We start from the raw sequence: 72,089 nt of genomic DNA, 5'->3' as shown, positions 1-72,089 counted from the left end.
TTTTGAGTCTTACTCAAATTCACACCTTACAACGCAACCCAGAACTCCTTCTTTGTTGATCTATTTTGAACCCCTTCAAAAACTTGTCAAGGCATGCATCTTGTTGAAACTTCTATTAAGCGCTTTCGATCTATCTCCATAGATCTTTGATGCTCAACATTCAAGTAGCGCAATCCAGGTATTCCGTTGAAAAACTCCTTTCAAACAACCTTGTATGCTTTACAGAAATTCTACATTACTTCTGATCCACAATATGTCAACCGCATATACTTATCATAAATTTTATGGTACTCCCACTCACTTCTTTGGAAATACAAGTTTCTCATAAACCTTGTACAAACCCAAAATCTTTGATCATCTCATCAAAGTGTATATTCCAACTCTGAGATGCTTGCACCAGTCCATTGAAGGATTGCTGGAGCTTGCATACTTGCTAGTATCTTTAGGATCGACAAAACCTCCTGGTTGTATCACATACAATGTTTGCTCAAGGAAACCGTCGAGGAAACAATGTTTTGACATCCTATGTGCAATATTTCATAAATAATGCAGCAACTACTAACATAATTCTAACAGACTTTTAGCATCGCTACGAGTGAGAAAGTCTCATCATAGTCAACTGTTTGATCTTGTCGGAAACATCTTTGCGACAAGTCGAGCTTTTCTTAATAGTGACTTATCACCATCATCGTCTGTCTTCCTTTTAAAGATCCATCTTTACTCAATAGTCCTATGACCATCAAGTAGTTCTTCCAAAGTCTACACTTTGTTTTCATACATGGATCCTCTCTCGGATTTCATGGCCTCCAGCCATTTGTCGGAATCCGGGCCCACCATTGCTTTCTTCATAACTCGTAGGTTCACTGTTTCTCAACAACATGACCTCCAAGACCGGGTTACCGTACCACTCTGCAGTAGTACGCGACCTTGTCAACCTACGAGGTTTGTAGTAACTTGATCCGATGCTCGATGATCACCATCATCAGCTTTCACTTCAATTGGTGTAGGCGCCACAGGAACAACTTCCTGCGCCCTGCTACACACTGGTTGAAGTGATGGTTCAATAACCTCATCAAGTTCTACCACCCTCCCACTCAATTCTTTCGAGAGAAACCTTTCCTCAAGAAAGGATCCGTTTCTAGAAACAAACACTTTGCTTTCGGATCTGAGATAGGAGATGTACCCAACTGTTTTGGATATCCTATGAAGATGCATTTATCCGCTTTGGGTTCGAGCTTATCAGACTGAAACTTTTTCACATAAGTGTCGAAGCCCCAAACTTTCAAGAAACGATAGTTTAGATTTCTCTAAACCTCAGTCTATATTGTGTCATCTCAACGGAAACACGCGGTGCCCTATTTAAAGTGAATGCGGTTGTCTCTAATCCATAACCCATAAACGATAGTGGTAATTCGATAAGAGACATCATAGCATGCACCATACCAAATAGTGTGTGGATATGACGTTCACACACATCATCACACTATGATGTTCCAGGTGGCATGAACTGCGAAACAATGTCCACATTGTCTTAACTGTGTACCAAAACTCGTAACTCAGATATTCATTTCTATGATCATATCGTAGACAGTTTATCCTCTTGTTACGACGAACTTCACTCCGAAACAGAATTGAACTTTTCAATATTTCAGACTTGTGATTCATTAAGTAAATACTCTTGTATCTACTCAAATCTTCATTGAAGTAAGAACATAATGATATCCACTGCGTGCCTCAGCACCCATTGGACTGCATACATCAAAATGTATCACTTCCAACAAGTTACTATCTTGTTTCATCTCAATGAAAACAAGGCCTTGCTCATGTGGTATGATTTGCATGTCAGTAGTGATTCAAAATCAAGTGAGTATAAAGATCCATCAGCATGGAACCTCTTCATGCAATTTATACCAACATGACTCAAGCGGCAGTGCCACAAGTAAGTGGTACTATCATCATTACCTCGTATCTTTTGGCACCAATATCATGAACATGTGTAACACTACGATCGAGATTCAATAAACCATTGAAGGTGATTATTCAAGCAAATAGAATAACCATTATTCTCTTTAAATGAATAATCGTATTGCAATAAACACGATCCAATCATGTCCATGCTTAACGCAAGCACCAAATAACAATTATTTCGGTTTAACACCAATCCCGATGGTAGAGGGAGCGTGCGACGTTTGATCATATCAACCTTGGAAACACTTCCAACACGTATCGTCACCTCGCCTTTAGCTAGTCTCCGTTTATGCCGTAGCTTTCATTTCGTGTTACTAATCACTTAGCAACCGAACCGGTATCCAATACCCTCGTGCTACTAGGAGTACTAGTAAATTACACATCAACATCATGTATATCAAATATACTTCTTTCGACTTTTGCCAGCCTTCTTATCTACCAAGTATCTAGAGTTGCTCCGCCTCAGTGACCGTTCCCCTCATAACAGAAGCACTTAGTCCCGGGCTTGGGTTTAATCTGGGGTCTCTTCATTAGTGCAGCAACTGCTTTGCCGTTTCACGAAGTATCCCTTCTAGCCCTTGCCTTTCTCGAAACTTAGTGGTTTTACTAACCATCAACTATTGATGCTCCTTCTTGATTTCTACTTTCGCAGTGTCAAACATCGCGAATCACTCAAGGATCATTGTATCTATCCTTGATATGTTATAGTTCATCACAAAGCTCTCACAGCTTGGTGGCAGTGACTTTGGAGAACCATCACTATATTATCTGGAAGATCAACTCCCACTTGATTCAAGTGATTATCGTACTCAGATAATTTGAGCACACGCTCAACGATTGAGCTTTTCTCCTTTACTTCGTGGACAAAGAATCTTGTCAGAAGTCTCATACCTCTTAACAAGGGCACAAGCATGAAATTACAATTTCATCTCTTTAGAACATCTCTTATGTTCCGTGACGTTTCAAAACGTCTTCGGCGCCTTGCTTCTAAGCCATTAAGTATTTTGTACTGAACTATCGTGTAGTCATCAGAAACGTGTATGTCGGATGTTCACAACATCTACAAACAACGCTCGAGGTGTAGCACACCGAGTGGTGCATTAAGGACATAAGCCTTATGCGCAGCAACGAGGACAATCCTCGGTTTTACAGACTCAGTCTGCAAAGTTTGCTACTATCAACTTTCCACTAAATTTTCTCTAGGAACATATAAAAACACTAAAGCTATAGCGCAAGCTACATCGTAATTCGCAAAGACCATTAGACTATGTTCATGACAATTAGTTCAATTAATCATATTACTTAAGAACTCCCACTCAAAAAGTACATCTCTCTAGTCATTTGAGTGGTACATGATCCAAATCCACTATCTCAAGTCCGATCATCACGTGAGTCGAGAATAATTTCAGTGGTAAGCATCTCTATGCTAATCATATCAACTATACGATTCATGCTCGACCTTTCGGTCTCATGTGTTCCGAGGCCATGTCTGCACATGCTAGGCTCGTCAAGCTTAACCCGAGTGTTCCGCTTGTGCAACTGTTTTGCACCCGTTGTATGTGAACGTTGAGTCTATCACACCCGATCATCACGTGGTGTCTCGAAACGAAGAACTGTCGCAACGGTGCACAGTCGGGGAGAACACAATTTCGTCTTAAAATTTTAGTGAGAGATTACCTCATAATGCTACCGTCGTTCTAAGCAAGATAAGGTGCACAAAGGATTAACATCACATGCAATTCATAAGTGACATGATATGGCCATCATCATGTGTTTCTTGATCTCCATCACCAAAGCACCGGCACGATCTTCTTGTCACCGGCGTCACACCATGATCTCCATCATCATGATCTCCATCAACGTGTCTCCATCAGGGTTGTCGTGCTACTCATGCTATTACTACTAAAGCTACGTCCTAGCAATATAGTAAACGCATCTGCAAGCACAAACGTTAGTTTAAAGTCAACCCTATGGCTCCTGCCGGTTGCCGTACCATCGACGTGCAAGTCGATATTAACTATTACAACATGATCATCTCATACATCCAATATATCACATCACATCGTTGGCCATATCACATCACAAGCATACCCTGCAAAAACAAGTTAGACGTCCTCTAATTGTTGTTGCATGTTTTATGTGGTGACCATGGGTATCTAGTAGGATCGCATCTTACTTACGCAAACACCACAACGGAGATATATGAATTACTATTTAACCTAATCCAAGGACCTCCTCGGTCAAATCCAATTCAACTAAAGTTAGAGAAACCGACACTCGCCGGTCATCTTTGAGCAACGGAGTTACTCGTAGCGATGAAACCAGTCTCTCGTAAGCGTACGAGTAATGTCGGTCCGAGCCGCTTCGATCCAACAATACCGCGGAATCAAGAAAAGACTAAGGAGGGCAGCAAAACGCACATCACCGCCCACAAAAAACTTTTGTGTTCTACTCGAGAACACATATACGCATGAACCTAGCTCTGATACCACTGTTGGGGAACGTCGCATGGGAAACAAAAAATTTCCTACGCGCACGAATACCTATCATGGTGATGTCCATCTACGAGAAGGGACTTCTGATATACGTACCCTTGTAGATCGCACAGCAGAAGCGTTAAGAAACGCGGTTGATGTAGTGGAACGTCCTCACGTCCCTCGATCCACCCCGCGAACCATCCCACGAACCGTCCCGTGATCCGTCCCACGATCCGCTCCGATCTAGTGCCGAACGGACGGCACCTCCGCTTCAGCACACGTACAGCTCGACGATGATCTCGGCCTTCTTGATCCAGCAAGAGAGACGGAGAGGTAGATGAGTTCTCCGGCAGCGTGACGGTGCTCCGGAGGTTGGTGGTGATCTAATCTCAGCACGGCTCCGCCCGAGCTCCGCAGAAACGCGATCTAGAGGAAAAACCATGGAGGTATGTGGTCGGGCTGCCGTGGCAAAAGTTGTCTCAAATCAGCCCCAATACCTTAGTATATATAGGAGGGAGGGAGGGGAGGAGGCAGCCTCAAACCCTCAAGGTTTGGCCGAAATTTGAGGTGGAGGAGTCCTACTCCAATCCTACTTGGAGTAGGATTCCACCTTCCCACTTGGAAACTCTTTCCACCTTGTGTTTTTCCCTTCTCAAACCTTATGGGCCTTAGTGGGAACTCATTCCAGCCCACTAGGGGCTGGTTTATCTCTTACCATAGCCCATGAGACCCCTTGGGGCGTGACACCCCTCTCGATGGTCCCCGTCACCTCTCCCGGCACTCCCGGTACACTACCGATGAGCCCGAAACTCTTCCGGTAATGCCCGAAAACTTTCCGGTAACCAAATGAGGTCATCCTATATATCAATCTTCGTCTCCGGACCATTTCGGAAACCCTCGTGACGTCCGTGATCCCATCCGGGACTCCAAACAACATTCGGTAACCAACCATATAACTCAAATACGCATAAAACATCGTCGAACCTTAAGTGTGCAGACCCCGCGGGTTCGAGAACTATGTAGACATGACCCGAGGGACTCCTCGGTCAATATCCAATAGAGGGACCTGGATGCCCATATTGGATCCTACATATTCCGAAGATCTTTATCGGTTGAACCTTAGTGCCAAGGATTCATATAATCCCGTATGTCATTCCCTTTGTCCTTCGGTGTGTTACTTGCCCGAGATTCGATCGTCGGTATCCGCATACCTATTTCAATCTCGTTTATCGGCAAGTCTCTTTACTCGTTCCGTAATACAAGATCCCGTGACTTACACTAAGTCACATTGCTTGCAAGGCTTGTGTGTGATGTTGTATTACCGAGTGGGCCCCGAGATACCTCTCCGTCACACGGAGTGAGAAATCCCAGTCTCGATCCATACTAACTCAACGAACACCTTCGGAGATACCTATAGAGCATCTTTATAGTCACCCAGTTACATTGCGACGTTTGATACACACAAAGCATTCCTCCGGTGTCAGTGAGTTATATGATCTCATGGTCATAGGAACAAATACTTGACACACAGAAAACAGTAGCAACAAAATGACACAATCAACATGCTATGTCTATTAGTTTGGGTCTAGTCCATCACATGATTCTCCTAATGATGTGATCCCGTTATCAAGTGACAACACTTGCCTATGGTCAGGAAACCTTGACCATCTTTGATCAACGAGCTAGTCAACTAGAGGCTTACTAGGGACAGTGTTTTGTCTATGTATCCACACATGCACTGTGTTTCCAATCAATACAATTATAGCATGGATAATAAACGATTATCATGAACAAAGAAACATAATAATAACTAATTTATTATTGCCTCTAGGGCATATTTCCAACACTTGTGGGCACCCAGCTGGCCCTCTGGCCCCCCTCTTCTGCTATATGAAGGATTTCGTCCGGAAAAAAATCACGAGGAGGTTTTTTCGAGGATTCGCCGCCGCCACGAGGCGGAACTTGAGCAGAACCAATCTAGAGCTCCGGCAGGACGATCCTGCCGGGGAAACTTCCCTCCCGGAGGGGGAAATCGTCGCCATCGTCATCACCAACACTCCTCTCATCGGAGGGGACTCATCACCATCAACATCTTCATCAGCACCATCTCATCTCCAAACCCTAGTTCACCACTTGTAACCAATCTCCGTCTCGCGACTCCGATTGGTACTTGTAAGGTTGCTAGTAGTGTTAATTACTCTTTGTAGTTGATGCTAGTTGGATTACTTGGTGGAAGAGTTTATGTTCAGATCCTTGATGCTACTCATTACCTCTCTTGTCATGAATATAATTATGCTTTGTGAGTAGTTACTTTTGTTCCTGAGAACATGGGATAAGTCATGCTAATAATAGTCATGTGAATTTGGTATTCGTTCGATATTTTGATGTGTTGTATGTTGTTTTTCCTCTAGTGGTGTTATGTGAACGTTGACTACATAAAACTTCACCATTATTTGGTCCTAGAGGAAGGCATTGGGAAGTAGTAAGTAGATGATGGGTTGCTAGAGTGACAGAAGCTTAAACCCTAGTTTATGCGTTGCTTCGTAAGGGGCTGATTTGGATCCACTAGTTTAATGATATAGTTAGACTTTGTCTTAATTCTTCTTTCGTAGTTGCGGATGCTTACGAGAGGGGTTAATCATAAGTCGGATGCTTGTCTAAGTAAGGGCAGTACCCAAGCGACGGTCCACCCACATATCAAACTGTCAAAGTAACGAACGCGAATCATATGAACATGATGAAAACTAGCATGACAGAAATTCCCGTGTGTCCTCGGGAGCGTTTTTCCTCCTATAAGACTTTGTCCAGGCTTGTACCTTGCTACAAAAGGGATTGGGCCACTTTTTTGCACCGTTGCTACATTTGTTACTTGTTGCTTGCTACGAATCATCTCATCACACAATCACTTGTTACCGATAATTTCAGTGCTTGCACATATTTCCTTGCTCAAAACCACTTGTGAGATCCTTCTGCTCCTCGTTGGGTTTGACACTCTTACTTATCGAAAGGACTATGATTGATCCCCTATACTTGTGGGTCATCATGCCCTTAAGATCATCAAGAGTATATCCAATAGCAACACGGTGCTTCTTCATAGTTTTCAATAATTTCTTTTCTTCATGCTCTGAAAGGTTAGCACTAATAATAACAGGATATATCTCTTTTTCATCAAGATAAGCATACTTAAGAGTATCAGGTAATTGTTTAAGCTCGAACATAGGATCACCCTTTGGTGGAGGTGGATCTCCAAGTAATTCAACATGCAAATTATTCTTAAGGATAGGATGTTCTGCAAAGATAACTCTATCCATCTCATTCCTTTCATCCATATGCATATCATTTTCATGTTCAAGCAAGTATTTCTCTAAAGGATCAGTAGGAGGCACAGTAATAGAAGAAAGAGCAATAATTTCATCCTTACTAGACAATTCTTTTTCATGAGGTTGTCTACCAAACTTGGAAAAATTAAATTCATGTGACACACCTTTAAAGCCAACAGTAACAGTTTGTTTCTCACAATTAATCTGAGCATTAACAGTATTGAGAAAAGGTCTATCAAATATGATGGGACAAAAGCTATCTTGTGTGGTAGCAAGAACGAGAAAATCAGCAGGATACTTAGTTTTACCACAGAAGACTTCAACATCTCTAACAATTCCCACAGGGCAGATAATATCTCTATTAGCAAGTTGAATAGTAACATCAATAAATTCCATCTCACAGGTGCAATCTCATCTTTAATTTCATTATATAAAGATCGAGGTATTGCACTAATACTAGCACCCATGTCACATAAACCATGATAAAAATGATCTCCTATCTTAACAGAAACAACAGGCATGCCAACAACACGCTTATGTTTGTCTCTAGCATGAGGTTTAGCAATTCTAGCAGGATCTTCACAGAAGTGAATAACATGCCCATCAACATTCTCGGCCAAGAGATCTTTAATAATTGCAATGCTAGGTTCAACTTTAATTTTCTCAGGGGGTGTAGGTGTTCTAATGCAGCCCTTACATATCACAGTTTAAGCCTTAGCATGATCATTTATTCTAACAGGGAAAGGTGGTTTCTCAATGTAAGCACTAGGAACATTAGGATCATTATAAGCAATGACTTTCTCTTCAACTGGATTGGGTTTTACTACATTGACTTCTATGGGAGGATGATATTTAAACCACTTCTCCTTAGGGACATTAATATGAGCAGCAAATGATTCACATAATGAAGCTACTATCTCAGAGTCAAGTCCATGTTTAGCGGTGAAATCAAGAAAAGTATTTGTTTCAGCGAAGGATTTAACGCAATCGAACTTAAGATTTATACCTGACTCCTTACCTTCATCAAACTCCCAATCTTCAGAGTTGCGTTTAATTCTTTTCAATAAATCCCATTTGAAGTCAATGTCTCTCTTCATAAAAGAACCGGTACAAGAAGTGTCAAGCATGGTGCGATTATCATGAGAAAGCCGAGCATAGAAGTTCTGAATAATAATTTCTCTTGAGAGCTCATGGTTGGGGCATGAATATAACATTGACTTAAGCCTCCCCCAAGCTTGAGCGGTACTTTCTCTATCACGAGGCCAAAAATTATAGATATAATTCCGACCACGATGTACCAAATGCATAGGATAAAAGTTTTGATGAAATTCCAATTTCAATCGGTTGTAGTTCCATGATCCAGTATCATCACATGGCCTATGCCATGTCAATGCTTTATCCCTCAAAGATAAGGGAAAGACCTTCTTCTTGACCTCATCTTCGGGCAAACCTGCAAGCTTAAATAAACCACAAACTTCATCTACATAGATTGGATGCAAGTCGGGATGTGATGTTCCATCTCCTGTAAAAGTATTAGCCAGCAATTTCTCTAGCATATCCGAAGGAATTTCATAATAAATATTTTCAGTAGGTGCAATAGGTTGAGGAGCATCTCTTTGTTCTTCAGGTCGAGGTGAAGATACCCCGAACAAGCTCCTCAAAGGATTAGTTTCCATAGTGACAAGTGACAATAAATTCCAGCACACTATATAAATGTTTCCTTACCAAATTCCACTTACCAAAGGCGCTTCACTCCCCCGCAACGACGGCAGAAAAGAGTCTTGATGACCCACAAGTGTAGGGTATCTATCGTAGTCCTTTAGATAAGTAAGAGTGTCGAACCCAATGAGGAGCAGAAGGAAATGACAAGTGGTTTTCAGCAAGGTATTCTCTGCAAGCACTGAAATTATCGGTAACAGATAGTTGTGTGATAATATAATTCGTAACGGGTAACAAGTAACAATAGTAACAAAGGTGCAGCAAGATGGCACAATCCCTTTTGTAGCAAGGGACAAGCCTGGATGAACTCTTATATAAGGTAAAGCGCTCCCGAGGACACATGGGAATTCTGTCAAGCTAGTTTTCATCATGTTCATATGATTCGCGTTCGCTACTTTGATATTTTGATATGTGGGTAGACCGGTGCTTGGGTGTTGTCCTTACTTGGACAAACATCCCACTTATGATTAACCCCTCTCGCAAGCATCCGCAACTACGAAAGAAGAATTAAGACAAAGTCTGACCATAGCATTAAACTAGTGGATCCAAATCAGCCCCTTACGAAGCAACGCATAAACTAGGGTTTAAGATTTTGTCACTCTAGCAACCCATCATCTACTTATTACTTTCCAATGCCTTCCTCTAGGCCCAAATAATGGTGAAGTGTTATGTACTCGACGTTCACATAACACCCGACGTTCACATAACACCACTAGAGGAAAGACAATATACAACACATCAAAATATCGAACGAATACCAAATTCACATGACTACTTATAGCAAGACTTATCCCATGTCCTCGCGAACAAACGTAACTACTCACAAAGCATAATTATGTTCATGATCAGAGAGATATTGAATAGCATGAAGGATCTGAACATAAGATCTTCCACCGAGTAAACCAACTAGCATCAACTACAAGGAGTAATTAACACTACTAGCAACCTTACAAGTACCAATCGGAGTCGCGAGATGGAGATTGGTTACAAGAGATGAACTAGGGTTTGGGGATGAGATGGTGTTGATGAAGATGTTAATGGAGATGAGTCCCCTCCGATGATATGAGTGTTGGTGATGACGATGGCGACGATTTCCCCCTCCGGGAGGGAAGTTTCCCCGGCAGGACGGCCCTGCCGGAGCTCTAGATTGGTTCTGCTCAAGTTCCTCCTCGTGGCGGCGGCGTTTCTTCCCGAAAGCTCTCTCCTGGTTTTTTCTGGGACGAAAGAGACTATATAGAGTTGGAGTTGGAGGCTGCGGAGCCACGTGGGCTCCACGAGCCTGCCAGGCAAGCCCTAGGGGGGCGCCTCGTGGGCACGTGGGCCCCTGGCTCCGTGTCTTCGGGTAATTCTTGCGCCACTATTTTTTATATATTCCACAAAAAATCCTCGTAAGTTTCTAGGTCATTCTGAGAACTTTTATTTCTGCACAAAAACAGCACCATAGCAATTCTGCTAAAAACAGCGTTAGTCCGGGTTAGTCCCATTCAAATGATGCAAATTAGAGTCCAAAACAAGGGCAAAAGAGTTTGGAAAAGTAGATACGATGGAGACGTATCAGCTTTCGTGCGGCCGATTAGTGGTTAGTCGGTCACGTGGTAGTCGACGATTGGCTCGGCCACGTCGTGCCTAGCCACTCGGTCTGGAGGGGAGGCAATCGACTTTGGGCTTTGGCGGAGCCGACGGGAGATTGCTTGGCCTCAGCCAGCCCGCCCCCTTCTTCCTCCTCTTTATCTGCTTTCTTTCTCTCCTTCTCCTCTTTCCTTCTCTTCCCTCTCGAAAACTCTCTCATCTCTACACCAAATCCGAGCCGGCTTTTTTCTTATTTTCCATCGTAGTTGTACTATAGAGGATTAGGGCAGCCAAGGCATCCGTCGATCTCACGATGGGGTAGTTCGTGGTGGTGGTGTCGAATATTTTTGTGATGGTGGTGGTGGTGGTTGAGGTGGGGGTGGTGGTGGTTGTGGTGAAGGTGGAGGTGGTGTTGGTGATATTGTAGGTTGTTGCGTTCATTGTTTTTCTCGGCGTTCATCGTTCGTCGTTCGTCGTTTCTCCGCACGCTTTATGGGTAAAATTTAACATTCGGTCCTGTAGCGTTGTGTAATAAAATTAGGTATGTGAATTATTGTGTTTAATTATGTTTTGGTGCTTCTGTAGATATGTATATATTTAGGTCTGTGAATTAAGGTGCTTCTGTAGATATGTATATTTTTAGGTGCTCCAGTAGCCTTGGGAAATATATTTAGGTCTTCGAATCTTTAGTTGGTTCAGAAATAATTTAGGTTTGTCCTTCTTGTGAATTTTGTGCTTGTTGGATAATTTTTTTGGTCAGCAGAGACGTCTTATTTAGTGAAGTTAATTTTTCACTAATCCTGGTACTGTTCAAAAAAATGAGATGGGAGCTGATCTGAGTGAATTTCAGTACATTGAGGTGCGAGTGACTTCCCGTGAAACATGGTGTGTTAGTCAGTTGACAGAATGACTAGCCGGATGTTTAGGGTTTAATATTGAAACACACACCGGCGGTGTTCATGCATTATGGACCAGTCCAGTTCAAATATTTACTTTTATTTGAAGCATATATAATGGGACGACCAGTGGGTGCACTGGTTAAAAGCTTGCGATCATAGGGGTGTAATCATGTCGCCTTACTCATCCTCGTGCTGAAGCCGGATGTAATTACGATTATGGGCAGAGTAGTGAAGGGATGCATGATTCACATTCAAATTATGCGTCCCATGCTGGAGACGATGTTTACAAAGCAGGCCAGAGCATTCAGGCAGAAGGAGGAAATGCATATGATTATGTCATAGCCGAGGCAGACGCTCACGAGATAGACGGGCACATGCAAAACCAGCTGCATGAAGAAGATAGAGAAGGTGATATTGTCGATGATTCTGCCGAGTCAGACGAATAAGAGAACGCACATGAAGCACCTATTCATGCATCATGGAATCATGACTTCTCATCTGCAATGATCGTGAACGATGGTCATGATTCTGCATGGTGGTATCACCAGAACAACATTGCAACAGGTGCCCTGTAACAAAACAAACAAGCTCTGAAGGATGCAATCATTGATTCGGCAATGTCCACACAAACGGTTTTTGTAGCTGATGTTTCAAGATGGCCAAAATCAAGTCGTCCTACTTGCATTTGCTTTTGTGAAGAGTGAGAACATCGAGAGTTGGACATGGTTCTTCAGGCAGTTGAAAAAGTAGTGTGCATGACAAGCCGAATGTGTGCATCCTTCATGACAGGCATGCAGTTATACTCAGCACGGTCAAGACATTGTCAAACCCTGGTCCCGATGAACAAACTCCATGGCAGGACATGTAGAGCCATTGGGGGATGCGCCATCTTGGGGCAAAAATCTTCTCGCATTTTAGAAATAAGAACCTCATGAAACTATTCAAGAAACTCTGCAAACAGGACCAACAATGGAAGTACGAGTTGATAGGTAACAAACTTAATGTTTGCACACAGAGACATGTTAGGGACATGAGAGCTGCAAGAGATGCAATTGTGAGGGCACATGTTGAAGTAGTAGTTGCACAGCTAGCTTGTCAGGATTTGACCCTCCTGGTACAAGGAGAAGCTTGCGAGGATGATTAAACCCTTTTATTAGTGGATAGAGCATGAGCCTTTGGAGAGGTGGTCCCTATTGCATGGCACACATGGAGCAAAGAATGGTGTCATGACTACCAATCTTGCTGAAACGTATAACTTTGTCCTCAGAGGAAACAGAGCTTTGCCACTTACAGCAATCATGGAGGGTATTTTCTATGGCACAGTGAAGTATTCAGAGAAATACGTCAAAGCGCTGAGTTGCATATCACTAACAATCCGAAAACACGTTACTGTGAAAGGGTTATGAAGTACATGGATGAAAAGATGAAGAAATCCCGGTCACACAGTGTTGTCGCCATTGGAAATCTAGAGCGAAGGTTCGAGGTCCGCTAAGCTAAGAACAAATTCAGATGTGCAAATGAGGTGAGGACACATGAGGTGAAAATTGGAAATGAAGTGAGGCCAACGTGCGAGTGCACATGCAACAACCAGAAGTTGCTTCACCTACCTTGCTCGCATGTACTTGCTGCTTGTGGGCAGCTAGGCCTTGTCGCAATCTCATTCATGTCTCCGTACTTTTTTAAAGAGTACATTGTCAATACCTGGACAAGTGAGTTGATGGGTTTTTCGATAAATGGGTAACTTCAACACTATTGACCCTGCTGAAAGGCGATACATTCCACACCCTGAGAATATGTGTACAAGTAGAGGTAGACGACAGTGTCAGCGCATCCGGAATGACATGGATGAATCTAAAGCCGACGGGCGCACCATGCAATGCATTCTATTTAATGAATTTGGACATAGGGACATTGATTGTCCCACTTTCGTCACTGCAAGGGATACTAGGCGTGGACGAGGCAGCCGGGGAAGAAGAGGGGGAGGAAGATTTTAAGATTGTCTTTAATTATGTCACTGTCTTGTTATTTGTACTAAGTGAAGCACTATGTTTTAAGTTTGTATTAAGTATGACACTGTGTTGTTATTTGTACTAAGTGTGGCACTCTCTTTTAATTTGTACTAAGTGTGGCACTGTCTTGTCATTTGTATGGTATGTGGCACTATATTTCATTACTATAGCGATGGAGGGAATGTTTCTGCTTAAGTCGGATATTGATAGTAAGCATCGTGCTGCGCTATTAAGTGAGCAGAAGCAGGTGTGTTAAAGGGACACAGTAACAGAATTTTATGTTGGACTGCTAAGGTGGACTGGAGTACCACTTGTCACTCGCACTGCTAAGGTGGACTGAAGTATACATCCAGGTTGGGTTGGCACGTAAATGTTTTATTTGTATGGTAAACTTGAAGCAGGTGTGTTAAAGGGACACAGTAACAGAATTTTTATGTTGGTGGATATGCTTTGATCCGAGCAAGGCAAATTGATAATGACTAGAGCGTTTTTGTTTTCAAGTGTGGCTAGACGATGGAGGAAGACAGTCCAATGCCTCATTTTATAGACTCAGATGACAAGTGCAATGGTGGGAAAACGAGGCGGGAAAGAAATGGCGGGAAACGGGGCGGGAAAGAAATTGGCGGGAAAGAAATGGCACGAAAGCCAGGAGGGTAATGGAAGCGTGAAAAAATGGCGGGAAAATTATAGAGGAGCAATTTTGATATTGTGGACATAAAAAATTGTTCATTACGCGGGAAAAAATCATGTACTTATTGGCTTTGCCAACACCAATTAGTATTAATTGGTCATGAGTAGGTCAATTAATATTAATTGATCATAGCTAGGCCGATTAGTACTAATTGATCACGGTTAGACCTATTAGTCGGTCTAGCCAAGACCGATAAGTAGCTGAGTGAAAGGCTGATAGGCCTATCGGCCTAGCTGCATACCTGGACAAACGGACCGGCCCGGCACGGCACGACCCGACCATCTGTAATCGTGCGAGGCACGACACGGCCCGCCTGTGCCCGATTAATATACAGGTCGTGCCGTGCCGGCCCGCGTGCCGGCCCCCCAGGCCCAAGCACGACACGTGTTATATTCGGGCCGGCCCGCGGCACGGCGGCCCGCGACACGTTTGCTGTTTTTTTCCTCTAATCGAAAATCCCTCCTAATCCCGCGCCCTGGCCCGCTCCCCCGCGCCAACGACGGCTACTCCCGCGCAAACCTGGCCAAAACGGTGGCTACCCCCGCTCCCCCCAGCAAGTTGTCGCCCTGCCGCCCTGGCCCGCAGCGCCCGCTCCCCCGGTCCCCCCGCGCCAACGGTCGCGCCAAGGGTCGGCCACCCTCGCTCCCCCATTGCCCGATGCCCCGATGCTCTCGTGGGCTGGCCCACCCTAATCGTGTCGGGTCGTGCTGGCACGCGGGCTCGGGGTGGCAGCCCGGGCAAGGCCCACGCGCGTGCTCGTGCCTGGCCCGGGCACGATTAGGCCGTGTCAGGCCCGGCCCGTCTCGTTCCTGGCCTGAGGGCAGTCGGGCCGGCCCGTCACGCACGGCCCGCTTGGCCAGGTTTGACTAGTTGTAGCCGATAGGAACTAATTGGCCTTGGCTAGGCCGACATGGTCACATTTTTGATTTTTTTTATCCAACGTAATATTTTTAAATTAAATAAAAAAAGGAATATTAAAAAAATAACAAGATTGCCATACCTAAGATTACATAAGTTTGATTAATTTAGATGGATGTTTGATTCAAACCATACCTTAAACAAATCAGTTAAGATCTCACATTACATACACACATAAAAATGTGACAAGATTCTTTTACACTTGCCAAATTGTAACTTTCATTTTGAAAGACTAATCTTAAATAAATATGACAATATTATGTGATAAAGTATGACATTGTTAGGTGTAAACCTAAACAGCCCAATCCCTTTCTCTTTCGCTTCGCATGCCACGTGTGGAGTTTTTTTTTCTTAAATACTTAAAAGTGCAGCTGTACTTTTAAGCCCCTCGAGCGCATGCGTTTTACCCCATCCGATCGCGCAGACTCATCGACAATTCCACGTGCATGCATTTATTTGAGGCTTCAATTTTTTTTAAAATCCATAACTTTTGATTCTAGCTCGAATTTCAAATCCGTTTTCACCATTGTGTTTGTCGCGACGAGTACTTCAAAACTAGATCTCATATGGATAGGTTCCGACAAACTTTTTTGAGTAACTTTGGAATGTTATTGAGCAACTTTTTTGAGTAACTTTGGAATGATATTGAGCAACTTTAATAACGACATGGCAGATGTCGTCAGCTGTTTTCAAACTAAAATAGTTAAATTACGCGTTGGATGTGCATATTCGACTTTTCATGCATTGGATGTGCATCAATTCATGTAAAAGAAAAGTCAAAAGGCTAAACCGCGTGTCGGAATTATGATATGTTTTCATCGCTGGGTTCCTCGTGACGAACTCTTCAAAACGAGATCCCATATTAATATGTTTTGAAGAAAAAAAAATTCAAAAGCAATTTCGATGTTAGATGAGGCAATCTTAGTGCTAAACAAAAGCAACTTTGATGCTAGATGAACTGCATCGTGTGTATACACATGAGTTGCTTGTTGAACGCATTAAAGTTGCGCAAAACACACTAAAAATTGCTAACTTTTTGTGATACTCGAGTGCAATTATGATAACTATTTACAAATAGCACGCAACTTGACATCAATGATAGGGAACTGAACATCAACCGTAGGCAATTGATTATCAGTAATAAGCAACTGGGCATCAAAATTGAGTAATTTTCCAGTATTTGTAGTCAACTAAGCATCAACCATGGACAACTAAGCATCAATGTTTGGCAATTTCATAGTATTTCTAGGCAATTAAGAATCAACAGCATGCAATTACTTGTACATAGCAATAAATGTGCTTTATGTTTTGTGTGATTTTCTCATTTTTACAAAAATCAACCAAATAGATAGTCCAGCTAAACCAAAAAGTAAGTTGCTTTCCTTTAACACTAAAGTTGCCTCAATATCACCTAAAGTTTCTCAAAAAAAGTTTGTCAAAATCTATCCATATGAGATGTACTTTTAAAGAACTCGTCGTAAAAAGCCAGCTGTGAAAACAGATCTCAATTCTGACGCTCGGTTCAAAATATATAGTTTTTTTAGAATGAACATAATTAAGTACGTTGAAGGAGAGGATCAGGGACGCTTTATAAATAACTAACCAGCGCAGCGACGCTCCCTAACCACACCTTTTTTTTTTACCAATGCAACACGTCAGCGCTGGCTAGCTCTCTTGGCGCTCGCATGCGGCATGTAGCGGGTCGGCCCAGTCAACCTGCCGAGAAAAAGAAATGCGAAAGAAAAAAATACCAATAATTCATGAGTAGTGCGTATCGAACAGAAGATGCTAAAGTCACAGCCATGCTGAGTTTTGTCAAACACAAATAGGAATCGATCCTACTTGACACAACGTCGTGTTTTCACCACTAGACCAGGCTCAGTTTAGAAAAAGTTACTCCCTCCGCTCCTAAATATAAGTCTTTCAAGAGATTTTACTAAAAGTCTACATACATAACAAAATAAATAAATCTACACTCTAAAATATATCTATATACATCCGTATGTAGTGTACTAGTAGAATCTCTACAAATAGGAACAGAGAGAGTATTAGATTTTGTAAAAGCTCACCAAACTGAAAAAAAAGTTCATCAATTTTAAAAAAGTTCACAAAATTGAAAAAAAGTTCAAATAATTTACAAAATAAGTTCATCCAGTTTTCGAAAAAGTTGATTGAATTTGAAAAAAGTTCATTTAAAAAAATCATCAAACTTTGAAGAAAAATGACGAAATTTTAAAAAAAATCATCAAATTGGAAAACTTATCGAATTAGAAAATATGTCAAATTTTAAAAATAGTTCACTAAAATTTAAAAAATATTCATTGATTTTGAAAACAAAATTTCATCAAAATTGAAAAAAAAAATAGTCGATTTGGAAAGTGTTCAGGCATTTAGGACAATTAAAAAAAATGAAAGTCGATAAGGGAAGAAACCAGGAAGAACAAAAAGGAAAAAATAGAAAACAAAAATGGAAAAAGTTAACAATTTTGAAAAAAGATTGTCGATTTTCATAAAAAGATCACTAATTCGAGAAAAAATCATAAATTTTAAAAAGTTCACGGCATTTGAAAAAGTCCACTAATTTAGAAAAGTTCACGGATCAAAAAAGTTCATCGAAATTTTGCGAAATTCAAAATAGTTCAAGAAAATTGAAAAAAATCATCATTCTTTATAAAAAGTTCACGAATTTTGGAAAAAGATCATTGCTTTTGATAAAACTTCACCGAATTTAAAAAAAATCAATGGTTTTGAAAAGTTCATCGAATTTGAGGAAAAATCATAAAAAATGTAATTATCTTTTTCTAGAATTATCTAAAAAAGAAAAGAACTGAAAAAAGAAAAAAGAAATAATAACGAAAGAGCAAAACTGGAAAGAAGTTAGACGGAGATGAGGTTGGCGTGGTGGTTGTGGCGCACTGGCGTGTTGGACGAAACCCCAGCTTCTCTGGATCGAATCCAACCAGACGCACTCATTTTTACACACAAACAAAATTGCTAGTTGGGCTGGCCATCCGTCGGATTGCAGTGTAACAGACGTGTGTGGCTCAAATAGGATTTGCCATCCGTCGGATGGTGGATCGTTTTAGAAAAAATCAACAGCCATTAGATCCAGGGGAGTGCTCTGCCCCGGCCGGGCTGCATGATCCACCAACCCCGCGCGTCCGTACCGTTGGATCTTCATTTAATATTTTTTTCTTCGATGCAGCAATTTTTTCAACGGTTGCAACAAAAAATAAAATATTGTAGAAAAAAAATATCTACGTGATCGTAGCAAAAAACGAAGTTGATGGTACGTGATAGCAAAAGTCAAACGCCGGTTGTAACAAATTTTTACGTGACGTGTATGCAACTTTTTAAGTGAACGGTTGCAGCAAAAAATGATGCCGGTTGTAGCAAAATTAACACGGTTGTAGCAAAAGTAAAAAACATTGATTGTAACAAAAAATTCGAAGAACTGGAGTTGCAACCAAACGTATATGCAACAAATATGACGTTGGTTGCAACAAATTTACACGAGAAAAAAGTTGCATGAAAAAGTTTGTATAAAAAAAAACACGGTTGCAGCAAATTTGACGAAAAAATGTTGCAAGCATCTACCGACAAGGCGCGCGGCCCGCGCACGACTGGCCGAACGATTCGCCTGGCACGCCGGGTGAAAACGATTTCCTTAGATCTATATATCCGTATAGTATCCAACACAAGCATATGTTGAAGAAACTTTTTCTAACATAGATAATGTTGTAGATTTTGTTTTTATTATTTTTGCAACATAGATGTTGTTGTAAATATTTACAGTTCTTTTATCTTTATTATTTTTGCAACATGAATATTATTACGGGAAGTAATTTACAACATGCATAATATTACATCAAAGACCGACAAAAAAGAAATGCGTCACACAAAACAGACGGCAAGCATGTTATTTTTTTATTTTATTTTTTTAGTATTACACGTGGAGTTGGTGAAGCGTGGAGCTAGGAGAGATATGAAGGTCCCGTAAATAAAAAAGAGAAAGATACGAACAGAGCCTATGTATCGCTCACCACAGCGCTAATGTTGCGTTGGCCCGTTAGCGGGGCAGCAAACCACTAGAAATTTTGGGCTGATTTTAGGAAATTTCTCTACCCGGTTATTGACAGCTTTTTCTTATTGTCTTTTTGCGGGTCTTTAAATTTCTTAAGGTTTCTATTTTTACTATTTTCTCTGTTAAATTGATGAGTATTTCTAAAATTCGTGAACATATTTTCAAACACCTGGATATTAAAACGAAAACATATTTTAGTTTGTGAATATTTTTTAATTCATAAATATTTTCTAAAATCCGCAAAAAATCAGATTCATAACTTTTCAACATTTTGCAATATAGTTCATTTATCTGATTTCGTGAAAAAATTAAAAATTTACAAATATTTTTACAATCTGTGAAAAAATTCAAGTTCGAGAAAGATGCAATTGTTTTTCAAATTCATGAACATATTTTATATTAGTCATACTTTAAAAAAGTTGCAAATATTTTAAAATTTATGAATACTTTTTCAAACTTGAGATTGTTTTAAGAATTTGTAAGCATTTTTGCAAATATTTATTCCAAATTAGTCAATAATTTAAAATTGAAATAACATCCACCAAAAGAAAAGCGTGATCAAAATCTAAAAACTCAAGTGCATTTGCTCGTTGGGAGCTTCCGCTTAATGTGTCAGCTCATAGGAGGTTGCGTGTGGGCAACACGAGTGTCGTGTTTGTAATGAGCAGCACATATCAGCGCTCGTTTCCCTCTGCTTTGTTGTTTAATACCATTGAAAGCGGGCCTTAAGTTGTGTGCTCCTATCACATAGGAGGGTTTAGCTAAGACGGTCGTCCTCCTCGATGGTATGGCGGGCCTCCTCCTCGCGTGTGAAGTGCTCCAGCCTCTAGCATCAGGCCGAGTTGGTGTTGCTCGTTTGTCTCGTCGAGGAGATGGTAAGTCGATGTTGGTGGCGAACATGGGTGTTAGAGAGGCAATGAGGTGTTGTATCACTCGATCAATCATTCACATATGTGGCTTAAGGTAGCAGTTGCAATGGGTTACAAAAATGGGGAGGAATTGATGTTCTTGCAAGAAGGGAAAGCCAGAGAGAAGGAACGGGTAGGTAGCCGCTGAGTGCTGGTGTCGTGATCCATTGAATGCCCTTCTCTATCATAGTGTATGCTTAAGTAGTCCACGTCGTTAGCCTAGTAGCGGTCACCCACTTTGGCCCGATGTATGTGGAGTTGAGTTGGTCATGTACCACATTGGATACGCCCACTGGATAGTGGCCCCTCCTGGGTAGGGGCATTAACAATGTGGGGTCTTAGACGATTCGGTGTGCGCCGCCTTCAGCGCATTTTCTTTATCATCAATGGAACTTATGATTTAACTAAATATAAAACAAAGACAAAAGATAAAAAATCCAAAAGTAAGAAAGAAATGAATTAGTTAATTCAATAAGAGAGAAAAGGGGACTAGGACTTGATTTCGTTGCCCAAGCGAATCCCATTCAATTGTTTACCTTGCTTCGAGGAGCAGATCAAATAGTCAAAGAAGGAAAGGTTACACCTACAGGATATGATATGGTATGGATTACATGCCAATCTTACTCTATTAGTATCCGTAGGCAACATAGGAGAGAAAAGCACTACACCTAGAAATAGGAATCAACAAGAGAAAAACTTTGTTAGAAATTACCCTTTCCTGATTGGTATCAGGGCTGGGAAGAATGGTCGGGATAACAAACAACTATCACATTTGTACTTTGGATACCCCTATAACCATCAAAGATCGTTGAAGTAGCTGATTCCTTTAAATAGGAGGCGTTGAGAACAAATAAATTATTGGAGCTATTGTTTTCCTCTAGCAATAATAGAATTCATTGGTGTTAAGAAAAACCTCTTGTGGGAAGGTTGGCTAGAGATTTCTTGGAAAAATACCAGCCCCTTTCGGTCCATAATGAGACAGGACTAATTCTATTTTAATTTTATAGATTAAGATTATTTCGCTTAGTACTATTATGTACAGAAGGAAGGAGTTGTATGAGATGAAAGCCTCATGTGTCGGATATTCATATCAATAGATTATTTTTGCAAAAGATGAAAGTCCTGGGGTTCCTATATTCACAAAGAAAAGAGGCGAGAAGTATTTGTGGGACTTCAGACGTCCTGTATCTACTTGGCCTAGCTTTATTGCTTTAAACTACTGCAGGGAGGAGGGAACTACTAGTGTTGTTATGTAATATGAGCATTGAACGTTGTACAGAAAGTAAAGGGAAGGCATTTTCAACATGTAGTTTAGGCAAAAGAAAACTACTTTGGATTTCGAGTCCAATGTGCTAACACTTTATTTATTTTTCTTGCTCTTTCTCCGGGCTTTGACCATGTCTCCCGAACAATTTCAGTACATATGACGTAAGACGATTCCACATATATATCGAGGGCGGAATGGGATCGGGTGTTTTCACGTCTCACCATAGTGCCCGATTTGTCTTGATTGGTGATTGATAAACAAGAAGGAAAATGAAAAAGTAGAAAATCTATATGTTTATACCGTTGAGGTCCTTAGTTTAGTCAAGTAGGCAACACCACTTTTTAACGAAAGAACCACTAATTTTAAAATTTTAAAATGACGTAGGGCAGTGTCAATGCTCGCGTTGGACTATATCTTAAGCATGAAACCTACATAAAAAATTGGTATGCCACTATCTTAAGCATAAAAACCAAGACAACTCATATATTTTCTCTCACCAAGCACATTAAATGGGAGCACATTTAGACACGACAATAGGATATAATCCGTTGGGTAGGTATGTATATTGTGATATTATACTTAAGATATAATGCATTGAGATTTTCCTTAAATGGAAGACCATCCCAAGATTGACATCAACATCACCAAGAAACAACAAAGCACGCATTTATTTTGTATAACCTCGATACATGCACTTAGACCCTCAATTTCATGTATGTGCCAAAAATGGGTAGGAATTGATGTTCTTGCGAGAGGGGGAAGCCACAAAGAAGGGATAGGTAGCCGCTGAGTGTTGGTGTCATGATTCATTAGATGCCCTTCCCTATGTAGTGTATGCTTAAGTAGTCGACATCGTTAACCTAGTAGCGGTCACTCACTTTGGCCGAGTGTATCTCGAGTTGAGTTGGTCATGCACCACATTGGGTACGCCCACTGGATGGTGGGCTGTCCTGGTGAGGGGCATTAACAATGGGGGTCTTGAACGATCCGGTGTGCGCCGCCTTTAGTACATTTTCTTTATCATCAATGGAACTTGGCATTTGACTAAATATTAAAAATGAAAAAGACAAAAGAAACACCATTTTTTAATGGAAAAACCACTAAATTTTTTTTTTTAAATGTCGTAGGACAGTGTCAATGCTGACGTTGGACTATATCTTAAGCATGACACCTACATAAAAATTTGGCATGACACTATTTAATGAAAAAAGTACAGTAGCTCTTAGCATAAAAATCAAGACAACTCATATATTTTCTCTCACCAAACACATTAAATGGGAGCACATTTAGACACGACAATTGGGTATAATCCATTGGGTAGGTATGTATAGTGTGATATTATACTTAAAATATAATGCATTGATATTTTCCTTAAATGGAGGATCATCCCAAGATTGGCATCAACATCACCAAGAAAACAGCAAAGCACACATTTATTTCGTATAACCTCGATACATGCCCTTAGACCCGTCAATTTCATGAACTATATGTGCCAAATCTTACACATCCAAACACATCATGTGCTTTCTCGCCTACCGCCCCGCCACATGTGCGTCTCCGGACTCACTCGCCCGCACCCAGACGATGCTTAGCTTGGTGAGGAAGTGGCACACAGCAACATCGCCCGGTTTGACGCTATGCAACGCAAAGAACGGGTGCTCCGGGCTCCACTGCGTCGTGTCGAGGTGGCACACGGCTAATGCCTCCATTGACGCCGGCGCCGTGCCCCCCTCCACGCTCTCCAGCGTCACCGCGTATGCGGCGGTGGGGTTGGACGTGTGGCAATAGTACACCGCATACGGGTACGTCAAGTCGTGGCAGGTCACGATCTCCGGTGACTCGGAGAGCCTCCGGGCAGCCGTCACGTTGAACTTCCCCCGCAATGCCGGCGTGCCCGGGGCTTCCACGGGGAGATCGGCGGCGGAGAAGGCACGGACGTTGGACGTTCCGAGGAGGGACGTCGCGAGCGCGGCGAGGGACTCGAGGGAGGCGGCGCAGCCTGCTTCTTCGCCGGGGAGCGTCCGTGGGTGCTCGCAGGTGTCCAGCGTCCACCGGATGTCTCTGGTCATCGTGAGGGACGTTGGCGCAAACATCGCGATGATGTCCGAGAGGCGCTTGGTGGAGAATGGAAGAGAGTCGGCGATGTGGCGGGGAAGAAGCGTTGGCAGGGAGGTGGTCGGCGGGATGGTCGGGATGATCATCGACCCTGGCCTCAGCATGTCGCGGAAGAAGAAAACGTCAGCGTGTCTTTTGTTCTTGTGGCTATGAGAGGGAACATGGTGACTTGCCTCTCCTGTTACTTGCAACACAATAGCAAAAGAAATCATTTGAGAAATGACATTTAATCAAATAACTAGCTCTGTTTTTGGGATATTTATCATCCCATGAAAATCGGTAAATTAACATGGAAATTCTAAAATTGACATCCTTAAAAGTTGAGCTTTCTTTTACCTTCTATGTGTGTCTTATGCCCCGTAGAGACAGTCTTTAGGTCATTTCCATGTTTCAGCTTATATGACATTGTTGCTTTGTTTGGATCCACTTCGTCTTTTGACCCATATGACATTGTAGCTTTATTGGGATCATCTTCGTGTTCCGACACATCTGATAATGTAATTCTATTTGTATACTCTTCATGTCCTGGACCATATGACGATGTAACTTTATTCGGATCCACTTCTTGATTTGCCCGGTATGACATTGTAACTTTATGTGGATCATCTTCTTGTTCTGACCCATATGTCATTGTAGCTTTATTGGGATCATCTTCATGGTTTGCCCCGTATGACATTGTAACTTTATGTGGATCATCTTCTTGTTCTAACCCATATGTCATTGTAGCTTTATTGGGATCATCTTCATGGTTTGCCTCGTGTGACATTGTAACTTTATGTGGATCCTCTTCTTGTTCTGACCCATATGTCATTGTAGCTTTATTGGGATCATCTTCTTGTTCCGCCCCATACAACATTGTAACTCTATGTGGATCCTCTTCACCCTGGTTCAAGACTTCAATATGTTTATCCTTGCCTTCATCTGACCCATATGACACCGAGACTTCCTTTAGATTTCCTTCTTGTGCTATGGAGCCTCTCTTGGAAACATCTTTGCCCTCTATCCCATAAGACACTGAAACTTCTTTCAAATTCTCTCCACCTTTTGATCCATATGACACCGAGACATCCTTTATATTTCCTTCCCGTGCCATGAAGCCTCTCTTTGGAACATCTTTGTCATCTACCCCATAAGACATCCTGACTTCTTTGATACTCTCTCTATCTTTTGATCCATATGACACAGATACTTCCTTTAAATTATCTCCACCTTTTGATCCATACGACACAGAGACCTCCTTTAAGTCATATCCAGCTTCTGATGCAATATGACTGTGTCCTGCCCCTCGATCAGCTTCTGACTTGATTTTCTTATAATATGGTCCGATCTTTCTCAATCCTTTGATAAGCTTGAGGTTAACATCGTCTAGAAGGGCACGCACTGAATTCACATCTGGCAAAACATGTTGATATAGAGTTATTAGTAGGTTAATTGTGATAAAGCACAAGTCTTTTAAAATCAAATTGAACGGGGGCAGTGCATGCATGCAAAGACAAACAAATAAAAAAAAACATCTACGCAGATAATATATTAAATACTATTTCCTCTGTATGAAAATATTTATAGTTGGACCAGTTCTTTTCAACTATAATTATTTAAGTACATATGAAGTATACAGAATGTGTTTGGTCTGAACATCATAGTTATCTATCAGAATCGGACTGTCACAACATCCGAACAAACCATACTCATGTTTCTGGTATGCATAGAGGAGTGGACAAAACAAATCGTTTATGCTGTGAATGACAGCCTACATTTAAACCAATTTTGTTTATCGAATTGCGGGTCTCTATTAAAAGTCATCTTCAGATTCATCTAATTCCCATTTCCCAAAAAAGATATTACCTTCTACTACTAAGTTATACCACCAATCATCAGACCACGATTGGAATGAGTTCAGCAAGGTTAGTTTATTTACTGTTTCGAGTGACGTGCATAGCTGCCATGCCAATGCTAGTATGTCATTTGTTCTGCCACAGAAACTGCCGGTGAGAGAGTGTGAGAGAGAGAGACCTTCTCGTTGGGCTAACAGGTCGCTGACGGCTGGGGGCATCGGAGTTCCGGGAAGCACTGCCTCCCAGTACGCCCTTGGCGTCGCCGAGTTCGCCGTGGCCGCATCGACGAAGCTCACATGATGACCGCCTCCTCCAGTAATCTGGGTGCATCACAACAAATAAACGAAAGACCGTTACAAGTTACACACACACACGCGAGGTACATAGAGTGTGAAATTCGTGCGTGGACGGACATATCTGATGAGAGTGTGCCATATGCACTCACCAGAAGAAGCGAGACGAGTGGCAGGAGTAGATCCATGGTGAGCGCGCGCTGCGGTGCAGTGCGTTGCATCCAGCTGGGCCAATGAGAGTGGTGGTGTGAAGCAAACCAGCTGGGCATGGGTCCTATTTATAGTCATGAAGGGGCGAGGAGCGGCATGAATTTACTGCTTGATAACAATTATACAGATGTATTCCCTTCGTTCATAAATATAAGTCTTTCTAAATATTTCACTACGGACTATATACGAAGTAAAATGGATGGATCCACGTCTAAAATATATCTATATACATCTGTATGTAGTTTAAACGAAATCTTTAAAAAGATTTATATTTAGAAACGGATGGAGTATCATGTTGAATCCATGATTCATGAGCCATGCAAGGGCCAACGTATGACGGCATTGGACGCTGACGACCCAACCGTTGCTCTCCTGCTGTACGTGGTTACTAAAAAAGAGCAGCGTGAGTTCCTCGCGTTCATTTCTTTATGGATATGGAGCATGTCAGATCTGGTGGACGCAAATATGGCCAAAGTGCCCTGTAAAACAACTCCACTTTCCTAATGAAAATGGGGGGCCGTGTGACCCCTTCGACCGGAAAAGAAAAAGTGCCATTTTACGGAGTATACAAGTCCTAGCCGAAAGGCCTTGTCGGCTCATCTCATAGAGGAAATGATCTGTTTGAATATGTGTTGGTACTATTCTGGTAGCTGAATCCAAGATTCTGGCCTGGCTGACTCAAGGACCAAGTATGCCGATGGCATTAACCGCTCCGGACACACATCATAGTCATTCAGAGGTCCATTTCTGATTCCATTTTAGCTAAGAGAAAGATACAGTACAAAATTACAAATAATGCGTTTTCAGTGCTCGGGCATTTTGGTCGGCTGTACCTTTCTTTCTTCTTTCAGCCAAACGATTCTCCGGTCTGGTAAGAGCGACCTTTCCCCCTAAAGACCGATGACGAGAGCGAAGCGATAGTATGCAGCCATCACGTATGCTGACTCCTGCAGAAAGTGGGCCTTTTGTCTTGTCCAAGGAGCTCGAATTTCTTTTCAGGTGCCTAGCTACGATGTGCATGCATATCTCCTCTTGTCTGGTCGTCTATAAACAACACAACCATGTGGAACTCGGTGCTGCATATTCAATTTGGAAGGCGGATTGGCTAAGATCTGATCAGGGATGCTGCATCCTATCAGCAGTCAGCAGGCATGTTGCGACGGCAGGGTTAACCGGACTGCGAAGTAAAGTACTTCTTCTGTTTTTAAATATAAATCCTTCTAAAGATTTTATTATGAACTACTCCCTCCGTTTCAAAATATAAGACCTTTTAGAGATTTCATTAAAAGACTACATACGAAGCAAAATGAGTGAATCTACATTTTAGAATATATCTATGTACATTCGTGTAGTTTATAATGCAATCTCTAAAAGGTCTTATATTTAGTAACGGAGGGAGTACATAAGAAGCATCAGTGACGAATCTAGCAGGGGGTTTCGACAGGCTCGAACCCCCTTTAAAAATTAGAAAAGAAAATTTACTACTATACTATATTTTTTTAACCTTATTTAGACAAAACAAAAAATCAAAAGTTTTGATTTTTTATACACACATTTGACTTTGAGCTCTTTTTTTTTCAAGATTCACCACTGCGGAGCAAAATAAGTGAATCTACACTCTAAAATATGTGTATATACATCCGTATATAGTCTATAATAACATTTCTAAAAAGATTTATATTTAGGAAAGGAGGAAGTAACCGCAAGACAATTTTCTTTCTAACACAGTATAATCGAAGATGCCCACGTACAAACATCAATTGATATAGGTAGAGATAGTCATCCTCTCAAAGGAAAAAAGAGGAAAGGCAATGCAGTCGATTCCATTGTTCTAGAACATTCTTGGCATTAGGTACAACCAATGAGGCATTGCAAACTTAGGCAAAATGGACACAGTTGACCCATAGACACAACTAATTTATAAAATAAACTCTCCGCAAAAAAAATTCACACGTCTAACCTTTTTATGTGGCGCCCGACAGTCGGGCGTCACATTACACTATGCAGCGCCTCGCATACGGGCGTTGCACATCTGATCAACGTGGCATTCGGGACCGCACTTCTGTTTGTGTGGCAACTAAGTGAAAGAAGCCACACTACATTGTGTGTCGCCTAACAGAAAGGAGTCACACTACCTTATATTAAGACCGAAAGGAGTCACACTACCTTATATTAAGACCGACGTAACTTTTAATCTGTTCATCCGATGAAAATGTGCCTTATATGAATATTGTGTATTTTTCTGTGTTCTATGCAATGGTGGCATTTTTAACTATGTTAAGATATTTTTTTTGATGAAAACTGTGTTACAAAAATGTGTCATAGTATAACTAGCCGAATTTGTTAAGACTTACAAACTTGACATGATGATAGACATTGACCTATAACTCTTATGCATTTGCATCCTACATGAGTTTTGCACTACATAACGTGTATGTTCATGTCATGCCTATGCTTACCATGTTAGTCATCTTTAACATGTTCATGTCTTGCAACTAAGTGACTAGCATGATATAAATGAAATTTCATTACAGAAAATTACATTTTATAAGATCCATAGTAAATAATCATGGCATCATATGATTATGATATAATTATGAAATTTGGAAAATAATATGTCTACTTTAAATTCATGTCATTTTCATACCCACTAAATATATGTGTCACTATGTAGACATTAAAGTATTTAAGGCAATGTTCTGCGATATTGACACTCATTAAATTCATATTCCTAGATGTCAACAAAACTTTGCATTTTGCAAAGTGCATAGTAAATCAACCATGATTCATATCATGTTATGTAATTTTCAGTAACAAATTTTTTTATATATCATGTTAGTAAGTTTTACTATGGATTTTACAAAACGCGGCTTTCTGTAATAGAATTTCATTTATATCATGTTAGTCACTTAGATGCAGGAGATGAACATGTTAAAGATGATTAACATGGAAAACATTGGCATGTCGTGAACGTATATATTATGTGGTGCAAAACTAATGCAATATGCAAATGCATAAGAGCTATAGGTCAATGTCTATTATCATGCCAAGTTTGTAAGTCTTAACAAATTCGGTCAGTTATACTATGACACATTTTTGTAACAGAGTTTTTATCAAAAAAATAATCCTAACATAGTTAAAAAATGCCACCATTGCGTAGAACACAGAAAAATACACAATATTCATATAAAACACGTTTTCATCGGATGCACAAATTAAAAGCTACATCAGTTTTAATATAAGATAGTGTAGCTTCTTTCTCTTAGGTGTCATACAATGTAGTATGGCTCCTTTCGAGTGCGATGTTTGTGTGCTCGCGCACCTTGGTGCCCTTTTTCTATAAAAAATCAAAAAACATATTTAAAAGTTTCAAAAAAATCAAAAATAATTCTATGGAAACTTATATGTATTCATTACAAATCAGTGAAATTTTGTTTTGAAAAAATGTAATTTGTAAGCTGTACAAAAATAACAAAATTTCGGCCCAATAACAAAAAAAGAAGCCCATTTAGAAGTACATATTTGTCATTTCTTTGTATGCCACGTGTGAAAGTAAAATGATTTGAAATTTTGCAAATACATAACATACATGTTTGTGTGTGTACACAAAAAGTTTCAGTTTTTTTTGCATTGTAGAAATATGATTTTTGAAAACGGGCACCATGGTGCCCGTGCACCGTTTGCAATTTTCGGGCTCCTTTCACTTAAACAATTTTCGGGCTCCTTTCACTTAAACATCACAACCACCAGTGTGGCTTCGGATGCCACATTGGCCAGATATGCAACGCCTATATGCCAAGCGCTACATAGTATGACGCCCGGCTGTCGGACTGCACACAAAAAGGTTAGACGTGTGAAACTTTTTCACGGGAGTTTATTTTATGAATTAGTTGTGTCTATAGGTATGAGTGAACCATGTTTGTTTCGGATAAGTGAGAGAAATGCATCACGAAGGGGGGAAGTGTTCTTCCGCTCCGGAGCTCAAATGAATGAACGGTAAAATTGAAAAAAAAATCAAATAATCTGAAAAAAATGTGATAAACATTCTGCCATCCGGTGCTTAGCACAAATAATAATGACTGCAGAAGCACATTCCATATATATACTCATTCAAGTCCATATATCAAAGCTATCACCTGTATGAAGAACAAGCCTTTATTGACGAAACTACAATACACGGTATGTAACTATGAATATATGATCATCACTGGCAGTTCATCGATTGAAAAGAACATGAAATTTTCTGTCACCAATGCAACTAGTCTTCTTCCTGGCCAAATTCATAAAATCTGCTATCACTGTATTGTTAAAATACCAGTCTCTGAATCTAAGCAAAGTATGATGACGAGGACGATGTATCACGGAGGACCTGCAAGCGCAAGCAGGCAAAACTGTGAGAAATGGCATCAATTTGTGCAACAACCAGCAATTGAAGATATTCAGCTTGCCTCCAATTCGTCTTCTGTGAAGGCATCCTTCTGGATGCTCCAAGTGTCGGCATGTGTCCTCTTGAACTCGGCAACAGCCTTTGTCACAGTAGATTTTACAGGAGACGGTTCGCGGATGAAGTGGGCCAGTAGTGTTACATGACCAGGAAGCCAGCTGCAAAGACCAGGGGCTGACGTAAGTGTGGATTATGGAGCAATAGAACTATCAACAAATCTGTTGCCAGTGCCACCTGCTATCTACTACTCCCTCCGTCCTAAAATTCTTGTCTTAGATTTGTTTAGATATGAATGTAGCTAGTCAAGTTTTAGTATTTAGATACATTCATTTCTAAACAAAGTTAAGACAAGAATTTTGGGACGGAGGGAGTATGCAACAAATAAGGTAAGGCCAGGAGTACCTTGGCATGTCGTATGGGACAGAAAGCACCGAAGCCGTCAGAGCAAGTACTGCACCATGGATGGTAGCAACAGAATGGCCCGACTTTGGAGTTCTGTGAAGTGAAAACACTCACAGGTATTAGCCAATTATCACATGAACAAGGGGTGACACAAAAAGACTACAGTAATATTACAAATTCAGTACAAACTTTACCTTCTTCTCGTATCAAGGATACGTTGGGCTTGTGCATATGATCTATCACGGAAGTCCTTCGATAAATCTTTATCTATACCCTTCATTAAGCTTGCAAGAACACCAGCAGCATGCTCCCTGACCTGAGTATAGAATGGTGAAGTTCGTAGAATTAGCAGCAGGTATCTTCACTTAAGAGGAGCTTTAGCAAGAACAACACTCATATGTATGCATTATACCAAGGACAAGGCTAGAAGTAGAAAGATTGAAATTTGTCATGTTTTTCATATCAAGAGTACAATTGTACACATTTCTTGAATAACACAACAGGGGGAAAGAATGTTCAGCGAGTACAGGCCAAATAAAGAAATATACTTGCCTCAACTTGGTTATCCACAAGTAACTTCTCGATTGTTTGCCAAATTTGTGATTTCTCTGAGCCAGAAAGAATGAATGTGTGCCTGTGACAATTAACTTTCCATTAGTTCCAAGACCACTGGGAGAATATCACAAAGCCACATGACAACTAAGAAACATTAACCCATCAAGAAGACTAGAGATCTGCAAGTACAAGATAACGTTAAGTCTCTATCGTGTTATTGAGAAAATAGGTCATAATGCACTTCACAAGTCATGCCACACTACAATAGAAACAGTAAGTGAGCTGTTTGCAGCAATGACCTAGGTTTTGACACTGACGGGATAATATCAAAGCTAATTCTTTCACACTGAGAATAAAACTAGACAGGAACAACACACTGTGGACTAAAAAAACATTTATTCTAATACTGGAAAAATAGCGATCAGAAGTGAGGTTATGAACCTGTATGTAAAGGTCCTGAGATACGATAACAACGCTGATCTGGTTCGCCAGTTGGGATCATTGACTGAAGAAAGGATAGCCATAATAGCTGTTTCAAGAAAAGGGCGCCGCAAAGTCTGCCATTTCAGCAATTCAAAAGCTGACTTTGCGAGCAATGACAAATCTTTATTTGATGTTTCCTGCAAAAACATAACAGGGCAGTCGAATTGTTAGAACTCCTAATTCTAACAATTGCTAGTACCCGTCTCTACAAAACAAAAAAGATGGCCTCCTGGAAGGTTTTACATATTTATTTTCTTCTGCGCAAAAGAAAATCTCAACTTCGAAGTATTTTAGTAGGCAGGATCAAACTTCAACTTTTCTTCAAAAAGATGAAGGATTTACTGGACTTCCAAGATGTGGTTAGCAAATCAAAAGAGAAATTCTTCCCCTTCATTATTTTTATTTCTCTCAAGATACCACGAAAAACAAGTGAACAGGCAAAATCCCATTCATGAAGGCTTGGGTTAGGCCATTACAGCAAAGTTACCACAATGCATACCTGTAATGATAGAACAGGGTAGAAGAGCACAATAATAACATCTAGTAGAACGGAAGATCTCCCAGACTTCAGAGATGCAATCATAAAATGGAAAATCTGCAAAAGAAAGACGTAAGCCTAGACTGAAGCAATGGAATAGTACACTTATCAACCTGGAGAAAGTTATGAAATAACACCGTTTCCATTCTTTTAGCATCAGCCTCCTCTTTATTGTCCAAGCCATTTGCAGTGGATGAATCGGATGCCAACTCCAGTTGCTTAGATTGATTATGGTTCTGTATACTTGCAGACAATTCAGTAACTCCATCTGTCAAACGCTTAGACCAATATTCATTTCCTGTTGGTTCTGTCAGGACTCCCGGTGAACGTGCACCAGCTAATCTCACATTCGAGCATGCGACACACATAGCAACACCAATCGCCTCTCTTACCTGGAATCAAAATGAAAGGAAATGGATAAGAGTTTGTTTTCTTTGGAGATAACTATATTCTTTACACATCTGGACTCCATTTATTATCGAAAGCTTGTTGTTACTTCAGAAAATTTTGACAGTGCCAATTGGGAATGAGAAGGGGAGTTTAGCGGGAATTTATGGTGAGTAGCCATGGCAATATGATTCTGCCATAACCTTTGATAGGCTTGAATCTGAAATGTGTGGCAGTATATGTTTATTTCTTTTCGTTTTTCTCTTGGTATACTTGTTCTATCCACATTGCATTTTTTTTCTTTTTCTACTGGCCTCTTTTTATATGGGGGGTTTGAGAACTAGTATGGTTGTCAGTGGAAATATCTAGTGTACAAGATTTTTAGATTCATTTCTCACTGAAGCTCTATTCTGTACAACCTCATTTGTCAAGTCAGTTTGATTTATGTTTAAACAGAATGTGAAGAAACACAGCTAAACATATTTAGTCATTTGTATATTTTGTCAGTTTCTAGTGATCATTGTTTCCTTACTTTTGCATGAGTGTATCTTATGTCACATTTCCATGTTATTTTGAACATTCCAATAGACATGTGTTCTTAATTTGCAATTAATAATATAGGCTTCATTTTCAATTGAGGTTATAGTGTTACACTTGTGCCAGGAGCAATGAACTGAATTTATCAACGGAATTTCACATGCAAAAGGTGTTTTATCAAGTAGCCGAGAGCTAGTGAAGATGCATCTGAACAACTGACAATTATGCCAGTCACCCACCAGAAGAGGGTCTAAGCCTATAAGCGCTTTATGTATCTTCTGGTACCCCAAAGCTGGTTCGGACACATCTGACAATTATGCCAGTCACCCACAAAGATAGTCCAAGACTTAATATAAGTGTAATCCAGTTTACAGGAACCTAATCCAGCACATAGCAAGCCTGATTACAGCAATATCATACCATTGATATAGACCCTGAATCCTAGTGAAGGGTGCTTAAGTGTGAACATGTTCTATACAACATGCAACACTCAATTAAGTCCTAGGACAAAAGGGCAGCCGATTTTGCTAGATATGTCAAGGAAATATTCTTGACGTGTGACCATAGTATCAACTTCATTAAAGACAAATGGAATTAGAAAAAAAAGGTACCCCCACATTGAAGTGATCTAGCATTACCTGCGCAGATGAGTGACTCATATTGTCAAGCAGTTCGTTGAGAATTGTAACGTGGTACTGCTCCTCTGCAGGGGACATTTTATGTGGAGAAATTTCAATTAGAGCAACAGACAGAAATGAATATCTCTTGGCAAGTACGCTAGTTGCTACAGACTGAGGAACTGCTGTACATAAGCAATCTAATACTTTTTGCCTGAGAACAGGAGCACGAGTTCCAGATCTTTCTTTGCCAGTAACAGCATATCTAATGCAAGATGCCCATTCAGGAACTGATTCCACAGATGGAGCTAACACAATCTTCTGCAACTGAAGCATCAACCAGTCACTCCCAGACTCCAAATCCCCAGTGACATCAGAGTGAAGCATGCCTGCCATAGCTTCAGCCGCCACACATTGCCTTGATCTTTCTTTTGAACTCAGAAATTCTTCTAGTGCAGACTGAAGTGAGGACATTACTGGCATTCCGCATTGTTGTATAAGCCTTTTGAATATCTTAGCAAAGCTGGAATAGAACGTGCCACTGCCCACTAAAGAAATCCAACTAGGGGTACATGGCCACGAGGCAGAGAAATCAAAATAGAAATATGTGATTGCTTTATCAGATCCGCTTTGAAATGATGAAGCACCATAACTTGCTTTTGATGAACCATCACTATCAGAAATAATATGTACATGTGAGAGACTGTTTAGTGTGTCATTCATGAATCCTTCCTCCTGGATTATGTCATTCAGAAGCTTTCCTGTGGACAAAATATTGCTTTCTTCAGGGTGATCTAATGCTTGTTGTGAATCTTCCACAGATGCCTTGTGAGGTGATCCTTCTAATAGTGTGTTCAGAGCAGATATTGCAAGCATCCTTGAGTGGGGGAGTTGACTCTTCAAATTTCTTAAGAAATGACCTAGCATAAAACAGACATTTTAAACAATGAAGGACAAACCCATGAAAGTAATACCAAAGTTCTTTCAGGAACATGCAGCTGGAGATAATGACAATGAAAATATGGCATACATGTTCATTTCAATGTTATGGAAAAAAACTACCAACGGGAGAAACCATGCATACCAGCAGTCTCTGCCAGGATTTGTGAATAAATGTCAGGCTCACTTCTAGATGCCAAAATTAGCAACAGAAGTACCCTATTAGCCATCAGATTGTACCTGAAAGTATACAGCTTACAAGTTTAAGTAAAATGTATGTAAATAGCAGGGAAGATAGTCATTTTATCCTGACAGAGTGGCATGACAGTTATTATTGAGACGAATAAGGAATAGTAGATTTCACACTATTATCTTTGTAGGAGTGCTACTACATATGGAATGCTTCTAATAACAAATCAGTTCAGAAGAATGCTTTAGAGAATTAACAAATTCCTCCAGTTCCACCAGAATTATGGGAATCATGTCCCATCACAATTCACATGTCATGTTGCCAACAAGAAGAAATGTTGTGCTCAAGTAGCCAGCTGAATATATGGTTACAACATATTCAGACTTCCCAGTATAGAGATACCACCCATTTTCCATACGCCCTGCATCATCTTGTTGGTGTTAGAGTTATAATACAAGTCATGTATCCTTCTGTAATTATCCCAATATATAAGGGGTTTCCTGCATATAGTCCACCACCTGTACATGTATATATACCGGCCTATGGCCTCATGGGAATACAAGTTGCTTATTCCTAACATGGTATTAGAGCCCTAGGTTTTTTTCGCACGCGCAACTCGTGCTGGTTCCTCTTTCCATCACGGCCGCCGGCTTCTCTTTCCGTCACAGCCGCCGGCCGCTCGTCCCTGCTCCAATCCCGCCGGCTCCCGCAGGATCCCGTCCCGAAGCCCCGGCCCGCCCCGCTCCAGGCAACGTCCCGCCGGCTCCCGCAGGATTCCGTCTCGAAGCCCCGTCCCGCCCCGCTCCAGGCGTCGTCCCGACTCGAGGCTGCCGCTGGATCTCGCAGCCCCGGCCCGCCCCGATCCCAGCGGCTCCAGGCGACGTCCCGACTCGAGGCCGCCGCTCCCGCAGGATCCCGTCTCGACGCCCCGTCCCGCCCCGCTCCAGGCGCCGTCCCGACTCGAGGCCGCCGCTGGATCTTGAAGCCTCGGCCTGTCCCGATCCCAGCGGTTCCAGGCTGTTCGAGGCACAGGCGGCCGCGTCCCATCTCCTCAGATCGCGCCGCCCCTCCGCACCAGATCGTGTCCTGTTGTCTGACGCGTTTCGTTGACCCAAAAAAAAAAAAAATGTCTGCTGCATCCGGTTACGTTGCTGTTCCTCGTTGTCCAGTGATTTTTGATGGCACTAACTACACCGAGTTCACTGGCTTCATGCGCATCCACATGCGTGGCATCCGCCTATGGGGCTTTCTTTCCGGCGAGGTCTCTTGTCCGCCATGTCCGGTTCCTCCCATGGCTCCCACCCCGCCGATCCCACCGGCTCTTCCTGCGGATGCTTCTCAGGCCGCAAAGGATACGATTCAGCTTGCTGATGAGGCCGCTGTGAGTGCTTATGATGAGAAGGTCTTGGCTTATGAGGAAGCTCTTCAGGTGTATCGTGATGCTCTGTCCGGTTACACCCAGTGGCTTGATGATGATGCTCGTGCTGCCGCTGTTCTCACTGCTAGTGTTCTGCCTCAGTTTGCTTCTGAGTTTCTGGGCCTTCCTACTGTCTTTGAGATGTGGACCCGCCTTCGTCAGCGCTATGAGCCCTCTGGTGATGCCTTATACCTATCCGTGGTCCGTCAGGAGCATGCTCTTCATCAGGGTGACTCTACTGTTGATGCCTTCTATGCACAGAGTTCTGCTATCTGGCGCCAGCTTGATTCTCTTCGCAGTGCTGGTTGTCGTACTTGCGCCTGTTGCCAGGCCGTCCAGGCCGACTTGGAGTTTCATCGGGTCTACGAGTTCCTGTCTCGGCTCCGTAAGGAGTTTGAGCCCCGGCGTGCTCAGTTGTTTGCTCGTGGCCGTATTTCTCTCATGGAGGCGCTTTCTGAGATTCGTGCTGAGGAGACTCGCCTACGTGGTGCTGGTTTGCTGGAGGTTCCCTCGGTGCTCGCTGCTCGGACTTTTTCTACGCCACCTGCTGCACCGACCCCTTCTCGCTCGAGTGATCCGCCGCTCTTCCACTCCTTCTGGCGGCTCCGGTCGCCCCCGTCCACATTGTAACTACTGCAACAATGATGGTCATATTGAGCCGCACTGTTACACGAAGAACAAACACTTGCGCAAGGCGCGGTCACCATCTCCAGCGACTTCGTCATCTACCTCGACAGCTTCAGCCATCGCTTTGACTGAGCAGGATATTCTGAGACTTAAGCGTCTGCTCGCTGCTTCCGGTTCTTCCTCAACGGGTACTGCTGGTTCTGTGACTGAGGCTTCCCGCACTGAGCAACCACCTTCTACACAGTCAGGTACATCCCCATGGGTTCTGGACTCTGGAGCTTCCTTTCATATGACTTCTAATTCTTCCACTCTGTCCTCTCTTCGTTCGCTTGCTTCTCCTGTTCATGTCCTCACCGTTGATGGTACTCCCCTTCCTGTCGTTAGTAGAGGCACTCTTACCACTCCTTATTCTGTTCCTGATGTTGCTCATGTTCCTCGACTTACCATAAATTTGTTTTCCGCTGCTCAACTTGCTGATTCTGGTTGTCGTGTCATCCTTGATCTTGACGCTTGTTCTGTCCAGGACCGTCGCACGCACACTCTGGTTGGGGCTGGCCCTCGCCGCCGTGATTCTGAGGGTCTTTGGGAGGTGGACTGGCTTCATGTTCCTTCCTCTACCCATTCTCTCGCCAGTTCTTCCGCTTTGGTCGCCTCGGCTACTGGTTCTTTCCAGCAATGGCATCATCGACTTGGTCATCTGTGTGGTTCTCGTTTGTCGTCGTTAGTTCGTCGAGGTCTTCTGGGGTCTGTCTCAGGAGATGCCTCCTTAGAGTGTCAGGGTTGTCGTCTTGGCAAGCAGATTCAGTTACCATATCCACATAGTGAGTCAGTGTCTAAGCGTCCTTTTGATTTAGTCCATTCCGATGTATGGGGTCCGGCTCCCTTCGATTCGAAAGGGGGTCATAAATACTATATTATTTTCATAGATGACTTCTCTCGTTACACATGGCTTTATTTCATGACTTCTCGTAGTGAGGTGTTGTCCATTTATAAGCGTTTTGCTGCCATGGTTCATACTCAGTTCTCTTCTCCCATTCGTGTGTTTCGTGCTGACTCCGCTGGCGAGTATATCTCTAAGATGCTGCGTGGTGTTCTTGCTGAGCAAGGGACTCTCTCTCAATTCTCTTGTCCTGGTGCTCATGCTCAGAATGGCGTGGCTGAGCGCAAGCATCGTCATCTTCTTGAGACGGCTCGTGCATTGATGATTGCTGCCTCTCTCCCGCCGCATTTTTGGGCTGAGGCCGTCTCCACCTCCACCTATCTCATCAATTTCCAGCCTTCCGCTGCTCTACAGGGTGGTGTTCCTTTCGAGTGTCTTTTTGATCGGTCTCCCGATTATTCGACGCTTCGCTTGTTTGGTTGTGTTTGCTATGTTCTTCTTGCCCCCCGCGAACGCACCAAACTGACCGCTCAGTCTGTTGAGTGTGTCTTCTTAGGCTATAGTGATGAGCATAAGGGCTATCGTTGTTGGGATCCTATCGGTCGTCGGATACGTATCTCTCGGGATGTGACTTTTGATGAGTCTCGTCCCTTCTACCCACGCTCATCTTCCTCGACTTTTTCAGTAGAGGATATCTCTTTTCTCACTTTTCCTGACACGCCTATCACACTCGTTGAGCCTTTGCCTACTCATTCTGCTCCCTCTGCTTCTCCACCTCCAGTCGATTTGTCGCCACCATCTTCCACGGTCTCCTCGTCTAGCATGTCACCGGATTCTACACCTTCCTCTCCAGTGACTTCTTCGTCGCCACTCTCCGATTCTACTTTAGCGATTCCTCCTTCCATTGTTCCATCTTTTCCTCAGTGTTATACTCGTCGTTCACGTTCTGCGAATGCTTCTCTGGATGTGCCGTCATCCTCTTCTCAGCCTACTTATGGCTTGCGTTCTCGTCCTCGTCCGCCTGTTGATCGCTTAGGCTTTTCCACCGCTGGAGCTGCTGTTCTTGAGCCAACTACTTATCATCAGGCTGTTGTTCATCCTGAATGGCAGTTTGCGATGGCTGAGGAGATTGCTGCTCTTGAACGCACAGGTACGTGGGATCTTGTCTCCCTTCCTCCTGGAGTTCGTCCCATCACTTGTAAGTGGGTCTACAAGGTAAAGACTCGCTCCGATGGTTCTCTCGAGCGTCACAAAGCTCGTCTTGTGGCTCGTGGCTTTCAGCAGGAGCATGGTCGTGATTATGACGAGACTTTTGCTCCTGTGGCTCATATGACCACTGTTCGTACACTTCTTGCCGTGGCCTCTACACGCCACTGGTCTATCTCTCAGCTTGATGTTAAGAATGCTTTTCTTAATGGTGAGCTGCGTGAGGAGGTGTACATGCAGCCTCCACCTGGGTATTCTGTTCCTGATGGCATGGTATGCCGTCTTCGTCGCTCTCTCTATGGCCTTAAGCAAGCCCCCCGAGCCTGGTTTGAGCGGTTTGCCTCTGTGGTGACTGCCGCTGGTTTTTCACCAAGTGTTCATGATCCAGCATTATTTATTCACCTTTCTCCTCGTGGTCGGACTCTTCTTCTTCTTTATGTTGATGACATGGTCATCACTGGGGATGACCCTGAGTATATTGCCTTTGTCAAGGCTCGTCTTAGTGAGCAGTTCCTTATGTCTGATCTTGGACCTCTTCGCTACTTTCTTGGGATTGAAGTCTCTTCTACCTCTGATGGCTTTTTTATATCCCAGGAAAAGTATATCCAGGATCTTCTTGCTCGTGCTGCTCTTACTGATGAGCGCATTGTTGAGACTCCTATGGAGCTCAATGTTCACCTTTCTGCTACTGATGGTGATCCCCTGCCTGACCCGACGCGCTATCGTCATCTTGTTGGCAGTCTTGTTTATCTAGCTGTCACTCGTCCGGATATTTCTTATCCGGTTCATATTCTGAGCCAGTTTGTCTCTACTCCCACATCGGTTCACTATAGTCATCTCCTCCGTGTTCTCCGATATCTTCGGGGCACAATCTCTCATCGTTTATTCTTTCCTCGCTCCAGTTCTTTACAGCTTCAGGCCTATTCGGATGCTACGTGGGCTAGTGATCCTTCAGATCGCCGTTCACTTTCTGCTTACTGTGTTTTTCTTGGTGGTTCTCTCATTGCCTGGAAGACGAAGAAACAGATTGCAGTTTCCCGTTCGAGTGCAGAGGCTGAGTTGCGAGCGATGGCTCTTTTGACGGCAGAGGTGACTTGGTTACGGTGGTTACTTCAGGATTTTGGTGTTTCTGTCACTACACCGACTCTGCTCTTATCTGACAGTACAGGTGCTATTAGCATTGCGCGCGATCCTGTGAAGCATGAGCTCACCAAGCATATTGGTGTTGATGCTTTCTATGTGCGCGCTGCTGTGCAGGATCAGGTTGTTGCTCTTCAGTATGTGCCTTCCGAGTTACAGTTGGCGGATTTCCTGACGAAGGCCCAGACTAGAGCACAACATGGCTTTTATCTCTCCAAACTCAGTGTTGTTCATCCACCATGAGTTTGAGGGGGGGTGTTAGAGTTATAATACAAGTCATGTATCCTTCTGTAATTATCCCAATATATAAGGGGTTTCCTGCATATAGTCCACCACCTGTACATGTATATATACCGGCCTATGGCCTCATGGGAATACAAGTTGCTTATTCCTAACGGTTGGGACACAAAATTCTAGAATTGTTGCAACAATGCAGCTATATTACAGTCTTGCAGTTACAGAGCAACGCTTTGGACAAACACGTCAGTGCAATCCACATATACTGTAACACCCCCTCTCACGTCTGACGGGGAAGACAAGTCAACACGTGCAACCGGAAGAGAGCGACGGCGCGCGAAACTCACGTATGACTCAAGAGGCCTCTACGTGGACACAAAGGGGGGCTACCAGCAATTTTTTAATAAATTGCGAAAACCAGGACTTGAACTCAAGACCTTAGCTTTGATACCATGTTAAGCTTCATGCACTAGCCAACGCAACCAAAAGTCCGAACTGATGGAAAGGGCTAGTGCAATCCACATATACTATAACAGTAGCAACAGAAATACTAAGTTTCGAAGTCAACGAAAACATGCATCTCGGAAAAGGCAAGACATATTTAAGCTGACCAGCTTCTAGTACCATCCACACTGCACAGTGGTCTATATTGAAGTATATGTGGATTGCCCAACCTTTTCCATCAGTTCGGATGTATGGTTCTACTGGTTGGTGCATAAAACTTAATACGGCATCAGAGCCAAGAGGTCTTGGGTTCAAGTTTCGGCTTCCGTAATTTAGATGAAAATTTTGATTGCCTTCTTTCTGTCCACTTTTGGCCATACCAAGCCTCACGTGGAACTCATGAGAAATTATCTACGGCAAGATTAAATTAGAGAACCAGAAAAATAATAGGGGGAATTTGTTTGACATATTTGTCAAAAAACAGATGTCTTGGTAAAAAAAAACGCAAGTGCTACATTTTAATACAGATGTGGCAGTTTTTGACATAGAGTTGGCATATAGCTTACCTCCAATGTAGACTGTTAGTCTCAAAGCCCAAAGCATTAATTTGAGAAAATAATCCAAGAAATCCTGGCCTGTCAACCAGACTTTGAGAATTCTTGAAAAAAGTCCTTGATATTCCAGAGAAACGTATGTTGTATTTCACAAAGAGCTGTAAATATCATAGATAAAGAATATTTCAGTGACAAATATCATCTTTTAGTTTTCTCTGTCTCATGTTTATGAAACATACCTCGGTAATAGCTTTCTGACACTTTATCGATTCATGATGAGAGCTACAGAACAAGAAGATTATATTTAGTACATAAATATCAATAAGGTGCTCTTTTTAACAAAAGTATACTGCAGGCTTCTCTTTCCTTGTTTGTTGAGTGTAAAATACTTATATTCTTTTATGTAATGTGTAAAGAAACATTACTGGTAGTTCTAAGCTATTAGAAACGATAGGGAAAACCTAGAGTGTCTGCCAATTACCTTCCCAAAATTCCCATGATAAATGAAGAGAGGGAAGCAGAATCCTACATTGAGCAATGATGTTAATATTATTAACATCACTGATATAACTTATATATGATTGTGAAATAGACATACAGTTGTCAAGTGTCTCAAAACAGTTTGTGATGCGAGAATGCTGCAAGAACCAAGCACCACATGTTCCAGGGCTTTTGAATCACGCAAATTCTCGGTCAGGGTAAGAACACAATCAGAAATTAGAGAAGGCCAGCGCTTCAACATTTTTGTTAGCGATCTTGCAGCATACCTGCATTAAAAGAATTTAGAAAATGGTAACATGGTAACAAAGTAAAGTAGGTCATTGATTTATGACCACATAACCATTTGATCAGAACATCATTTCTGCTATGAGGTCATGATCAATATCAGCCAGATAAAGAAAACTACAAACAAATCAATATCCACAACTGTGCATTGTTCATATTCCAAAACAGAGAAAAACAGAAACATACATTAGTCAGAATCAACAGTTTCTCGAGTTACTATGTATTGCAAATGCTGATGGTAATACTCGAATGAAAATACACACTAACAGCCTAAACAGAAGTTGCAAGCTATATGGTCACATGTAAATAAAGAGGGAGAGAGAGCTTACGAGCGAACAGTTTCATAGTTGTGTAGTGAGAGATCTAGGAGATCCTTCACCAAATTAACCATGAGGCTAGATGGAGTTACATTGGCATCTGTACGGTATCTGTGGTATGATGATTGTGAACATCTCCACGTATTATGCAAGTGCGCTTTATCGACAAGCGCCCATCTAGGCCTAATAAAAATAAGAGACTGAATTTCAATCACAATCCACGTAATGGAATCAGACTAGAGTGTAGGACCAATATATACCTCTTTTTGCCCTGAGCATGGAATGGAACAATAAAGTTGCATTGAGGCTCAATGATGGCAGCAGACTCTAACTTCCAAGCTTGAACGTGACTTGACCATTCATCATATTCCAAGCTACCTACAGCAGTACACTGTCATGTAAACAGTCAAAAGTACAGTGTGCAGGTTTCTAAGATAGCTATCATACCATAGTTTACCAAAGCATCAATCACACGTACTACAAGTGCTAGGAGAATACTATCATCAGTTCTTTCCTTTAGTAAGTACCTGTTAAAGAATTGTCAATGCTGAGACAAAAAAAACTTGCAAGTGCTGAAAGCAAATAAGCTTTCAAATGATTAATAAGTAGAACTGGATGCAGTACGAATGTATGTTACCTGCAAGCTATGTGCACAAGTTCTGCAGCCTTTTCACGCATCTCTGAGCTGCCAATGGTGCTACCAGAAGATCCTGCAATAAAGAAACTGGGCACTGCTACCTTGGACCTCCCATCTTTATATGATGGACGCAGTTCAGGTAAGCATGACATTACACCCTGCAATGCAGAATGAATGCGCAATAGAGTTACTTTTAGGTGCTCCTTCTCATCTCCTGCCAAAAGAACAGAATAACAGGGTATCAAGGGGACACTCGGGCAAAGAGAACAATGACAAAAATAAGAAAAACAGCTTAGTCCCTCTGTAAAGAAATATAAGAGTGTTTACGTTTAGATCACTAAAGTAGTGATCTAAACGCTCTTATATTTCTTCACAGAGGGAGTAATTATTAACATAGATTGGTGTAATCAGCTTATTGTTAGATTAGCATACAGACTTTAACATATGTACCGATTCTTGTATACATAAATATATGCACTAATTAGTCTCCTGTACATGCATAACAAAACCGGAAAAAAAAACATACATGGTTATCTCCTTGGTCAGAACAAGAATGTATGTACCTGTCTCAGACTGAACTTCCGTCTGGCAAATAGTCAAAAGATCTTCCACAGCCGACTGAAAATGAAATTCTAACAATTCGTTTGCAAAAGATAGTTCATCTTGATTCGGATCATGCCACTTCGGAGGAAAATTAAGCATTTCAACCTCCCTGTCCTGATGAGCTTTTGAACAACCCCATGGCTCAATAATATTTGCAATGGGATGACAAGAAAATGGCCTACAAAATAACAAATTTTGTTGGATAACATCTTTAAAGATCAAATGATAAAACCAGACAGGTGTAAATAAGCCCAACATACTTATACTGATCTAGTGGATAAAATGAAACCAAGCTTCCTAGCACAGAGCGAAGGAGATGATCACCAGCTCCATTGACCTGGTTATTCCAAAACAGAAGGGAATTCATCATTTCGAAGTGTAACATATAATGGGTTACTGTCTGTTGAAATGTATGAAAGATAAGAGGAAATATAAACCTTCCATGAAGGGGCCTGGAATGCAGACATTATTACGTGCTTTAATTCTTCTCTATAGTTCAGTAAGACAGGACCCGCATAACTGATGGATATAGCCAAAACCCTCAGATAGTAGTCCAATGCTGTTTCTAGAGCAGGAGAAAGTGTAGCCTGCATGTGCATACAACGCAGCTGGTGTGTAATGAATGCAAGAGCTCAAGCAATAAATGTTATAGGTTTCGAACGAACCTTAGTACCCATGTTGTTAGGAACTTCTCTTGCAACATAACCTGTTGTGGGGGTACCTTCGAAGGAGGACATGATAGTCATTAAGATAGGCTTTACAAGGTAGACTGAAGCCTCCTCAGGATATGAATGAACACAGGCACAACAAAGAAGTCCAACTTCTGAAGTGGCACCAGGAAGGATATTTGCATTGACGAACTTGGCAATTTTCTTAAGGGACTGCCAATTGGAAAATCGAGAAACATGAGGATGACAGAAACTTCACATGTTTAAACCTTTTAGGACAAGGAGGTAGAGCATTTAATTAAAAAAAGCGCAATACCTGATTAAATAAGGTTTTTGATAACTTGCCCAGAAGTATTTCTAGCATGCAAAAATAGTGAGGGCTGTCCTCAACAAGAAAAGTTCCTGGCATGATTGAGGTCTGGTAACCTTCCGCGCTGCCACATCAAAAAGAACAAGATATCATTTAGCATGTCCTGAAAAAATAATTCAGTAGTAATGACAATTTAAACACAGAGTTTAGCAACCACAGCTTACATGGCACTACTTGATTCCAAATTCTGAAGCACAGAAAACAGCCGACAAAAGAATTCATCTAGCCAATCCGATAGAGAGGAAGTTTGGAGGAAAGCAGGCACATCATCACTAACACCAACTGTAGCCAGCTATAAGCACCAAACAATGGTTAGCTAAATGTTGCACACCAATATCATAAAACCAGTGTGCAAAGACAAGGTTAAATCATATAAATACTTACATTTGAAAATATTGAGCCAATTAATTGCATCGTAGCTACAGTTTTAGGTGGATCGTTGGCATCCATACCAAGCAATGCATTTGAAAGGGAAGTGACAATAAGATCATAGAGTGTATCAATCGTGCTACTATCACCAGATTGAGTTGAGCATAAAGAACTTAGAAGAAGCGCCCGTCCAGAAAATGCGACAGATGTGACAGCATTCTTTAACTGGTGGGTGGCAGTAGTCTGTCAGAAAAAAGTTAAGCCGCGAGTTAACTGAGAACTATAAATATTGGCATATTGTAGGGCTCCTGCACGTCCTAATGACATCCAAGCTCAAGAAAAATAGTAACAGGTATGCTGCATGTATTGTTAAAACTTACTGTCTCCAAGGCTAGTTGGAAGTTCGTTGCGACAAACGGAAGCACCAAGGATGGCTCGACATAAGACAGGATTGAAGTTGCAATGGATACTGTTTCAGCAAGAGAATCATCCTTGCTGTACTGACCACGATCCAGTAATTTCAGCACTACTTTGATAAAAACAGCTCTCTCTTCGTTTCCCAAACAGAACTGCTCATTTGTCTCATCCATTGTGTCACTACATTGCCAATATTAAATCAGATGATGCAAGCAATAAAATTCTCATGTGGTACAAGATCCTTCAAGCTGCAGCATGAGTTAAGATTGATCACTTACAATTGTTCATGTTGAAGACGTCTTTCAAAGTAAAAAACGAGATACCGCAGAAAACGCTCCAATGAATAAGTCCAGCGACCCCCATTTGATGGATGATAGAATCTAAATGCCAGAAAGACATAAGTTAAAACAAAATAAAGAGCCAGTGTGACAAGCAAAAAGAAGTACAAGGACCAGAAGACAAACTGTTCTAGAAAATTTATGAGCTTCTCAAATTGTTCCAGTGCCAGACTTTTAGGCTTCAAAAGGTACACCTGCAAACAAAAATAGAAGATAATATTAGTCGTATCTTGCTTTGGTTAAACAATGCAACAAGCCTTAATGTTTACAAAATATCATACTGTAGCAAAAAACAAATCTTTGGCGAGTTTGTTCCATATGAACTAAAACATGAATAACACGGATAACTTTATCAGCATAATACACAGCACACATTCTTAGCTTGTGACTGAACAAGTGATTAGAACCATAAGAAAGTTGGACCCATTATTCATGCATATTTTATGCCCATACCAAGACATCAAATATTAAAGGCTTAAGTGCATAAAATCTTCCACAAGCCATCAAGATAAAATAGTTGAAAGGATAAGGATAGCTTACAACAGACTTTGCAATTGCCTTGGAAGGTGATCTGGTCTTACTGGAGAACAAAAATCGTGTGTTCCTAGGCACCTCCACTGGAAAAGGGTATGACCCATTCCCACTTGATATAGGAACCTAGCAAGAGAGACGAAATATATCAATGATTGTGCAAAAGATTATGTAATCCTACTTTAATGGATTTACCATACATAATGCTATTTTAAATTTGATAGCTGAATAACATATGATAAACATTGTAATGTACCGACCATATGAATAGGTATTTACAGTAAACAAAATCTAAGTACCAACTAGATTTGGCTTTGATAAAACTTAAGAATGGATATAAGCTTGACTCGAGTTAGCAAGAAATTTGATGACATCCAAGAGAACATAGTAGTATTGTACTCACCTCAGTATTTGGAATAGTGCACTATAGTACTTCAATAGTCTATAGCAGACAAGGTATGGTTGGTACTATATTGTGATCGTTGCAGTGCTCTTATGCACCTACTCTGCTATAGCACTCCAGTGCATGCGGTGTTTTGGCGAGAAACAGTTATCAGAAGCAATGAATCTAACGATGATACATGGACCTCCATGCCCCTTAATACAATATAATGGCCCTTGTTCAGACCTCTAACTATTAGATTTTTTTTGGCAAAAAGTGGTCGACGTATGAAGCCTCCAAGACAAATAAAGCTCCATGTTTCCTTGTATGTTACATTGCTTTAATCTTGTTGCGACTTTGTACTCACCTTTTAGACACTCCATCATTTATCATTTTTTTTCATTATTCCTTCTTGAAAGTATTTTAAGAAAGTGGAAAATATTCTGTTCGGGAGAAATCATTAGAAAAGCAAACATTTCTGTGTGTAGTTTTATTATACTCATCTTTCCGACCCCTTCCTTCACTTGATCATCATTGTTTTGATGTTTTCACTTTTTTCTCATTATTATTTCTTCATGAATGCATTTGAAGAAAGTTGGTTATTTTGTTTCAGAGGAAACATCCCCCCCCCCTCTCACCATCAGGGCCTTCACTACAGTCTTCCCATAAAAAAAATACCTAAGAATTCAACCTGAAACCCAGACATACCTCAAACATGTTCAAGTATCTTGTAAACAATAGCGGCAGAAACTTCTCCCATTCAATAGATCTGGAATTTTTTATGCAACGTGCTATGATGGCAGCCCATTGGATATCCCAGAAATTGCAATTTGTGACAGAGTCCCAAATGTGTAGACATTGTGCAATCCAATCACTACAAATCAGTGTCAAAGTTAGTTAAAAGCATAGATGTTCAGCAACATAAGGAAGCTCGCTGATCAAATATGTGACCGTTTCAATTACGTCGTAAAGTGATCCTGGTTCCTCAAGTTTGCAGGAAGAAACAGCCTAACAAATCCAACACCTTCAAATGCTGAGTTATGCCATGGATTTTCCAGCAAGGGCCTGTTCCAATACAGTATCAGGTCAGGCAGTTCTATTTCGGCAGAACTCGCCAAGCACAAATTTCCAGTTGTGGTGATAAGAAAGGATTGATAAACTTTGTGCTATTTTTCTAATTATTTATACATACTAGTAATATAAAAAAAAGTTGATAGTAGCAACACAAGGAACAAAAGAACAGTGCAACTAAAACACAAGCATTCAGCTGCTTATATGGATATCCCTATAGGGCTTATCATTTTTTTTAGATTCTACTGGGCCTATCATGGAAAAAGGACAGTGAGAATCGCATCATAGATCTCTAAAATAGCTCAATCATGACGCTCAAGTCTCTAACCTAACAGAGGTGTAGCATAGCACTCGGGAGTCCCAGAAGTCAGGCCCCAAACTTGCATGGGCATGGTACATGTCCCCAAACTTGCATATAATCTAGCATGTACCCAAATATGCATGGCTAAGCACCATTTCTCCATCAATAAACGGTACAAGAAGATATAGCAAGTGTTACCCCGTCGCTGATTAGAAAACAATGATTCCTTACTTTTTGGTTCCATAGTTGAGACAAGATAACAACTACTTAGATAGGGAATAAGATAAAATTTGCTAGTGAATATTGCTGGGAAAGTTTCAGTTAAGCGATGCGTGCAAGTACATCTTGTTAAGGAAAGGAATAAATAAAGGTTATCTAGTCTCCCTCTCTTCTTGAGCCTGTTCATCAAAGGAGATAGGTCCCAAGTTGGATTTTAACAGGGTTTTGACCAATTAGCATTTTCACCGGATAATATGCCAATGAATCAAGAAAAAACAATGAAGCATAGAAGCAAGAATGCAGCAGTATGCGGGGAAAAATAAACACTGGTGCTGAATATGCCAAACAGAAACTGCCAAACCTGAATTTCAACCAAATCTCAGCAGCTGCACCTTCAGGAAAGAAAGTCCTAGAGGCACGTACTAAGCTGGTGATGGTCTCGAAGTGTTGCTGTCTTACTTTCCAGCCCTCAGGGCCCATGTTTCTGAAATAAACATGACATTCACCATGTTAATTCATATAGTTCTTTCGACACCAGATAATATGTGTGTGTTCAGAACTGTACTTCTTGAAATGGGTCTGTATCAATGTCTCGTAAAGTGGCCTCCATTGCACATCAAGTGAAAGTCTCTCCGCATGCTTTTTGAAAAGCCTGATGAGCAAACCTCCCCATTTTATCTGGTTACAAATTATTTACCAACCAAAAGAGTATATCACCAAAGAACAAAAGATCTTAACTAAACATATATAAATCATTAATGGCAGGTCATTACCTGGACAACAAACTTATTCTGTGATGCATGAAATATTCCAAACCCAAGCTCTACAAGAGCATGTATGTCCTCAGGAGCAACGTCACTCTTTGCTTTAATAAAACTAAATCCATAAAAAATCAAACATCAACATTTGCTACATAAATCCTGATAATTAACCAAATAGTATGTTGCAACAAAAACAAGTTGTGCCCTTCCGAGTATAGCCTCACTTCAATTTACAATTGAAATTGCTGTGTTATTGAGAGAAAGGGAAATTGTGCCACATAACATAAAAATTCTATAATAATCTCATGTGTACTTTCATATATTAATCAGTATTACAAAGTGAAGGGTTTTGTATAAGGTAATGTGAAGAAATGATACATGTTAGTCGTTGCATATTCATCAATTGGAGACCCCTGTGGAGTCACGGCCTAACTCCAAAGACCCCACAGAGAAAATAACTATAAATTCCCGTGTCAATTAAAAAATATCTGAGGCATTCACATATTAAAAATGAAAATCCAATCCATATATCTAAACTGTGTACTGTGTGTCTTAGATCTCATATATAGTCCATCAACATTGCAGTTTAATTCATTGGCCCCATCAACAAAATAAATTATATATTTTACTCATAAAACACATGTTCGCAAAACACATGCCCAATTAATAAGTCATAGTCGTTATAATACTACTTCACAGATCAATCCACTGCATTAATATCACAACTCAATACAATTTTAGAAAACACAACTTGGGCAGAACATTGCATGTAAATATGAAGAGCCAGGCTATAACACCATTGGAAAAGCATGCAGTGTAATATAATACAACTTTTCTCGCAAAATAACATAAATTTAAGCACACATGCACGTTCAAAATCATCTAAACAAAAATAAATTGAAGCAACATGATTGCTTTTCTCTACCGTATGTAACCAAAGTGACTGTTCCGTATCTTGAATGGAAATATTTTTAGAAGAATCTTAGGTTTTTCTACAGTTGTACTTCCTGCACATCAAATGCGACAACGACATTTTTACAGTTTATATGTTTTGGAGCTGCTCGACATGTAGAGGCACAGGTTGAAGTCTACTTTATCCAACTGTAACAAAATCATTCAAATTGAAATATACAAAGGGGCAGAATATAGTGTGTATCCATCTTTGGGTACTAGCATGCTAACTCAACAGGTGGGTCATAGTCTATTAGATGGCATTTGCACTGATTACATTCAAAAGAAACATAAATAAATATTTACAAACAGACCCTAACACTTTAGCATCTGCAAGCAGACCACTCACAGACCGAGAGAGATAATTTCAGATGGGCCTCCTGGCATCCCTCAATCTGATCCACCAATCACTTATGATGGACACAGCTACATGCGAGTACCCAAAAGAGTTTGTGCTTGCTACGTAGCACCTCATGAGCTAATTAATCATCAAAACTTTTGTTAAGATGCTGAAAAAGGCAGGCAAAGCTCAGAAACGAGCTTGGTATTAGAACTTAGGCCGTGAGCCTTGTGGCAAGTGTTTTACCTAAAAACACAGTGACAGTCTATAAATGTACACCAAGGGCAACCAATTATGACTACATGTTTTCCAGTAGTGGACTTCATCGTACAATACAAGCGTTCATCCTATTCATGGCTTAGCCAAACAAGCTCCAGCTAACAATTCCACAACCCGAGCTCAAACCACGCCCACGAGAAATCGGCACTCAGCTACACGCAGTCATGGAACTCGCTCAAAACCTCTCCGGATTACGAGGAGGACCGCGACCGGCGACTACGCACAGAATCCCAAAAGCGAATCGAATCGCACCGCATGGCATCAAATCGAATCGGTACGGAGGAAAGGGCGCGAGGGAATTACAGGTCGAACACGGAGATCCACTTGAGCGTGGCGTAGGCCGAGTCTGGGTCGTCGGGGCGCCACGCGTCCCTGGCCGACCGCACCGCGCCGGCGAAGGCCGCCGCCTCCCCCCGCGCGGCATCCGCCACCGCCGGGGGCAGCCACGCGTTGTAGAGATGCATCGCCGCTGTGTGCTTGCGGGTGGAAGCGGAAATGGGTGGTGGGTTCCTGGTTGGGGTTTAATCGAGGAGGGTATTTATGGGCGGCCGAGTTCTTTCTTCGCCTCCAAGACGAGCGAGGGGGGAAGACGACGACCAGAGAGGCCAGAGGGCGAGACTTCGGCGACCGGTGCTCCGCGGCCAAGGCAGGGGGGCGCTGCTGTTGCCTGTTATCAGTGACGCAGGCTACGGGGCTGCGTGGACCTGGTGTACGGTGGACTCCAGTATTTTATTTTTAGAAGACGAGGCTTCTAGAGCTCCGGTGTGCAATTATTCTTCGAGCATATTGGTTAAGAACATCTCCACCCATGCCCCCAACATGTACCCCCACCATTCTTCTTTTTTCTGTCGGTGCGGGAAAATGGCCTAGCTGCGTCTCAGGAGCCCGTTTTTCGCTGGCTCAGAACAAAATTGGCCACGACGGTCTCAGCCTGAACCCAGCGCGATGGGGGGCGCCCGGGGGCGTCGGCGGAAGGGAAAACGGCGCGTCGGGCCCCTGTCAGGTGGAAAAAGGCATATTCTTCTCCGGAACAGCCCCTCGCGCACCGTGCCTTCCACCATCGTGATGATTCCGGCGCCGCCCCATCTGCCTACGGCCGATACAAAGGCTATCTCCCCATGAACTTCGTCGTGGATTTGCCCCCTCCCCCGAACCCCGTGTCTTGGCGAGTTTTCACGGTGCTCCAGGCACGTCCACAACCGCGCGGCCGCCACGCCCGCGAGGTGTTCGGCGATTTTGTTGGAATTATGCCCTAGAGGCAATGATAAATAAGTTATTATTATAATTCCTGTATCAAGATAATCGTTTATTATCCATGTTATAATTGTATTGAATGAATACTTAGATACATGTGTGGATACGTAGACAAAACACTGTCCCTAGCAAGCCTCTAGTTGGCTAGCCAGTTGATCAAGGATAGTCAGGGTCTTCTGACTATGTACAAGGTGTTGTTGCTTGATAACTGGATCACGTCATTGTTGTGCTTCCCTTGCAGCGGCGCCAAGAATAGTCAGATCGACAGCACCAGGATTCCTTCTGTTGCGGCTACGCCTTAAGGGACTTCCTAGGCAAATATGCAAAGGATTTCCCCCGTGGCCTTGGAGCCTTGCATTGGTGTTCCCTCGAAACGCAAAGGATGATGTAGCACAGCGGTGATAAGTATTTCCCTCAGTTTGAGAACCAAGGTATCAATCCAGTGGAGGAGTATCACAAGATCCTGCACAAACACAAAAGCTTGCTCCCAACGCTGTGAAGGGGTTGTCAATCCCTTGTAGATTGTTCGCCAAATGAGAACTGAAAGCAACAAATTAACAAAGCAAAGTAAAAGCGGAGGTGTAAACGATGGATGTGAATAGACCCGGGGGCCGTAGTGTTTACTAGTGGCTTCTCTCATGAAAGCAAGTAGACGGTGGGTGAACAAATTACTGTCGAGCAATTGATAGAACCACGCAAAGTCGTGACGATATCTATGGCAATGATTATATCTATAGGCATCACGTCCAAAACAAGTAGACCGATACTTTCTGCATCTACTACTATTACTCCACAGTCGACCGCTATCCAGCATGCATCTAGTGTATTAAGTCCAAAAAAACAGAGTAACGCCTTAAACAAGATGACATGATGTAGATGGACAATCTCATATCAACGACGGAGCCTATCTTGTTACCCTTGATGGCAACTACTTAATGTGTGCCTTGCTGCCCCTACTGTCACTGGGAAAGGTCACCACATGGTAGAACCCAAAACCAAGCACTTCTCCCATTGCAATAACCATAGATCTAGTTGGCCAAACAAAACCCGAGACTCGGAGAGACTTACAAGGATATCAAATCATGCATATAAGAAATCAGCAAAGACTCAAATATATATCATAGATAATCTGATCACAAATCCACAATTCATCGGATCTCGGCAAACACACCGCCAAAGAAGATTACATCGGATAGATCTCCATGAAGATCATGGAGAACTTTGTATTGAAGATCCAAGAGAGAGAAGAAGTCATCTAGCTACTAACTACGGACCCGTAGGTCTGAAGTGAACTACTCACGAGTCATTGAAGGGGCGATGATGATGATGAAGAAGCCCTCCAACTCCAAAGTCCCCTCCGGCAGGGTGCCGGGAAGGGTCTCCAGATGAGATCTCGCGGAAACGGAAGCTTGCGGTGGCGAAAAAGTATTTTCGAGGCTCCCCTGATTTTTTGGTGTATTTTAGGGAATATATAGGCCAAGGATCTAGGTCAGGGGGCGGCCAGGGAGGCCACAAGCCCTGACACCGCCGCCTCCCCCCTAGTGGCGGAGTGGGAGCTTGTGGGCTCCCTAGAGCCCACCTGGCTTGGCCCACAGGCCCCCTGATATTCTTCCGTTCGGAAAAAAATCATTTCGGGGATTTTATTCCGTTTGGACTCCGTTCCAAAATCAGATCTGAAAAGAGCCAAAAACACAGAAAAACAGGAACTCGCACTTGGCACTGAATTAATAAGTTAGTCCCAAAAAAGATATAAAAGGTACATAAAACATCCAAAGATGACAAGATAACAACGTGAAACCATCAAAAATTATAGATACGTTTGAGACATATCAGTGGGCAAGCCCAAGAAGGCCCCTGCGTAGGAGATAAGAAAATCAAAGAGAAAAGAGAAAAAAAAGGGGAAGTGGGAAGGAAGGGAAGGACTCCACCTTCCAATCCTAGTTGGACTAGGATTGGAGGAGGAATCCTCCTCCCCCCCTTCGGCCGACCCCCTTGGGGCTCCTTGAGCCTCAAGGCAAGGCCCCTCCCCTCCCACCTATATATACGAAGGTTTTAGGGCTGATTTGAGACAACTTTTCCACGGCAGCCCGACCACATACCTCCACGTTTTTTCCTCTAGATCGCGTTTCTGCGGAGCTCGGGCGGAGCCATGCTGAGATTAGATCACCACCAACCTCCGGAGCGCCGTCACGCTGTCGGAGAACTCATCTACCTCTCCGTCTCTCTTGTTGGATCAAGAAGGCCGAGATCATCGTCGAGCTGTACGTGTGCTGAACGCGGAGGTGCCGTCCGTTCGGCACTAGATCGGAGCGAATCGTGGGACGGATCACGAGACGGTTCGCGGGGCGGATCGAGGGACGTGAGGACGTTCCACTACATCAACCGCGTTTATTAACGCTTCTGCTATGCGATCTACAAGGGTACATAGACCTGAAATCCCCCTCGTAGATGGACATCACCATGATAGGTCTTCGTGCGCGTAGGAAAAAAAAATTCCCATGCGACGTTCCCCAACAGTGGCATCATGAGCTAGGTTCATGCGTAGATGTCATCTCGAGTAGAACACAAAAGTTTTTGTGGGCGGTGATGTGTGATTTTCTGCCCTCCTTAGTCTTTTCTTGATTCTGCGGTATTGTTGGATCGAAGCGGCTCGGACTGACATTACTCGTACGCTTACGAGAGACTGGTTTCATCGCTACGAGCAACTCCGTTGCTCAAAGATGACTGGCGAGTGTCGGTTTCTCCAACTTTAGTTGAACCGGATTTGATTGATGAGGTCCTTGGATGAGGTTAAATAGCAATTCATATATCTCCGTTGTGGTGTTTGCGTAAGTAAGATGCGATCCTACTAGATACCCATGGTCACCACGTAAAACATGCAACAACAATTAGAGGACGTCTAACTTGTTTTTGCAGGGTATGCTTGTGATGTGATATGGCCAACAATGTGATGTGATATATTGGATGTATGAGATGATCATGTTGTAATAGTTAATATCGACTTGCACGTCGATGGTACGGCAACCGGCAGGAGCCATAGGGTTGTCTTTAAACTAACGTTTGTGCTTGCAGGTGCGTTTACTATATTGCTAGGACGTAGCTTTAGTAGTAATAGCATGAGTAGCACGACAACCCCAATGGCGACACGTTGATGGAGATCATGATGTGGCGTCGGTGACAAGAAGATCGTGCCGGTGCTTTGGTGATGGAGATTAAGAAGCACATGATGATGGCCATATCATGTCACTTATGAATTGCATGTGATGTTAATCCTTTTATGCACCTTATTTTGCTTAGAACGACGGTAGAATTATGAGGTGATCTCTCACTAAAATTTCAAGACGAAATTGTGTTCTCCCCGACTGTGCACCGTTGCTACGGTTTGTCGTTTCGAGACACCACGTAATGATCGAGTGTGATAGACTCAACGCTCACATACAACGGGTGCAAACAGTTGCACATGCGGAACACTCGGGTTAAGCGTGACGAGCCTAGCATGTGCATACATGGCCTCGGAACACATGAGACCGAAAGGTCGATCATGAATCATATAGTTGATATGATTAGCATAGGGATGCTTACCACTGAAACTATCCTCAACTCACGTGATGATCGGACTTGAGCTAGTGGAATTGGATCATGAACCACTCAAATGACTAGAGAGATGTACTTTTTGAGTGGGAGTTTAGCAAGTAATTTGATTAAGTTAAACTCTAATTATCTTGAACATAGTCTAAGTCCACTTTGAATATATTTGTGTTGTAGATCATGGCTCACACGACAGTCACCCTGAATTTTAATACGTTCCTAGAGAAAGCTAAGTTGAAAGATGATGAAAGCAACTTTGTAGACCGGACTCGTAACCTTAAGTTGCTCCTGTTGGAATTATGCCCTAGAGGCAATAATAAATATAGTTATTATTATAATTCTTGTATAAAGATAATCGTTTATTATCCATGCTATAATTGTATTGAATGAAGACTTATATACATGTGTGGATACATAGACAAAACACTGTCCCTACCAAGCCTCTAGTTGGCTAGCCAGTTGATCAAAGATAGTCAGGGTCTTCTGATTATGTACAAGGTGTTGTTGCTTGATAACTGGATCACGTCATTAGAAGAATCACGTGATGGACTAGACCCAAACTAATAGACGTAGCATGTTGATCGTGTCATTTTGTTGCTACTGTTTTCTGCGTGTCAAGTATTTGTTCCTATGACCATGAGATCATATAACTCACTCACACCGGAGGAATGCTTTGTGTGTATCAAACGTCGCAATGTAACTGGGTGACTATAAAGATGCTCTACAGGTATCTCCGAAGGTGTTCGTTGAGTTAGTATGGATCGAGACTGGGATTTGTCACTCCGTGTGACGGAGAGGTATCTTGGGGCCCACTCGGTAATACAACATCACACACAAGCCTTGCAAGCAATGTGACTTAGCGTAAGTTGCGGGATCTTGTATTACGGAACGAGTAAAGAGACTTGCCGGTGAACGAGATTGAAATAGGTATGCGGATACTGACGATCGAATCTCGGGCAAGTAACATACCGAAGGACAAAGGGAATGACATACGGGATTATATGAATCCTTGGCACTGAGGTTCAAACGATAAGATTTTCGTAGAATATGTGGGATCCAATATGGGCATCCAGGTCCCGCTATTGGGTATTGACCGAGGAGTCACTCGGGTCATGTCTACATAGTTCTCGAACCCGCAGGGTCTGCACACTTAAAGTTCGACGTTGTTTTATGCGTATTTGAGTTATATGGTTGGTTACCGAATGCTGTTCGGAGTCCCGGATGAGACCACGGACGTCACGAGGGTTTCCGGAATGGTCCGGAAACGAAGATTGATATATAGGATGACCTCATTTGATTACCGGAAGGTTTTCGGAGTTACCGGGAATGTACTGGGAATGACGAATGGGTTCCGGGTGTTCACCGGGGGGGCAACCCACCCCGGGGAAGCCCATAGGCCTTGGGGGTGGCGCACCAGCCCTTGGTGGGCTGGTGGGACAGCCCAAGAGGGCCCTATGCGCCAAGGATAGAAAATCAAAGAGAAAGAAAAACAAGGAGGTGGGAAAGGAGAGAAGGACTCCACTTTCCAATCCTAGTTGGACTAGGATTGGAGGAGGACTCCTCCTCCCTTGGTGGCGCAGCCCTTGGGGCTCCTTGAGCCTTAAGGCAAGCCTCCCCTCCCTCCTCCTATATATATGGAGCAATTAGGGCTGATTTGAGACAACTTTTCCAAGCCAGCCCGACCACATACCTCCACGGTTTTACCTCTAGATCGTGTTTCTGCGGAGCTCGGGCAGATCCCTGCCGAGATAAGATCATCACCAACCTCCGGAGCGTCGTCACGCTGCCGGAGAACTCATCTACCTCTCCGTCTCTCTTGCTGGATGAAGAAGGCCGAGATCATCGCCGAGCTGTACGTGTGCTGAACGCGAAGTTGTCGTCCGTTCGGCACTAGATCGTGGGACGGATCGCGGGACGGTTCGTGGGACGGTTCGCGGGGCGGATCGAGGGACGTGAGGACGTTCCACTACATGAACCGCGTTCACTAACGCTTCTGCTGTGCGATATACAATGGTACGTAGATCGGAAATCCCCTCTCGTAGATGAACATCACCATGATAGGTCTTCGTGCGCGTAGGAAATTTTTTGTTTCCCATGCGACGTTCCCCAACAGTGGCATCATGAGCTAGGTTCATGCGTAGATGTCTTCTCGAGTAGAACACAAAAGTTTTTGTGGGCGGTGATGTGCGTTTTGCTGTCCTCCTTAGTCTTTTCTTGATTCCACGGTATTGTTGGATTGAAGCGGCTTGGACCGACATTACTCGTACGCTTACGAGAGACTGGTTTCATCGCTACGAGTAACCCCCTTGCTCAAAGATGACTGGCAAGTGTCGGTTTCTCCAACTTTAGTTGAATCGGATTTGACCGAGGAGGTCCTTGTATAAGGTTAAATAGCAATTCATATATCTCCGTTGTGGTGTTTGCGTAAGTAAGATGCGATCCTACTAGATACCCATGGTCACCACGTAAAACATGCAACAACAAAATTAGAGGACGTCTAACTTGTTTTTGCAGGGTATGCTTGTGATGTGATATGGCCAACGATGTGATGTGATATATTGGATGTATGAGATGATCATGTTGTAATAGAAAATATCGACTTGCACGTCGATGGTACGGCAACCGGAAGGAGCCATAGGGTTGTCTTTAAACTAATGTTTGTGCTTGCAGATGCGTTTACTATTTTGCTAGGATGTAGCTTTAGTAGTAATAGCATGAGTAGCACGACAACCCCGATGGCGACACGTTGATGGAGATCATGGTGTGACGCCGGTGACAAGAAGATCGTGCCGGTGCTTTGGTGATGGAGATCAAGGAGCACGTGATGATGGCCATATCATGTCACTTATGAATTGCATGTGATGTTAATCCTTTTATGCACCTTATTTTGCTTAGAACGACGGTAGCATTATGAGGTGATCTCTCACTAAAATTTCAAGACGAAATTGTGTTCTCCCCGACTGTGCACCGTTGCTACAGTTCGTCGTTTCGAGACACCACGTGATGATCGGGTGTGATAGACTCAACGTTCACATACAACGGGTGCAAAACAGTTGCACACGCGAAACACTCGGGTTAAGCTTGACGAGCCTAGCATGTGCAGACATGGCCTCGGAACACATGAGACCGAAAGGTCGATCATGAATCATATAGTTGATATGATTAGCATAGGGATGCTTACCACTGAAACTATACTCAACTCACGTGATGATCGGACTTGAGCTAGTGTAAGTGGGTCATGAACCACTCAAATGACTGAAGAGATGTACTCTTTGAGTGGGAGTTTAGCAAGTAATTTGATTAAGATAAACTCTGATTATCTTGAACATAGTCTAAAGTCCACTTTGAATATATTTGTGTTGTAGATCATGGCTCACGCGATAGTCACCCTGAATTTTAATACGTTTCTAGAGAAAGCTAAGTTGAAAGATGATGGAAGCAACTTTGTAGACTGGCCTCGTAATCTTAAGTTGATCCTACAAGCTGGGAAGAAGGATTATGTCCTTAATGCTGCGCTAGGAGATGAACGACCCGCTACGGCTGACCAGGATGCTAAGAACGCTTGGTTAACACGTAAGGAGGACTACTCAGTAGTTCAATGTGCAGTCTTGTATGGCTTAGAGCCGGGACTTCAACGTCGCTTTGAGCGTCATGGAGCATATGAGATGTTCCAGGAGTTGAAATTTATCTTTTAGAAGAACGCCCAGATCGAGAGGTATGAGACCTCCGATAAATTCTATGCTTGCAAGATGGAGGAGAATTCGTCTGTCAGTGAACATGTGCTCAAAATGTCTGGGTACTCAAACCGTCTAGCTGAGCTGGGGATTGAACTCCCGCAAGAGGCTATCACTGACAGAATTCTTCAATCACTGCCGGCAAGCTATAAGGGCTTTGTGTTGAACTACAACATGCAAGGGATGAACAAGTCACCCGGCGAGTTGTTTGCGATGCTGAAAGTCGCAGAGTCAGAACTCCGTAAAGAGCATCAAGTGTTGATGGTGAATAAGACCACTAGTTTCAAGAGAAACGACAAAGGCAAGAAGGGCAATTCAAAGAAGAGCAACAAGCCTGTTGCCAATCCGACGAAGAAACCCAAAGCTGGACCTAAGCCTGAAACAGAGTGCTACTATTGCAAGGGTATGGGTCACTGGAAGCGCAACTGCCCCAAGTATCTGGCTGATAAGAAGGCGGCCAAAGAAAAATCAGGTATATTTTATATACATGTTATTGATGTGTACTTAACCGGCTCTCGTAGTAGTGCTTGGGTATTCGATACCAGTTCTGTTGCTCATATTTGCAACTCGAAACAGGAACTGCGGAATAGGCGAAGGCTGGCGAAAGATGAAGTGACGATGCGCGTAGTAAATGGTTCCAAGGTTGATGCAATCGCCGTCGGCACAGTTTCACTTCAGTTACCATCGGGATTAGTTATGAACTTGAATAATTATTATTTAGTGCCTGCTTGAGCATGAACATTATATCTGGATCTTGTTTATTGCGAGTCGGTTACTCTTTTAAGTCAGAGAATAATGGTTGTTCTATTTCTATGAGTAACATCTTTTATGGTCATGCACCCAATGTGAGAGGATTGTTCATACTGAATCTTGATAGTGATACACATATACATAACATTGAGACCAAAAGAGTTAGAGTTAACAATGATAGCGCCATGTTTTTGTGGCACTGCCGCTTAGGTCATATTGGTGTAAAGCGCATGAAGAAACTCCATACCAATGGACTTTTGGAGTCACTTGACTTTGATTCACTTGACACGTGCGAACCATGCCTCATGGGAAAGATGACTAAAACTCCGTTCTCCGGAACAATGGAGCGTGCCAGTGACTTATTGGAAATCATACATACCGATGTGTGCGGTCCGATGAGCGTGGAGGCACGCGGCGGATATAGTTATTTTCTCACCTTCACTGACGATTTGAGTAGATATGGTTATGTCTACTTAATGAAGCACAATTCTGAAACATTTGAAAAGTTCAAGCAGTCTCAGAGTGAAGTTAAAAATCATCGTAACAAGAAGATCAAGTGCCTACGGTCTGATCGTGGGGGTGAATATCTGAGTTTCGAGTTTGGTGCTCACTTAAGACAATGTGGAATTAGTTCACAGTTGACACCGCCTGGAAATCCACAGCGTAATGGTGTGTCCGAACGTCGTAATCGTACTTTATTAGAGATGGTGCGATCTATGATGTCTCTTACCAATTTGCCGTTATCGTTTTGGGGTTATGCATTAGACACAGCTGCATTCACTTTAAATAGGGCACCATCAAAATCCGTTGAGACGACACCATACGAACTGTGGTATGGCAAAAGGCCAAAGTTGTTGTTTCTTAAAGTTTGGGGATGTGATGCTTATGTCAAAAAGCTTCAGCCTGAAAAGCTGGAACCCAAAGCGGAAAAGTGCATCTTCATAGGTTACCCAAAAGAGGCAGTTGGGTACACCTTCTATCTCAAATCCGAGGGCAAAGTGTTTGTTGCTAAAAACGGAGCTTTTCTCGAGAAGGAGTTTCTCTCGAGAGAATTGACTGGGAGGAAGATAGAACTTGATGAGGTTGTCGAACCTCTCATCCCTCTGGATGGTGGCGCAGGGCAAGGGGAACCCCTTGTCGTTGCGACGCCGGTTGAGGAGGAGGTTAATGATGATGATCATGAAACTCCGGTTCAAGTTCCTATCGAACCACGCAGGTCGACGAGACCACGTGCTGCTCCAGAGTGGTACGGTAATCCCGTTTTGTCAATCATGTTGTTAGACAACAATGAACCTGCAAATTATGAAGAAGCAATGGTGGACCCGGATTCCAACAAATGGCTGGAGGCCATGAAGTCCGAGATAGGATCCATGTATGAAAACAAAGTGTGGACTTTGGAAGTACTACCTGAGGGCCGCAAGGCTATTCAGAACAAATGGATCTTTAAGAAGAAGACGGACGCTGACGGCAATGTGACCGTTTATAAAGCTCGACTTGTGGCAAAAGGTTTTTCACAAGTTCAAGGAGTTGACTACGATGAGACATTCTCACCCGTAGCGATGCTTAAGTCCGTCAGAATCATGTTAGCAATAGCTGCATTTTTCGATTATGAAATCTGGCAGATGGATGTCAAAACGGCGTTCCTTAATGGTTTCCTTAAGGAAGAGTTGTATGTGATGCAACCCGAAGGTTTTGTCGATCCTAAGAATGCTAACAAGGTGTGCAAGCTTCAGCGATCCATTTATGGACTGGTGCAAGCATCTCGGAGTTGGAACAAACACTTTGATGAGGTGATCAAAGCATTTGGGTTTATACAAGTGGTTGGAGAATCTTGTATTTACAAGAAAGTGAGTGGGAGCTCTGTGGCGTTTCTAATATTATATGTAGATGACATATTGTTGATTGGAAACAATGTAGAGTTTTTGGAGAGCATAAAGGATTACTTGAATAAAAGTTTCTCTATGAAGGACCTAGGAGAAGCTTCTTACATTCTAGGCATTAAGATCTACAGGGATTGATCGAAACGCGTGATAGGACTTTCACAAAGCACATACCTTGATAAAGTTTTGAAAAGGTTCAAAATGGAACAGTCCAAGAAAGGGTTCTTGCCAGTTTTACAAGGTACAAGATTGAGTAATACTCAGTGCCCAACAACTGATAAAGATAGAGAGCATATGAGCACCGTCCCCTATGCTTCAGCCATAGGATCTATCATGTATGCAATGCTGTGCACTAGACCGGACGTTAGCCTGGCCATAAGTATGGCAGGTAGGTTCCAGAGTAATCCAGGAGTGGATCAGTGGACGGCGGTCAAGAATATCCTGAAGTACCTGAGAAGGACTAAGGAGATGTTTCTCGTGTATGGAGGTGACGAAGAGCTCGCCGTAAAGGGTTACGTCGATGCAAGCTTTGACACAGATCCGGACGACTCTAAGACGCAAACCGGATACGTATTTATTCTTAATGGGGGTGCGGTAAGCTGGTGCAGTTCCAAGCAAAGCGTCGTGGCAGATTCTACATGTGAAGCGGAGTACATGGCTGCCTCGGAGGCGGCAAAGGAGGGTGTCTGGATGAAGTAGTTCATGACGGATCTTGGAGTGGTGCCAAGCGCACTAAATCCAATAACCTTGTTCTGTGACAACACGGGTGCCATTGCCTTAGCAAAGAAACCACGGTTTCACAAGAAGACCAGACACATCAAACGACACTTCAACCTCATCCGCGACTACGTCGAAGGGGAGGACGTAAATATATGCAAAGTGCACACGGATTTGAATGTCGCGGACCCGCTGACTAAACCTCTTCCACGGGTAAAGCATGATCAACACCAGAACTGTATGGGTGTTAGATTTATTACAATGTAATTCGCATGATGATGTGAGGGCTAGATTATTGACTCTAGTGCAAGTGGGAGACTGTTGGAATTATGCCCTAGAGGCAATAATAAATATAGTTATTATTATAATTCCTATATCAAGATAATCGTTTATTATCCATGCTATAATTGTATTGAATGAAGACTTATATACATGTGTGGATACATAGACAAAACACTGTCCCTAGCAAGCCTCTAGTTGGCTAGCCAGTTGATCAAAGATAGCCAGGGTCTTCTGATTATGTACAAGGTGTTGTTGCTTGATAACTGGATCACATCATTAGAAGAATCACGTGATGGACTAGACCCAAACTAATAGACGTAGCATGTTGATCGTGTCATTCAATTGCTACTGTTTTCTGCGTGTCAAGTATTTATTCCTATGACCATGAGATCATATAACTCACTGACACCGGAGGAATGCTTTGTGTGTATCTGATACGTCTCAAACGTATCTATAATTTTTTATGGTTTCATGATGTTATCTTGTCAACTTTGGATGTTTTATGTACCTTTTATATCTTTTTTGGGACTAACTTATCTTCTATTCTTAAATAGCTAGAACCCACTACCTAATTTTCCTCTCCATGCAATAATGCCACATCATCAAGTCACGTATGTAGTTTATATTATTCTATTCTTAAATAGCTAGAACCCACTATCCAATTTTCCTCTCCATGCAACAACGCCACATCATCAAGTCATGCATGTAGTTATAAGTTATTTTTCATGCAAAACATATGTTCATGCATGAATTTATTTTTCCTCTCCATGCAATAATGTCACATCAACAAGTCATGCATGTAGTTTATATTCTTCTATTCTTCTATTCTTAAATAGTTAGAACCCACTATCCAGTTTTCCTCTTCATGCAACAACGCCGCATCATCAAGTCATGCATGTAATTATAAGTTTTTATTTATTAATATTTTCATGCAAAACATATCTTCATGCATGAATTTTATTTCTAGGTAATTAAGCAAGACTTTCTTATAATCGTTTTTGCATTACCATTAGTTTTCTAACATTTATCCATGTATTTTTTAACAAGTTTCCCATAGCAACGCGCGGGGCATCGTCTAGTTAATTCAGTGCCAAGTGCTAGTTCCTGTTTTTCTGTGTTTTTGACTCTTTTCAGATCTGATTTTGGAACGGAGTCCAAACAGAATAAAATCCCCGAAATATTTTTTTCCAGAACGGAAGAAGATCACGGGACTTGAGGGCCAAGGCAGGAGAGCCACAGGGGGTCCACAAGCCCTATAGCCGCCACCAGGGGTGGCGGCTACCAGGCTTGTGGCCTCCCTGGCGCCCCCCTGACCTAGCTCCTTCGCCTATATATTCCCTAAAATACAGAAAAAAATAAGAGCATCCACGAAAACACTTTTCCGCCGCCGCAAGCTTCCGTTTCCGCGAGATCTCATGTGAAGACCCTTCCCGGTGCCCTGTCGGAGGGGACTTTGGAGTTGGAGGGCTTCTACATCGACATCATCGCCTCTCCAATGACTCGTGAGTAGTTCACTTCAGACCTACGGGTCCGTAGTTAGTAGCTAGATGGCTTCTTCTCTCTCTTGAATATTCAATACAAAGTTCTCCATGATCTTCATGGAGATCTATCCGATGTAATCCTCTTTGGCGGTGTGTTTGTCGAGATCCAATGAATTGTGGATTTGTGATCAGATTATCTATGATTTATATTTGAGTCTTTGCTGATTTCTTTTATGCATGATTTGATATCCTTGTAAGTCTCTCCGAGTCTTGGGTTTTGTTTGGCCAGCTAGATCTATGATTCTTGCAATGGGAGAAGTGCTTGGTTTTGGGTTCATACCGTGTGGTGACCTTTCCCAGTGACAGAAGGGCAGCAAGGCACGCATCGTGTTTTTGCCATCAAGGGTAACAAGATGGGCTTTTATCGTAGATATGAGATTGTCCATCTACATCATGTCATCTTGCTTAAGGCGTTACTCTGTTCTCATGAACTTAATACACTAGATGCATGCTGGATAGCGGTCGACGTGTGGAGTAATAGTAGTAGATGCAGAAAGTATCGGTCTACTTGTTTTGGACATGATGCCTATAGATATAATCATTGCCTTAGATAACGTCACGACTTTGCACGGTTCTATCAATTGCTCGATAGTAATTCGTTCACCAACCATCTACTTGCTTTCATGAGAGAAGCCACTAGTGAACACTACGGCTCCCGGGTCTATTCACAAATATCATTTCTGCTTTCACTTTTACTTTGCTTTGTTTCTTTTTGCTTTCAGTTCTCACTTTGCAAACAATCTATAAGGGATTGACAACCCCTTCATAGCATTGGGTGCAAGCTCTTTGTGTTTGTGCAGGTACTTGTGACAATCCTTCACTGGATCGATACCTTGGTTCTCAAAACTGAGGGAAATACTTACCGCCGCTATGCTACATCACCCTTTCCGCTTCGAGGGAACACCAACGCAAGGCTCCAAGGCCACGGGGGAATCCTTTGCATATTTGCCAAGGAAGTCCCTAAAGGCGTAGCCGTAGCAGAAGGATTCTTGGTGTCGTTGCTGAGGAGTATCAAGACAAGAATAGTCTCCCGTCAACACACTTGTTTTTGGCGCCGTTGGAAGGTCTTTTGTTGCAGCAGTAGAAGAATTTCTGGCGCCGTTGCCAGGGAAGGAGAGATCTATCCAAGCAGGTGTCACAAACTCATCTCTTGCATTTACTTTTTTTTGCCAGTTGCCTCTCGTTTTCCTCTCCCCCACTTCACATTTGCCGTTTTCATTTGCCTTTCTTCTTTGCCTTTTTCTTTTGCCTTGTTGCCTTTATCCTTTGCCGTTTCCTTTTGCCTTTTGCTGTTTTCTTTTGCCCGCCTACTTCCTGCTCGTTTGTGTGTGGGATAGTCCATCGATGGCTAGACCCACCACTCCAAACGATACCCCTGAGAACGAAGTTCTCAAATTCAAGCAGATTGAGGAAGAAAGTTTAAAGGACACTTGGTATAGGATTTGCAATGCTCAAAGTAGATCTACTCGTAAGCAATCCACCACCGTTCTTCTTCGCAGTTTTTATGTTGGAATCTCTCCTTGGAATAGGTATATTCTTGATACCATTGTAGGCGGAATTTTTTTGGGGAGCCATACTGTTGACTCCTATGGAGCTATCATGAATTTGGTAGGCTCACCCCCGCTCATGGTTAATGGGACTACCTTGACCTTGGAACACGTGATGCAAAGGCTTGACGCTATTGAAAAGAAATTGCCACAATTGAACTTATTGAGGGTTTGGACAGAAAGATCCACAATCAAATTACTCAGTATGGATCCAAAGTGGGAATGGTCTTGAAAAACTTAAGGGAGAAGGAACCTATAGTTAATGATTCCTCTAGAATTGGCAAACTAGAAGATGTCATAACCAACTTGGGTTCCGCTTTTGCTGCTGTGCAAAATACTCTAAATCCCACTCTCAAAAAGACCGCCAAGTCTGTTTTTGTTCCTAAAGCTAGTGGTGAGTCATCCAATAAAGATGAAGATCTTAAGATGATAAATGATCACGCTACTTATGGTTTGAGCACCAAAGATGACTATACGTGATTCCATCACCTTTTGCCTAGCTAAGGGCGATAAACAATAGCGCTTGTAGGGAGGCAACCCAACGAATCTATCATTTTTATTTTTGTTTTGTGTTTTCCACACTTTCATAATTCTGTTATGATTGTGTTTTTTGTGTTTCTTTTTGCGTTTTGCCAAGTAAAACCGTTATGATTAGTCTTGGGGATGATCGTTTGGTCATGCTGGAAAAGACAGAAACTTTTTGCTCACGAAAATAATTTTCATTTTTTTTTCTGTAAGAGATTTTGAATTGATTCTTTTTTATTTTGATTGCTACGCAAATTCTTCAGACTGTCGTAATTTTTCAGAATTGTTTAAGTACCAGAAGTATACGAAGTATACAAATTGCTACAGACTGGTCTGCTATTAACAGATTCTGTTTTTGTTGAGTTGGTTGCTTATTTTGATGAAACTATGGATAGTATCGGGGGGTATTAGCCATGGAAGACTGAAAATACAGTAACCCAACATCAACATAAGTAGAATTTAAGTTTGCTACAGTACCTAAGGAAGTGGTGGTTTGCTTTCTTATACTAATGTTATCACGAGTTTCTGCTTAAGTTTCGTGTTGTGAAGTTTTCAAGTTTTGGGTGAAGTTCTTATGGACAAAAAGATAAAGAGTGGCAAGAGCTCAAGCTTGGGGATGCCCAAGGCACCCCAAGATGATTCAAGGATACCATAAAATCCTAAGCTTGGGGATGCCCCGGGAAGGCATTCCCTCTTTCGTCTTCAATCCATCGGTAACGTTACTTGGGGCTATATTTTTATTCACCACATGTTATGTGTTTTGCTTGGAGCATATTGTATCGTAGGAGTCTTTTATTTTTGTTGTGTTACAATCATCCTTGATGCACACCTAGAGAGAGAGACATGCACTCACCATGATTTTGTCGAGCTTCACTTATATCCTTTGGTAGACAACTCAGCTCACATGTGCTTCACTTATATCTTTTGAGCTAGTTGATTTTGCTCTATATGCTTCACTTATATCTTCTAGAGCATGGAAGCGCGTTGCTTGGTAGTTGATCTATGCTATGAAAGTAGTCTCAAAAGGGGTAGTTATCCAAAGGGATATGAAAACTTCATCTCCATGTGCATTGAATAGTTAGAGAAGTTTGATTCATCTCAATCAGTTTTGAGTTGTGGTTGTGGTAATATTGAAGTTATGCTAGTAAGTTGTTGTGGATCTAGAAATACTTGTGTTCAAGTTAGTGATTCCCGTAGCATGCACGTATGGTGAACCGCTATGTGATGAAGTCTGAGCATGATTAGTCTATTGATTGTCATCCTTTGTGTGGCGGTCGGGATCGCGCGATGGTTTATACCTACCAACCCTTCCCCTAGGAGTATGCGTTGAATGCTTTGTTTTGATTACTACTAAATTTTTTGCAACAAGTATATGAGTTTTTCATGACTAATGTTCAGTTCATGGTTTAGATGCACTTTCACCTTCCACCATCACTATCTTCTTTAGTGCCGTGCAACTTTCGCCGGTGCACAAAACCCACCATATAGCCTCCCTCAAAACAGCCACCATACCTACCTACTATGGCCTTTTCAAAGTCATTACGAGATATATTGCCATGCAACTACCACCATGACATGTGCCACCACTTCTACATTGCCATTGCATGATCGTAAGATAGGTAGCATGATGTTTCCATTGATGTCTATGCCATGCTAGATCATTGTCACGGTACACTACCGAAGGAATTCCATATAGAGTCATCATTGTTCTAAGTTTTGAGTTGTAAGTGTGATGATCATCATTGATGGAGCATTGTCCCATGTGAGGAAACAAAAGAGGCCAACGAAGCCCATATACAAAAAGAGGCCAAAGATGCCCACCAAAAAAAAGAGAGGCCAAAGTGCCCACCAAAAAAATGAGAGAAAAAGAGAGAAGGGACAATGCTACTATCCTTCCACACTTGTGCTTATTAAGCACCATGATCTTCATGATTGAGAGTCTCTCGTTTTGTCACCACCATATAGATAGTGGGAAATTTTCATTATATAACTTGGCTTGTATATTCCAATGATAGGTTTCCTCAAATTTGCCTCAGGTCTTCGTGAGCAAGCAAGTTGGATGCACACCCACTAGTTTTCTTTAAGAGCTTTCACATACTCTTAGCTCTAGTGCATCATTTGTATGGCAATCCCTACTCATTCACATTGATATCTATTGATGAGCATCTCCATAGCTCATTGATATGCCTAGTTAATGTGACCATCTTCTCCTTGTTTGTCTTGCAACCTCCACCACACTCCACACCACTTATAGTGCTAAAACCATGGCTCACGCTCATGTATTGCGTGAGAGTTGAAAAGGTTTGAGAAAGTAAAGGTGTGAAAACAATTACTTGGCCAACACCGGGGTTGTGCATGATTTAAATTCGTTGTGCAAGGATGATAGAGCATAGCCAGACTATATGATTTTATAGGGATAACTTTCTTTTGGCCTTGTTATTTTGAAAGTTCATGATTACCTTGCTAGTTTGCTTGAATTATTATTGTCTCCACATCAATAGCAAACTATTGTTTTGAATCTAATGGATCTGAATATTCGCGTCACATAAGAGGAGTTACAAAGGACATCTATGCTAGGTAGCATGAAAGTATCAAAAATCATTCTTTATCACTTCCCTACTTGAGGACGAGCAGGAGTTAAGCTTGGGGATGCTTGATACGTCTCAAACGTATCTATAATTTTTGATGGTTTCATGATGTTATCTTGTCAACTTTGGATGTTTTATGTACCTTTTATATCTTTTTTGGGACTAACTTATTAATTGAGTGCCAAGTGCCAGTTCCTGTTTTTTCTGTGTTTTTGACTCTTTTCATATCTGATTTCGGAATGGAGTCCAAACGGAATAAAATCCCCGAAATAAATATTTCCAGAACGGAAGAATATCAGGGGACTTGAGGGCCAAGGGAGGATACCACCAGCCGTGTAGCCGCCACCAGGGGGCGGCGGCTACCAGGCTTGTGGCCTCCTTGGCGCCCCCCTGACCTAGCTCCTTCGCCTATATATTCCCTAAAATCCAGAAAAAAATAAGGGCATCCACGAAAACACTTTTCCGCCGCCGCAAGCTTCCGTTTCCGCGAGATCTCATGTGGAGACCCTTCCCGGTGCCCTGCCGGAGGGGACTTTGGAGTTGGAGGGCTTCTACATCGACATCATCGCCTCTCCAATGACTCGTGAGTAGTTCACTTCAGACCTACGGGTCCGTAGTTAGTAGCTAGATGGCTTCTTCTCTCTCTTGGATCTTCAATACAAAGTTCTCCATGATCTTCATGGAGATCTATCTGATGTAATCCTCTTTGGCGGTGTGTTCGTCGAGATCCGATGAATTGTGGATTTGTGATCAGATTATCTATGATTTATATTTGAGTATTTGCTGATTTCTTTTATGCATGATTTGATATCCTTGTAATTCTCTCCGAGTCTTGGGTTTTGTTTGGCCAACTAGATCTATGATTCTTGCAATGGGAGAAGTGCTTGGTTTTGGGTTCATACCGTGTGGTGACCTTTCCCAGTGACAGAAGGGGCAGCAAGGCACGCATCATGTTGTTGCCATCAAGGGTAACAAGATGGGATTTTATCGTAGATATGAGATTGTCCATCTACATCATGTCATCTTGCTTAAGGCGTTACTCTGTTCTCATGAACTTAATACACTAGATGCATGCTGGATAGCGGTCGACGTGTGGAGTAATAGTAGTAGATGCAGAAAGTATCGGTCTACTTGTTTTGGACGCGATGCCTATAGATATAATCATTGCCTTAGATAACGTCACGACTTTGTGCGGTTCTATCAATTGCTCGACAGTAATTCGTTCACCCACCGTCTACTTGCTTTCATGAGAGAAGCCACTAGTGAACACTACGACCGCCAGGTCTATTCACAACTACCGTTTCCGCTTTCACTTTTACTTTGCTTTGTTCTTTTTGCTTTCAGTTCTCACTTTGCAAACAATCTATAAGGGATTGACAACCCCTTCATAGCGTTGGGTGCAAGCTCTTTGTGTTTGTGCATGTACTTGTGACAATCCTTCACTAGATCGATACCTTGGTTCTCAAAACTGAGGGAAATACTTACCGCCATTGTGCTACATCACCCTTTCCGCTTCAAGGGAACACCAACGCAAGGCTCCAAGGCCACAGGGGAATCCTTTGCATATTTGCCAAGGAAGTCCCTAAAGGTGTAGCCGTAGCAGAAGGATTCCTGGTGCCTTTGCTGAGGAGTATCAAGACAAGAATATTCTCTCGTCAACACGCTTGTTTTTTGCGCCGTTGGAAGGACTTTTGTTGCAGTAGCAGTATCAAACGTCGCAACGTAACTGGGTGACTATAAAGATGCTCTATAGGTATCTCCGAAGGTGTTCGTTGAGTTAGTATGGATCAAGACTGGGATTTGTCACTCCGTTTGACGGAGAGGTATCTCGGGGCCCACTAGGTAATACAACATCACACACAAGCCTTGCAAGCAATGTGACTTAGTGTAAGTTGCAGGATCTTGTATTACGGAACGAGTAAAGAGACTTGCCGGTAAACGAGATTGAAATAGGTATGCGGATACTGACGATCGAATCTTGGGCAAGTAACATACCGAAGGACAAAGGGAATGACATATGGGATTATATGAATCCTTGGCATTGAGGTTCAAACGATAAGATCTTCGTAGAATATGTAGGATCCAATATGGGCATCCAGGTCCCACTATTGGATATTGACCGAGGAGTCCCTCGGGTCATGTCTACGTAGTTCTCGAACCCGCACGGTCTGCACACTTAAGGTTCGACATTGTTTTATGCGTATTTGAGTTATATGGTTGGTTACCGAATGTTGTTCGGAGTACCGGATGAGATCACGGACGTCACGAGGGTTTCCGGAATGGTCCGGAGACGAAGATTGATATATAGGATGACCTCATTTGATTACCGGAAGGTTTTCGGAATTACCGGGAATGTACCGGGAATGACGAATGGGTTCCGGATGTTCACCGGGGGGGAGCCCACCCCCGGGAAGCCCATAGGCCTTAGGGGTGTCGCACCAGCTCTTAGTGGGCTGGTGGGCAA

General features: G+C 42.3%; 2 protein-coding genes across 4 annotated transcripts; both read right to left on the bottom strand.

Moving 5' to 3' along the window:
- Positions 1-23,242: 23,242 nt before the first annotated feature.
- Positions 23,243-26,356, bottom strand: LOC123408407 (BURP domain-containing protein 9-like). Of its 2 annotated transcripts, none has more exons than XM_045101522.1 (4): positions 26,225-26,356; positions 25,958-26,099; positions 24,281-25,336; positions 23,243-24,128 (listed from the first exon to the last, which is right to left on the bottom strand). In XM_045101522.1, exons 1-4 carry the CDS (start codon positions 26,339-26,341, stop codon positions 23,362-23,364), a joined length of 2,082 nt encoding a protein of 693 aa, XP_044957457.1. In that variant the 5' UTR covers positions 26,342-26,356; the 3' UTR covers positions 23,243-23,361. The 2 variants fall into 2 exon arrangements, with proteins under 2 accessions (XP_044957457.1, XP_044957458.1); XM_045101523.1 differs by having other exon boundaries at positions 23,243-24,122.
- A 4,002-nt stretch (positions 26,357-30,358) lies between these two features.
- LOC123409201 (proteasome activator subunit 4) lies at positions 30,359-51,882 on the bottom strand. 2 transcript variants are annotated; one of them, XM_045102164.1, is made up of 35 exons: positions 51,523-51,881; positions 49,662-49,764; positions 49,454-49,566; positions 49,250-49,372; positions 48,261-48,362; positions 48,006-48,171; positions 46,925-47,041; positions 46,511-46,578; positions 46,325-46,426; positions 46,010-46,226; positions 45,645-45,872; positions 45,425-45,552; positions 45,207-45,324; positions 44,888-45,103; positions 44,660-44,809; positions 44,483-44,559; positions 44,183-44,400; positions 43,620-43,833; positions 43,430-43,509; positions 43,243-43,360; positions 42,995-43,165; positions 42,478-42,646; positions 42,361-42,404; positions 42,119-42,161; positions 41,892-42,037; positions 35,330-35,424; positions 34,267-35,165; positions 32,842-33,096; positions 32,666-32,761; positions 32,125-32,303; positions 31,681-31,762; positions 31,323-31,444; positions 31,129-31,221; positions 30,731-30,884; positions 30,359-30,651 (listed from the first exon to the last, which is right to left on the bottom strand). In XM_045102164.1, the coding sequence occupies exons 1-35, from the start codon at positions 51,681-51,683 to the stop codon at positions 30,610-30,612; spliced, it is 5,409 nt and encodes a 1,802-aa protein (XP_044958099.1). In that variant the 5' UTR covers positions 51,684-51,881; the 3' UTR covers positions 30,359-30,609. The 2 variants fall into 2 exon arrangements, with proteins under 2 accessions (XP_044958099.1, XP_044958098.1); XM_045102163.1 differs by having other exon boundaries at positions 46,325-46,578; positions 51,523-51,882.
- Positions 51,883-72,089: the final 20,207 nt, after the last annotated feature.

This window comes from Hordeum vulgare, chromosome 7H (genome assembly GCF_904849725.1).
Source record: "Hordeum vulgare subsp. vulgare chromosome 7H, MorexV3_pseudomolecules_assembly, whole genome shotgun sequence".
Lineage (NCBI taxonomy): Eukaryota > Viridiplantae > Streptophyta > Magnoliopsida > Poales > Poaceae > Hordeum > Hordeum vulgare.
This window is presented reverse-complemented; position numbering and strand designations above follow the sequence as displayed.

What these genes read in the sequence shown, in the direction of transcription:
- LOC123408407 (XM_045101522.1), bottom strand. Translation starts at nt 26,341, where the DNA reads ATGCCCAGCTGGTTTGCTTCACACCACCACTCTCATTGGCCCAGCTGG. An exon ending in CCTGTTAGCCCAACGAGAAG is followed by an intron (nt 25,337 to 25,957) that starts GTCTCTCTCTCT and finishes ATGTTTTGCCAG; the next exon opens with ATGTGAATTCAGTGCGTGCC. An exon ending in GCATAAGACACACATAGAAG is followed by an intron (nt 24,129 to 24,280) that starts GTAAAAGAAAGC and finishes TTGTGTTGCAAG; the next exon opens with TAACAGGAGAGGCAAGTCAC.
- LOC123409201 (XM_045102163.1), bottom strand. Translation starts at nt 51,683, where the DNA reads ATGCATCTCTACAACGCGTGGCTGCCCCCGGCGGTGGCGGATGCCGCG. An exon ending in TCCAGGCCCCTTCATGGAAG is followed by an intron (nt 44,560 to 44,659) that starts GTTTATATTTCC and finishes TGGAATAACCAG; the next exon opens with GTCAATGGAGCTGGTGATCA. An exon ending in GTCAGAAAGCTATTACCGAG is followed by an intron (nt 42,038 to 42,118) that starts GTATGTTTCATA and finishes TGATATTTACAG; the next exon opens with CTCTTTGTGAAATACAACAT.